At 40.1% G+C, this 72,089-nt stretch overlaps 2 protein-coding genes across 8 annotated transcripts in view; one reads left to right on the top strand and one right to left on the bottom strand.

Annotated features, from left to right (window-relative positions):
• LOC139164090 (adenosine receptor A1-like) overlaps positions 1-25,139 on the top strand; it is a 68,809-nt gene extending 43,670 nt beyond the window's left edge. For all 5 annotated transcript variants that reach the window (XM_070745754.1, XM_070745750.1, XM_070745753.1 and 2 more), the window contains one exon: positions 23,022-25,139. In XM_070745754.1, the coding sequence (XP_070601855.1) occupies positions 23,035-23,634 (600 nt within the window). In that variant the 5' untranslated portion in view covers positions 23,022-23,034 and the 3' untranslated portion in view covers positions 23,635-25,139. The remainder of the gene's footprint in view (positions 1-23,021) is intronic.
• Positions 25,140-39,684: 14,545 nt separating this feature from the next.
• MYBPH (myosin binding protein H) lies at positions 39,685-71,560 on the bottom strand. 3 transcript variants are annotated; one of them, XM_070748944.1, is made up of 11 exons: positions 71,313-71,560; positions 69,064-69,204; positions 63,191-63,358; positions 58,846-58,934; positions 55,456-55,654; positions 51,586-51,725; positions 48,517-48,676; positions 46,064-46,200; positions 43,823-44,009; positions 41,157-41,197; positions 39,685-39,954 (listed from the first exon to the last, which is right to left on the bottom strand). In XM_070748944.1, the coding sequence occupies exons 1-10, from the start codon at positions 71,461-71,463 to the stop codon at positions 41,187-41,189; spliced, it is 1,383 nt and encodes a 460-aa protein (XP_070605045.1). In that variant the 5' UTR covers positions 71,464-71,560; the 3' UTR covers positions 39,685-39,954; positions 41,157-41,186. The 3 variants fall into 3 exon arrangements, with proteins under 3 accessions (XP_070605045.1, XP_070605046.1, XP_070605047.1); XM_070748945.1 differs by having other exon boundaries at positions 39,685-39,950; XM_070748946.1 differs by lacking the exon at positions 63,191-63,358 and having other exon boundaries at positions 39,877-39,954.
• Between the last annotated feature and the right edge of the window lie 529 nt (positions 71,561-72,089).

Here is a 72,089-nt window from a genome sequence, read left to right as displayed (position 1 = left end):
ACCATCTCCTTTTCTGTCATGCATTCAATTCTTCATTTTTGTTTGTTATTTTTAAATCATAGCTGTGTGTTTTATTTTGATCTTTGACTGTAAATTCAATAAATATTAATACAAATGAAGGCCTGACCTGTGGGGGCAAAAGCAAACATCTCTATTGACGCAATGCCTTTTCTCAAGTCAGCTAGTTTGCAAAACTAGTTGCATAACTATGTCCCAGTTTCTGATTTTGACATATTGGCAGGAACGCTGTTAATCTTATTCCGTTTAGATTATGTTCTCCACCTTATCCTGCCTCAATAATCTAAATGGTGCCCACAAATCCAAAAAGAAGAAGGAATGTGTTTTTAATAGGAAAGTGAACACAAGAACAAGGGGACACAATCTGAAGTTAGTTGGGGGAAAGATCAAAAGCAACGTGAGAAAATATTATTTTACTGAAAGAGTAGTAGATCCTTGGAACAAACTTCCAGCAGACGTGGTTGGTAAATCCACAGTAACTGAATTTAAATATGCCTGGGATAGACATACCGGTATATCCATTGTAAGATAAAATACAGGAAATAGTATAAGAGCAGACTAGATGGACCACGAGGTCTTTTTCTGCCGTCAGTCTTCTATGTTTCTATGAATAGAGTCTAAAACATCATGAAATGGCTTAACTGTGCATATTTTTCAAGTTGGTAGTATAGAAAGAAGGTAGCAGTGCAGCTGAAGCTTTTGGTGGCATGCCATGCCCAATCCAATAAAAAGGAAATAAAAGTAGTTACAGTATAATTTACATTGTTATTGTTAGAGTACTTGAAAGAAGCCACTGTTGATGTTCAGGTTATAGTCAGTCAGGGAAACCAAAAGTTGGTGGTGCAATTATTGGAATGGAAAAAAGGAGTTAATGTGAAATTGGCCTGCAATAAAGCTGCCAGCTGGACCATAGATAGTAGCATCCTTGTGAAAATGATTTGTGCTCTTTCATCCAATGCAGCTGATCAGGACCATTTGCTTATTCAAGGTTATAAATACAATTACAGTAAGACCTCACCTATCGCTGGTGTTACGTTCCAGACCCGGCCGCGATAGGTGAAATCCGCGATGGGGAATTTATCGACTGATAGTACTTATTTAATAAGTATTTATATTGTAATTGTTTGGTAAGTTTTCATTGTTTTAAGTGTTTATAAACCCTTCCCACACAGTATTTATTTTAGATACAGTATTTAAATACAGTATTTACAATTTTAGATATATTTTTTTTGAAAAACCTGCCGATCGAGTTCCGCGGGCTGTTTAAATCTGCCGATCGACTTCCTCAGAAACCCGCGAACCAGCGAAGATCCGCGAATGATTTTTCTCATTAATATTTCTTGAAAACCCATGATGAAGTGAAGCTGCAGTAGGTGAAGCGCGGTATAGCGAGGGACTACTGTACTTATTCTTGGCTGGAGAGCCCTGTTCTAGCCTGCCTGATTGTCAAAACTGCAAATCGCCAGTTCATTTTTTTCCTCTTTTTTATGCAAATAGTCCATAAAGGTTTCCAACCCCTAGTGAATGTAGATCAGTGTTTCTCAACCTTGGGCGTTTGAAGATGGGTGGACTTCAACTCCCAGAATTCCCCAGCCAGCGTTGCTGGCTAGGGAATTCTGGGAGTTGAGGTCCTCCCATCTTCAAACGCCCAAGGTTGAGAAACACTGGTGTAGATATTGTCTTTTCTCAAAAAAAAAAAAAAAAAAAAGGTAAGTTGTTTTTGCCATTTCACCAAGTTTGGACATCTCCTTCCTTCCTGTTTGAAACGGTTTCCCCTACAGTATGAAAAGTGAAGCTTATCAGCTATTACTAGAGAATAATAGCCTCTCAAGAATGGCTTCCTAGACTTTCTAATAGAGTGTCCTTGATTTATGACCACAGTTGAATCCAATATATCTATTGCTAAGTGAGACAGTTGTTAAGTGATCTTTGACCCATTTTTGACCCATTTTATGACCCTGATTGCCTCAGTTGTTAAGTGAATCATTGCAGTTACTAAGTTAATAACACGGTTTTAAAGTGAATCTGGCTTCCCGATTTATTTGGTTTGTCAGAAAGGGGCAAAAGGTGATCACAATGCAATTGTTATAAATATGAGTCAGTTGCCAAGCCCCTGAATTTTGGTCACGTGATCACAGGGATGCTACAATGGTGGTAAGTGTGAAAAACGTTCACTTTGGGGATAACCATGACCTGGATCAGTGTTTCCCAACCTTGGCAACTTAAAGATATTTGGACTTCAACTCCCAGAATTCCCCATCCCCCTGAAGGCTCTCTGGAAGCCAAAAATGCCCTCCTGGAGCTTCTGTGCCAGCCAAAAATCAGCTGGCCAGCACACGGATGCATGTTTTGTCGCCAGGCGTGGGGATAATTACCATCTTTCCCCCTTTTTTATTGTGTTTTTGGCCTTACTGTATGATAGATTAGGTTGAATGTGCAGGACTGCATAGTTAGGGGTTTTATTATGTTATTAATGTCTTCTTAAATGCATTTAATTTTTTTTTATTATTAGATTTGTAATGTATTGTATTACTGTTATGCTGCGAGCCACCCCGGCATACAAATCGAATAAATCTAATAAACTATAACTATAACTATGCTGGAGCTGAGCTTAGTCAATGGCTCACGTGCCAGCAGATATGGCTCCACGTGCTGCCTGTGGTACCCGTGCCATAGATTCGGCATCACTGGTCTAGTTGTTCTGGTGTGTGGTGCTCTGTAGAGTCGTTTTGAGGATAAGAGTTGAAACAGTTTGTGTCCAGGATGTGAGGGGTCTGTAAATATTTTCACTACCCTCTTATTGACTCATGCAGTATACAGGTCCTCAATGGAAGGCAAGTTAATAATAATTTATTAGATTTGTATGTTGGTAGCAATTGTTTTTTCCGCAGTTCTAATTATCCTCTGAAGTCTGTGTCTGTTTTATTGGGTTGCAGAACTGAACCAGACAGTTATAGAGGTGCAGATGACAGACTCAATAATTCCTCTGTAGAACTGTATCAGCAGCTCTACAGAATACCGTAGGAATGCTTCCAGCGACCGATTAGGTCCCACAGAGTTGGCCTTCTCCAGGTCCCGTCGACTAAACAATGTTGTTTGGCGGGTCCCAGGGGAAGAGCCTTCTCTGTGGCGGCCCCAACTCTCTGGAACCAGCTCCCCCTGGAGATTAGAACTGCCCCCACCCTCCTTGCCTTCCATAAACTCCTTAAAACCCACCTTTGCCGCCAGACATGGGGGAATTGAGATATCTCCCCCAGGCCTATACAATTTATGTATGGTATGTTTGTATATATGTCTGATTAATAATGGGGTTTTTAAAAATGTTTTTAAATTTTTAGATTTGTTATGAATTGTTCTATTGCTGTTGTGAGCCGCCCCGAGTCTACGGAGAGGGGCGGCATACAAATCTAATAAATAAATAAAATAAAATAAATTTGTTCCCCAAGATTTCTGCAGGTTTTTATTTTATTTTATTGCAATGTGACTGATGTTAGGACAGGGCAACCAAAGACAATATAGAAGTTGTTTCCAACACAGTAAAAAAGACATCTGTGGAGTTACACTAATAAGCGTGAAAACAAAACCTAATTGAATGAGGAAATGAAAGAGACTGTGAGAAAAAAAACATTTAAAAATGATTGCTTGAAACAATGAGGATGAATGAAATAGAGAGAGTTGCCTGGAAAGAATCAGAAGGAGCAAGAAACAGTTCAAAGAAGCAGACAAAATTCAGAGTAATCTGGATGGAAGGAAAAATATTTGCAATTGGAGGACTAGAACCAAATAAGGGGTTTTGGCAGAATGCATGTAAAGACTAAGTTATTATGTGAGATGTTATTTGAATGAACGAATGTTGGCAACAGTATTTTAGAGATTTTTATGGAAATAATAGTGGCACCTCAAAGACTGCTTTAAACGTGCAGAAAGAAATGATGAAAAGGAAGTCACAAGTGCTGTGGAAATGCTGAAGAAAGATAAGATTGCTGGTGTAGATAGTGTATCTAGAGGCATATTCAAATAAATATGCAATTTACTAATGAAGAGTCATTATGGCTATTCAACATATGTATGAATACAGTTCATCAGTATAGGACACCAACCCATGGCACGGGTGCCACAGGTGGTACATGGAGTCATATCTGCTGGCACGCGAGCCATTGCCCTAGCTCAGCTCCAGTGTGCATGTTTGTGCTGACCAACTGATTTTTGGCTCGCACAAAGGCTCTGGGAGGACATTTTTGGCTTCCGGAGAGCCTCCGGGGAATGGGGAGGGCGTTTTTACCCTTCCTTATCTCTAGGGAAGCCTTGGAGCCTGGGGAGGGTGAAACACGAGCATATTGGGCCCACCAGAAGTTTGGAAACAGCTGTTTCTGGCTTCCAGAGGGTCTCTGGGGGGGGAGCTATTTTCGCCCTCCCCAGGCATTTAATTATGGGTGTGGGCACTCATGCATGCACAATAGCATGCATGTGTGCTCTTTTGGCACCCGAGGAAAAAAAGGTTCCCCATCACTGGTATAAGATAATCAGAAGAATGCTGTTACACCCCCTCCTGCACAAAAGGAAAGATGGCAAGAACAAGTTCAAAATCTAGTTTGTTCACAATCGCCTAGGAAAGTTTTGATCAGAATTTTGAATAGCAGAGTACAAGAATTCAGATCGTGCAGAATGCAGCTGCAAGAGCAGTCATGGGCTTCCCTAAATATGCCCATGTTACACCAACACTCCGCAGTCTGCATTGGTTGCCAATCAGTTTCCGGTCACAATTCAAAGTGTTGGTTATGACCTATAAAGCCCTTCATGGCACCAGACCAGATTCTCTCCAGGACCGCCTTCTGCCGCACGAATCCCAGCGACCAGTTAGGTCTCACAGAGTGGGCCTTCTCCGGGTCCCGTCAACTAAACAATGTCGTTTGGCGGGACCCAGGGGAAGAGCCTTCTCTGTGGCGGCCCCGGCTCTCTGGAACCAACTCCCCCCAGAGATTAGAATAGCCCCCACCCTCCTTGCCTCTCGTAAGCTCCTTAAAACCCACCTCTGCTGTCAGGCATGGGGGAGCTGAGATATTCTTTCCCCCTAAGCTTCTACAATTTATGTATGGTATGTTTGTTTGTATGATTGGTTTTATAATAAGGGTTTTAATTGTTTTTACCACTGTTGTTAGCCGCCCCGAGTCTACGGAGAGGGGCGGCATACAAATCAAAGGAAGGAAGGAAGGAAGGAAGGAAGGAAGGAAGGAAGGAAGGAAGGAAGGAAGGAAGGAAGGATACAATAGTTCAAGGATTGATTTGGATTGTGGCAGGATAGAACTGTACATACATGTAAATGTAAATAAGTAAATAAATGTATAATAAATGGACCTGACAATAAGCAACGTTTGAGAAGCAGTGTGGTTTTATGCTGAGCAGCCTGTGTACAGATCAGATCATTGAAAATGGGAAAGTGAATTCTATATTAGTGAATTCTATATTGTTGATTTTTAAAAAATTCTACGGTAAAGCAAATAGGCTTAAATACAAGAATATGGAATTGAAGGTTGCTTTTGTTTTTATCCCAAAGGAGTCAAATAAAGCTTACACGAACATAAAGGGAATGAGTACCCAATTGGTTTAACATTTAGCAGGGAGTCAAACAAGGATGTATAATATCTCCTTAGATATTTAATAATGTAAGAGGTGATGTCAAAAGAGTTGGTTTGGAGTATGAATGTGCATGCAAACAATGCCATGCTGGATATTTGAAATGAGAAAAAGGGAAAATACAAGGAACAAAAAGCAACCTGGTGGACATGGTGCATAGACACGGTGAAAAGAAAAATGCTTTGCAGTCATAGAAAAATACAAAGAACAGTACAGTGATTTGTGTTGGTGTAAACTAGATTTAGATACAGTGTATAGGCCTTGGTAAGGCCACACTTGGAATACTGCATTCAGTTTTGGTTGCCACGATGCAAAAAGGGTAATGAGACTCTAGAAAGAGCACAGAGAGGAGCAACAAAGATGATTAGGGGACAGGAGGGTAAAACATAGGAAGAACGGTTGCAGAAACTGGGTATGTTTAGTTTAATGAAAAGAAGGACCAGGGGAGACATGATAGCAGTCTTCCAGTATCTCAGGGGTTGCCACAAAGAAGAAGGAGTAGAACAAGAAGCAATGGGTGGAAATTAAACAAGAAGAGAAGTAACATAGAACTAAGGAGAAATTTCCTGAAATTTTCAGAATGGTTGATCAGTGGAACAGTTTACCTCCACAAGTTGTGAATGCCCCAACATTGGAAGTTTTTAAGAAGATGTTGGATAACAATCTGTCTGAAGTAGTGTAGGGTTTCCTGCCTAAGCAGGGGATTGGACTAGAAGACCTCCAAGGTCCCTTCCACCTCTGTTGTTGTTGTTGTTGTTGTTGTTGTTGTTGTTGTTGTTGTTGTTGTTATATTTCATTGTCTTACATCATGCCTTAATTTCTTTGGATTACCATTTCTACACTTTGCATCATCCTGAAAGGAATAATTTGATGGGTATGCATCGGGGTGGGTTCCTTTTACCTTCCTACTGGTGCGCATCATGACGTTTCATGCATGCACGCTTGCACGATTTCACTTCCGTGCATGCTCAGAGGGAAGATTTTACTTCTGCACATCCCTGGTGTGCATGTCTGAAGCCAAAGTGGAAGCAAAGCATTTCAGATAAGACCACTCTTTAAATACATTCCCGTTTGGGAAGAGAGCAGCCCAAAATGATTCACACAAAACATGTAGGAAAAAAAGACTTGCAAATGAATCTTTGAGTTGGCACACACATATAGATTATTACATTCTGCGCAATAACTGATTTTCTGCATAGATATGGTCTTTTCTAGGTTGCAAGAAAGCTCTTGGGATGTCTACATGTACAAAGTCCAGAGCTGCAGTGTATCCAGAAACAAGGATGCTCATTTCAAGGCTAATCCCTGTTGATCTGGAAATAAATTAACTCAGTTATCAAAAGGAGATGATGGGTAGGAACAAAAGGGTGAAAAACCTGATTTGAGGATAGTGTAAAGACTGAAAATGAGTTTCTCAGTGTATGTGTGAGTGTATGTGTGTTATATATTTAACTGGGTGGATGTCATTTAATCTTGCTAATTGTGCTCTACGGCTTCCACTCACAGTTCTGCCAAAGTGAATGAATGGGACAGAGGTCCTACTTCATGTAGAGTACATTACTGGTCTCTTTATGTATCCATCCATGCTGCCAAAGGCAGACAATACTGAGGTATAACATAACTGAAACTAAACAAATGAAAGTATTTCCCCTTGCAAAAAGATCAAACCCTTTCTTACACAGATATTGCTTTCGAGTTCCTCTTTTTGCATAGCAAGCTATCTAGAGCTTTGTTGTAATAAACTAAAGTGATTTTGCATCCACAATGAATGACCTTCCTTTTCCTCCAATTCGCAGACAGATACTTGCAAAAATAGGAAAACCTTCTTGAAGTCATTCTCCTAGTTTGGAAATTAAACCTATTGTTACATACTGTATATTTAAAATAAATGGCAGTGTTCTAATGTTGCCCAAACATACTGTTTAATGAGGGCATTTTAGAGCTATTCTTGAGTAATGTGGCTTTTTCCATTTCAGAATAATTTGTCATTGTCTGCTACTGGCTATTTCCATGTTCAGCTCTGACTCTAATGGACAAGGTGCTTCCAATTGCTAGTGGATCTTACTAGTTATTTCCTTAGATTGTCAAAATGATCTATTTATTTCTACTGCAATATCCTCTTATTTAGTGGATTTCCAATACAGAGATGGACTGTTACTTAAATTTACTCAAAACTTTTGAAAGTTTGGAGACTTTGTGAAAAGATATTTTCCCTACCAAAAATCTTTATATTTCAAAGAATTCTAAAATGCTGATGTGATAGATTTTTTTAATAGAAGCTACATTCCTCCTTCTACATTGGTTCTTCTAGATCAGTGTTTCTCAAACAGGTTGCCTGGGGAATTCTGGGAACTGGCACCCAAATCTGTAGTGGGTTCTAAAACCCGTTGCTACCAGTTTGGGTACATATGCAATGCTTCTGCGCATGTGGGCAGGCGGGTGGAGCCTCCCACCGCTGCCATTACCGGTTCAGAGAACTGGGCCGAACAATCCACCACTAATTCATAATCTTAAAATTGTCAAGTTTGAGAAAGGCTATTCTGTATGGCTGGTAAGTTTAGCTTTGATATAACTTGCCCCCAATTTATACAAACAAGATGATGGGCTAACAATTCTCTAGTTTTCTAAATGACTTCTAAAACTGTTTGAAAAAGTTATTGTCACATTGACTATGTTCAATTTTCTGGAAAGTAAGAATATTTTAATGCAATGTCAAGCTTTAATAGGAAATCCGTAAACTACATTTGTGCTTCGTGGAAGGCTAATGCTATTAAAATCCATTGTTTTTTAGTTGCAATAGTCCCAGAATGTTATTTCTTACATTTCTCTTTATCTCTGCCCAGATACCTTTTCCTAAACATAGTCTCAAGTATTGGTGTCTATCCAATGGTGTCTGAAATAGAAACTTGAACAAAGGATTACTTTTACTTATTTGCTCTTGCCATCTTAAGAATAGAATGGAATAGAATAGAATAGCAGAGTTGGAAGGGACCTTGGAGGTCTTCTAGTCCAATCCCGTGCTTGGGCAGGAAACAATGTACCAGTTCAGACAAAAGTTTATCCAACATCTTAAAAACTTCTTGTGTTGCAGCAATCACAACGTCTAGAGGTAAGCTGTTTCACTGATTAATTGTTCTAACTGTCAGGAAATTTCTCTTTAGTTCTAAGTTGCTTCTCTCCTTGTTTAGTTTCCACCCATTGCTTCTTGTTCTACCCTCGGTTGCTTTGGAGAATAGTTTGACTCCCTATTCTTTGTGGCAGCCCTTAAGATATTGGAACACTGCTATCATGTCTCCCCTGGTCCTTCTTTTCATTAAACTAGACATACCCAATTCCTGCACCCGTTCTTCATATGCTTTAGCTTCTAGTCCCCTAATCCATCTTTGTTGCTCTTCTCTGCACTCTTTCTAGAGTCTCAACATTCTTGTTTACATTGTGGCAACCAAAACTGAATGCAGTATTCCAAGTTCATGTAATAATTGATTGATAATCTTCCTCCAATTGTTTGCCCTTGCTTTTTTTCAAAAAGCAACAGGACTATGTTTTTTTTAATTGATGAAGATGTTTCATTTCTCATCCAAGGAGCTTTTTCAGTTCTGAACTGAAACATCTTTCTCAGGGAAAAACACAGGCCAGTTGCCTTTTGGAAAAGCACCTTTGAGAAAACCATGATTGGAATGACTGAAAATCTCCATAAATATTCCCATGCTTGTCTTATTTTAGAGTCCAGACATCTTCTTAATTCAATTTCTACAAATCATTTTGCTTGCTAGACTTCAAAATATTCATAGAAACATAGAAGATTGATGGCAGAAAAAGACCTCATGGTCCATCTAGTCTGCCCTTATACTATTTCCTGTATTTTATCTTACAATGGATATATGTTTATCCCAGGCATATTTAAATTCAGTTACCAACCACGTCTGCTGGAAGTTTGTTCCAAGGATCTATTACTCTTTCAGTAAAATAATATTTTCTCATGTTGCTTTTGATCTTTCCCCCAACTAACTTCAGATTCTTCAAAATATTTTTCTTACTAACCTTATCTGTTTGTTTTTTTTAATTAACATAACAAAATTCATCTATTTCTTAGGACACATTTCAAGAAATGTACAGTACAGTCGTTTCTAGATTCTTTTACGCCTTATCAGCCATAGTGACTTCCTTCTCTTGGACATGTTAATAATTATCTTAATATGTTTGATATAATCTATCTACTGTATATCAATTGATATACTTTCTGTTTCCTCTTAAGAAATCCTTCTGAAATTAAATGTGACTACCTTTCACCTAGTAATTGCATACATCTGGTATCTGATTCTGGGCACCACATTCTTAACCACTGGGTTAAAACTTCAACAAGTAGGTTCGCAGTAGCTATCAGGAAGAATTCCTGAGTGTCAGCCAATAAAATAGGCTGCCCCGTGCATTCTTTTCACAGAAAGTCTTCAAATGAAGGCTGGGTAATCATGTCAAAGATGATGCAATAGATCACGGGTCTCCAAACTCAGTCTCCATAATAGTGATGGCTATACCTTTGTTTGATATAGTGCAGCGCAGCAGCCCTTAGCAGTCATTCACTCACAGTGTGCAAAAGCTGAGCAGGGCCAGGGTGAGTGGTTTTCAGGAATCTTTTTATTTGTTTATTTTATTTGTCAAGTATGTATTGGTAGTATCTAAAGAAATAACACTGTTTATATACATGATATTTATTTATTTTTATTTATTTATTCATTTGCCCAATACACAAATACATAGGAAGAAAAATAGACATGTAGTAATATATATAAGGGTAAAGTGAACTTAGAGGAGAGGATATATGAAAGAAAGAAAATATATATGATAAGTGAGAGAAAGGAAAGACAATTGGACAGGGGACAAAAGGCACACCAGTGCACTTATGTACGCCCCTTAATGGCCTCTTAGGAACCTGGAGAGGTCAATCATGGAGAGTCTAAGGGAGAAATGTTGGGAGTTAGGGGTTGACACAATTGAGTCCGGTAATGAGTTCCACGCTTCGATAACTTGATTGTTGAAATCATATTTTTTACAGTCAAGTTTGGAGTGGTTCGTATTAAGTTTGAATCTGTTGCGTGCTCTTGTGTTGTTGCGGTTGAAGCTGAAGTAGCCATTGACCAGTAGGACGTTGCAGCATATGATCTTGTGGGCAATACTCAAATCGTGTTTTAGGCGCTGTAGTTCTAGGCTTTTGGTACTAATAAGAGAGAAACCTAGGGCAGGGATACTGGTACACTTGTGCATGCCCCTTACTGACCTCTTAGGAATCGGGTGAGGTCAACAGTGGATAGTCTAAGGGTAAGGTTTTGGGGGTTTGGTGATGAAACAACAGAGTCTGGTAGTGAGTTCCATACATTAATAACTTGGTTGCTGAAGTTATATTTTATACAGTCAAGTTTGGAGCCATTTACTTTGAGTTTGTATCTGTTGTGTGCTCGTGTGTTGTTGTGGTTGAAACAGAAGTAGTCGTTGACAGATAGGACATTGTAGCAGATAATTTTATGAGCTATGCTTAGCTCATAAAGGCGCCAAAGCTCCAAGCTTCTAAGCCTAGGATTTCAAGTCTGTTTGCATATGGTATTCTGTTGCGAGTAGAGGAGTGGAGGACTCACTAAGTTGTAAGCTAGACTGGAAAGATTAAAAATATGATGTGGAAAAAGGCAGTGGTGAACCAGTTACACATATTTCTAAAATAACTGTAGGAACATGTCTTTGAAATCCAAGAGCTAAGCTCACTTTATGTAAACAGTATACGGATTTGAAACCTGTAAAATACAAAGGAGAATCTAAAACATGTACAGTATGTACAAGGGTGGAATTTTTCAGAACTTTGCAAGATGATTTACAACTAAAATATATATATGAAAGTACAGAACAAAAAATGAATACAGTTAATTCTCTACTTACCACTATTCATTTAGTGACCATTTGAAATTACAACTGCACAGAAAAAAAGTGATTTATGACCATTGTTCCCATTTTCACATTTTCGATGGTTGTAGCATTCCCACAGGTTCCTGATCACAATTTGGATGATTGGCAACTGGCATGTATGGGTAGTATCCCAGAGTGTCATCACCTTTTGCGACCTTCTGACAACCGAAGTCAATGGGGGAACCAGATTCACTTCATGTTACGAACTTAATGCTCTGCACATACGTAACACTTATCTGGCCGCTGGTTTGCTTAATCCCATGCTGCATGGTTGTGTGTGCATTGTGCACCATGTGGCTGTGCGGCCAGGCGTACATGCGCAGTACCAAAAACCCAGCTTCTGTGCATGAATAGCAGCAAAAAACAGCTTCTGTGCATGAGCAGAAGCAAAAAACAGCTTATGTGCATGAGCAGAAGCAAAAAACAGCTTCTGTGCATGAGCAGAAGCAAAAAACAGCTTCTGTGCATGAGCAGAAGCAAAAAACAGCTTCTGTGCATGAGCAGAAGCAAAAAACAGCTTCTGTGCATGAGCAGAAGCAAAAAACAGCTTCTGTGCATGAGCAGAAGCAAAAAACAGCTTCTGTGCATGAGCAGAAGCAAAAAACAGCTTCTGTGCATGAGCAGAAGCAAAAAACAGCTTCTGTGCATGAGCAGAAGCAAAAAACAGCTTCTGTGCATGAGCAGAAGCAAAAAACAGCTTCTGTGCATGAGCAGAAGCAAAAAACAGCTTCTGTGCATGAGCAGAAGCAAAAACAGCTTCTGTGCATGAGCAGAAGCAAAAAACAGCTTCTGTGCATGAGCAGAAGCAAAAAACAGCTTCTGTGCATGAGCAGAAGCAAAAAACAGCTTCTGTGCATGAGCAGAAGCAAAAAACAACTGTGCATGAACAGAAGCAAAAAACAGCTTCTGTGCATGAGCAGAAGCAAAAAACAACTGTGCATGAGCAGAAGCAAAAAACAACTTCTGTTCATGAGCAGAAGCAAAAAACAACTGTGCATGAGCAGAAGCAAAAAACAGCTTCTGTGCATGAGCAGAAGCAAAAAACAATATGGCACTGCCTATGGCGCTGCTGAGACAGCTGGTTCGAGGGCATGGCCAGCCAGTAATCACTCCTGGTTTGGTGAGTGGGAGGAAATTCCCGCTACCGGCTCTATAGAACTGGTCTGAACTGTGAGCAACCCACCTCAGGGATGATGGGGGGGGAGATATAACAGTAAAATATGATACAGTCCTGTAATTGATTGGCTTCTGATCAGTGAAGGGCTACAAATTTTTTTAGCAATGCACTGTGGGCGTGGCTTATGCAGGACGCCCGGCATTTTCTTTCAACATCTTTCAGTGCAAATTGGGTGCTCTGGGGTGGAGGTCCCCCCCCCCCAATCTGGGAGGTAGCCCACCCCTGCTTCTAATTAAACATCTCTTGTTTCACCTTACTAAGCTTCAGTCTGGAGCAGTTTCTGCCCACTAAGTCCTAACAAAGCACTGGGTTGAATTCCCTCTGCATCCTCATTTGGCCATGAATGAGACAACTACTTTCTTTTGTACCAATTTATTTATCTTTGTTTCAAAAATGTAACTTGCCCGCTTCTGCTTGTCCCATGAATCAGACACCTTGATACTAAACTTGATCTTAGTACAAAAGTCAAGAAGTAATACAAGTGTGAATCTGCTATGAAGGGTTAATAAGATGAAGCTTGACTTTCTGCCAATCATAAACATGGTCATAAGTTGGGAAGATAATTTTGTTTCATTACTGAATGTCTGCTAGCTTAAACAGTGATATCTGCTATGGAACATCCAATTTAATTCTGTTTTTTCTGCTCTTTTGTCAGGACTTAATTTGAGTTACTCGTTGCCAGGCATCTAATCAAAATTGGTACCTAATGCTGGGTTTATAGCTATCATTTTATATGCCCTTTTCAATATACCCTTGTGTCTAACTGAATTTATAGAAGGTTCTTTTCATAAGAACCATTATTTTCTTATTAGATTAAGCTCAATAGCCTGTCTCACTAGTAATGATTCAGTTTTAATCCCATAAGCATGAAATAAAGAATATTTTAAAAACTCCAGTGATTTATGAAGCCAATAGGTGCAGAGAGTATGGGAGAGTGATGGAAGCAGAATATTATTAAAATAAATGGCTCTGGACTTATCCTGGAGTAACGGTGAACTTTCACTGTCACGAAAGGTGAACCAACCTTGTTCCCTCCAGCTTCTTTAATTGCAGGTCATGTTCCTTTTGTCTGCTGCTTACAAATGGTACACAGGATCTCCACAAGGTTATTATGGCAACTAATTCAGAACAAACTAAGATGTTTCTGGGGTAATGTGACATTTCTCAGCCATATTTTCCTCAAGGAGTTGTGAACCAAAAATACTAGGCATATACAGTGATCCCCCGGTTATTGCGTCCCCGACCATTGCGAACAGGGTAATTTGCGATTTTTCAACCCGGAAGTCAAAATACCATCTACGCATGCGTGCCCTTTTTTTTCTATGGGCACGCATGCGTAGATGGCAACCGGGAGATCAGCTGCTGGGCGGCTTCCCTGGGTCTTCCCCCTCTTGCTGGCATCAGCGAGGAGTTTCCCCACCGCCCACGCAAACTCCTCGCTGCTGCTCGCCCGCCCTTCGCCTGCCCACGCCGTTCGCTCCCCCTCTTGCTGGCGGGAGGGCGAGAAGCCCTCCCCAGCACCCGCTCGCCCGCCCTTCGCCGCTCGCCCGCCCTTCGCCCTGGCCGCTTCTTCCCAGCGGAGAAATTCCAGCCCCCACCTGGTCCCGCCCGATCCTCCTCCCTGAGGCAGCTCGCCCTCCCATGGCCACTTCCTCCACCCTCCATCGCAAGCCCTCGCCACCGCAGCCAATGCGCGCTGCGATCTTCAAGCCCGGCTCCTTTCGGCCCAGCATCCCGGGCCAAGCAGCTGCCTTCCGTGACTGAGCCTGGCTGGCCCGGAAGATCGTAGTGCGCATTGGCTGCAGCGGCGGCGACATTGCTGCCGGCTTGGCTTCGCTCGCCGCTGCAGCCAACGCGCGCTACGATCTTCCGGGCCAGCCAGGCTCAGCGGATCAAGCCCGGCTCCTCTCGGCCCAGCATCCCGGGCCAAGCGGCTGCCTTCCGTCACTGAGCCTGGCTGGCCCGGAAGATCGTAGCGCGCGTTGGCTGCAGCGGCGGCGACATTGCTGCCGGCTTGGCTTCGCTCGCTCGCCGCTGAGGAGCCGAAGATTGGGGGGCGGCGCGGCTCTTTTAAAACATCGCCGCCGACATGGGGGGCTTGCTAGCACCCCCCCAAACCCGGGTTGGGGGTTCGGGGGGGTGCTAGCGAGCCCCCCATGTCGGCGGCGATGTTTTAAAAGAGCCGCGCCGCCCCCCAATCTTCGGCTCCTCGCTAGCGCTGCGGAAGTTTAAAACACCATCTGCACATGCGCAGATGGTGTTTTTACTTCCGCAGCACTACTTTGCGAAAACCCGCTCGTTGCGGGGGGTCCTGGAACGGAACCCTCGCAACGAGCGGGGGATCACTGTACATACATACATACATACATACATACATACATACATACATACATACAGTAATGGCAGCCAAAAATTTTACTGCCACACTGTGGGTGTGGCTTATTTTGTGGGTGGGGCTTGATGGTCATGTGACTGGGTAGGAGTGGCTTGCCAGCCATGTGACCAGGTGGGAGTGGCTTGAACGATCATCATCGTTCAAGTGAACTGTTACTGCCACATGATGCCTTTTCATTGCAGCTGTGGGCAGAGTGAGGGGAAAAAGACTGCAGCCCAAACTGCTTGGGCGCAGCACGGCGCGGCTATCCTGGCCTTGGGAGGTGGCTACGTGAGGCTGGAGGGGAGCCAGGCAGGAGAGAGGGAAACTCAACTAAGGCCAGGAAGGAGGAAAGAGGAAAAAAGCGAGGAGCACACAGCAGCAGGGGGAAAAAGGAAAACTGAGCTGAGACTGGTAATCTAGGAAGTGACTGTCGCTGGTCAACTGGAGCTGTGCATGCTGCTTCATTTCCGCCAGTGGAATTGCGTTTCACCCCGTCCTGCCTGCTGCCCACCCCTTCATACATACAAACACATGCACACACAGGTGTGTATGTGTTCCCTGCACACACAGGTATATGTTAATGCAGGGTGGATAACTGCATCTGGCTACCCTAGCATTCCACTTGCAGTCTCCTAATTCCATAAGATCGTATTTTCAAAATTTGATAGTAGAATATGCCATTATTAATAGCAAATACTGTGGGAGGCCAACAGGAAAATAGGATCCTCTGAGAGACAAACTGGTCCTATTTTCATTTTTAAACTATCCCCACTCCAAAATCACTTTGCTATCCAATTTTGTTAATGTGATTCTGAATGTGTCTATGTGTTGGTCGGGGAAGGGAAGATTTCATATAGATGAAATTTGGAGTTCTCCTTCCAGAGGCTTTCCAGTCTGATGCCCATCCATTTATGTTGCGAAAGTTACCCACTGCATGGGAAAAAAATAAGTTATGTTGTTCTTTGTGAGCTTCCCCTTCTATTGTTAATGTCACATGCAGCCCTCCGGTTGATTGAAGGAAGCCTGTTTTAAATCCACAGGAACTGAATTTAAACATGCCTGGGATAAACATATATCCATCCTAAGATAAAATAGTATAAGGGCAGACTAGATGGACCATGAGGTCTTTTTCTGCCGTCAATCTTCTTTGTTTCAATGTAACCCTTGACCCTCTGAAATTTGTTCACCCCAAAGTTTTGAATAAAAATAATGCTCTAATCTGGATTGTGCCTATGAGGATGAGAGGGAGTTATATTATACCTTTCCACCCATGCACGCTGCCTTCTACCGTAAGCTGCTATTTGCCCCAAAAGGAAGGTTGAGCTCATACCATTGGAACTGAGGTTGTTGGTGTCAAGACTGTTTAAGGAAATTCTCCTTGGGATTACACTAAGGAGGAAAGGATTTAACACCTTTTCTCACTTGGCAAGTTTAATCTTGATTAATGAACTCACCGTTGATCTCCACAGAACTTAATTAATCAACTCACAGTTGATCTCCCTAGAACCTCCAGAAATCTTTAATACTGAATGGGGAGGGGGGAAGGAAAGGGTGAAAAGCAGCTGGTGGCTATGTTGGCTAACTCCTGGCCAATAGACAATATTACTCAATGTATGTATCGGACCACATCAAGCTGGGAAATGTTAATTGGCAAGACTTTTTAAGACTTTTAAGTAAATCTATCCACCACAAGCTAAAGCAGATAATACCGGACTGGATTATCAACAAAATTAAACATATCATTTTGTCCCTACAAATTACAGGTAGCCTGATGGCTTCGATACATAGGAGATAAATCAAATAAATGTCTAGGTCAGGTTCTTGAAAATAACCGTGTTGCAGCTGTCACAACTGCGACAGCTGTTCTGAATTCTCCCCCTCCCCTTCTCTGATGTTTCTGCATTTCTCTCTTTTTGTATTCCCATGGGATTTTGACTGCAGGTTGACAGCAGCACTTTGCCCCAAATCTCCATGCTGCTCTCTGAAGTAGCAGAGCTGATTTTCCTTAGCCTTGAAAGTCCTATGTAGCTACTAAAATCCACCTCTGTCTTCAGGCACAGGGGGAATTGAGATATTCCTTTCCCTCTAGGCCTATACAATTTATGCATGGTATGTTTGTGTGTATGTTTGGTTTTTAATAAGGGTTTTTCAATTATTTTAAATATTAGGTTTGTCATATGCTGTTTTATTGTTGTTGTTAGCCGCCCCGAGTCTACGGAGAGGGGCGGCATACAAATCTAATAAGTAAGTAAGTAAGTAAGTAAGTAAGTAAGTAAGTAAGTAAGTAAGTAAGTAAGTAAGTAAGTAAACAAACAAACAAACAAATAAATAAATAAATAAATAAATAAATAATGTACTTAGTGCCCACTCAACAATGCAGTATTGGTTGCCGTACAAAAAAAAAGTCAATAAAAGTATCAAAATCAAAATAAACAATAACAGAGAAGCAACAGAAGCAATTATTCAGTGTTTAGAAAGTAAATTTATTGCAGTCTTCCAGATGGCAGCTATGATCATCCTGACCCAAATGTTCAAGGCAAGAGCCTTGCTTTCACTGCCTGTCTCTCAAGGGCAGAATCATTCCAGAGGTTAAGCACAGCCATGAAAAAAACGGGGCTTAGGGTTGGGCTGGTGTCCCACTAGCATGAACTCCTGAGCCCTCCCACCCACCCACAACGTGCTACAAGTCCACGAGTTCCTGGCCAAACACCAAGTGTCAACGCTGCCGCACCCCGTCTATAGTCCTGACGTCACCCCAGCTTGTTCCCAGCCCTGAAAGGAACCCGTTTTTCACCAATAGAAGAGATCCAATCAGCCGTGATGAAGACCTTGTGAGAGGTCCCCAAAGACGCCTTTCAGAGCGTGTACTGGTCATGGCAGAGTCGCTGGAAAAAATGTGTTAGAGGCCCAAGGACAGTACTCTGAAGAATTTTAAGTGTTTGTGCAATCTGTTCAATAAATTACTTTTTAAAAAAAAAATTGCATTACTTTTTGAATGCACAATGTTTTCATTTCCTGCTATAAGCAAATATTATTGTCAACATTAGCAAAATCTGCTAAGGGATCTGAGATGTTCCACATGGTACCACTTCCACATTTCTCTCTGACCGCAATCAGGGCAAACAAGATTATTTTGGTGCAGTATCCAGATTTCTAGTGAGACTGAGATGCATCTAGATATTCAGTTTTCTTAAAGTCTGTAGATAAGCAGGATCATTGTTTCTAACAGAAAAAGTTACTAGTTAGTCAGTGGGTGACAGTTATCCAGATCCAGGAAGTACTCCTTAAAGCAAGAGTGGGCTTCTCCTGATTTTTAGAATAATAATCCTAAAGTGAAATAATAACAGGAGGATAGAGAAGTACCGGAATATCATCTCATTAAAAAATGTCTGGGGATTGGCTGCGATAATTTTTAATTGGTGCTGGGTCTCAAGTACCAAATTGGTGTCCTGTTAGGTGTTTGGAACGCAACATCTTCCCCACCTAACCTAGGAAAGTAGCTTCTGTGGTAGTCTTGAAAAATCTCAAATCCTGAGATTCTTCCATTATCTGTGCTAAGGCTTGCTGTTGAAAACTGAGTCAGGTTTTCATTAAAATTGTAAACCAACTTCCTTAGAACATCATAGACCACAAGTTGGAGAAATATGAGTCACCCATTGTCATAGACATCATCCCTTTTCGAGGAGAGATTATTGCAGTTTTTCTATTCAAAAAATGAATAGATTAAAGATTCATAAATGCTTGGGAATTTTTCCAGGCACAATGATTATCATTCTGTAAACTTGGGATTATGTTGATAGCTTGGCTGAGCCGATAAACAGTATGATGAGAAAAGCCTTACAGAAAGTTTCTTAGTTTTTTGAACAATGTTTGATGAAGAAGTGAATTGATAGACAGCTAGAGTATAAGTAGTGAATATGACTGCACAGGGATCAGCGTGTCCAGTGAGGCCAACTGTGTGATGGTGGAACTTGTAAAAAAATAAGACTTCAAGAGTCAGTCTAAAAGTGCTATGAGTACATTCATCCAAAATATACAAGGGTCGCCCAGAAAGTAACGCACCACATATTTTTTCTCAGCCTACAGTAATGGTACGAATGCAAAACTTTAGATATACATTATTTGAATTGTCAGGAGTGTGTGTGCAATTTTTGCGTTTCTTCAGACAGAAGAAACGCAAAAGAAATGCAGCAGTGTTTTGAAATGTAAGTGATGTACATTACAAGCAATATGTTGCCATTGAATTTTTCACTGTGGAGAAAGAAACTGTTGAGAACATTCACAAATGTTTGTGGACAGTTTATAGAGAATCTGCAGTCGACAGAAGTACAGTTAGTCACTGGGCACAGAGGGTGAGGCGAAGAGGTGATTCGCACAGTGCAGAAATGGCTTCGTGACCAGAATAAGGTGTGGTACCGACAGGGTATACACGCCCTTGTGACTTGCTGGAGGAAGACCATAGAACGGGATGGAGATTACATGGAAAAATAGGGAGTATAGAAGAAACATCATTCTTTCTTGTGTGTAAATTTCATTGTGTTCAATAAATAATTGTTGAAGAAGAAAAACGTGGTACATTATTTTATGGGCGACCCTCATATAGTGAGTAGGTTCATTCATTTTAATATGAAAAACATTATGAAAGGAATCAGTCAAGGCATTGAACACATCTAATGAAATGGACGTCTAATGAAATGCAAGTCCCACAAGGCTTGGTTGTATCTTCAGGCCTAGGAGTCCCTGGGGACTTTGTAATGGTTCTCATGCTATGACTCACATCATTGTTGCTTGTTCTTGTGCTTTTAATAGTTTTTAATAAAGAAGGTGTTTACATATTTATTGGGATTTTCAAATTAAGTGTTGTTTGCTATTCAATTATTTTTGTGTGCGTGTGAGATGGACAACCATACAAATTTGACAGATAAAGAAAAAGAAAAGAGAGGAGAAACATAGAAACATAGAAGACTGATGGCAGAAAAAGACCTCATGGTCCATCTAGTCTGCCCTTATACTATTTCTTGTATTTTATCTGAGGATGGATATATGTTTATCCCAGGCATGTTTAAATTCAGTTACTGTGGATTTACTGACCACGTCTGCTGGAAGTTTGTTCCAAGCATCTACTACTCTTTCAGTAAAAGAGTAGAAGAAGTTGAAGTTTTTGAATAGCATAAAAAAATCTCAGGGAAGGACACAGGATTGCCTCCATATTGCACAGCAGCTCACTGAAATGAACTAGATAGAACAGTGATGGCGAACCTTTTTCCTCTCAGGTGCTGAAAGAGCATGCACACACACTATTGCATATGCGTGACTGCCCACGGCCATAATTCAATGCCTGGGGAGGACGAAAACAGCTTCCCCCACCCCCGAAGGCCCTCTGGAGGCCAGAAACAGCCTGTTTCCCAACTTCTGGTGGGCCAAGTAGGCTCATGTTTTGCCCTTTACAGCTCCAAAGGCTTCCCTGGAACCACGGAAGGGTAAAAACGCCCTCCCTCGTGCCCGGAGGCTCTCTGGAAGTCAAAAACACCCTCCCAGCGCCTTTGTGCAAGCCAAAAACCAGCTGGCTGGCACACATATGCATGTTGGAGCTGAGCTAGGGCAACGGCTCTTGTGCCAGCAGATATGGTTCTATATGCCACTTGTGGCACCCGTGCCATAGGTTCACCGTCACTGAGATAGAATATGATGACCCTGCTAAAGAAACTTCGGGCTTTAGGCTGCTTTAGACCTGGAACTTTGCAAGGTGGAAAATCCATCCCCCCTCCTTTTTTGGGTTGCAGGCTTTAGAATGATTGTTCTTCTATAAAGCCCAACCTTATGCTTTGTAGCATAAAGGAGGGAAGACCATTAGCTGATTGCTGTGTTCTGGCTGACCATGGAGCTCTCTTGGGCTGTTCTCCTATGAGATCATCATCTTCTCTATGGGGTAAATGAGCATTTGCCTTGGAAAAGCCACGTCCCAGAGGACCAGAGAACATTTGCTTTGTCACCTAATGATGTTTATGCTAGATTAGCCACATTGCATTCTGATAATTCAGTTTTCTCATAATGTGAACAGGACCATAGCAGATGATGGGTGGAGGAGGGTAAAGAACTGTTTTTTGTTTGTTTTTTAGCAGTAACTGTCTTCTGACTATCTCATTTTTTCTGCCTAATTTAAAGAATTTTCACAGTAGTGAATCTGAAAAACTGTTTGCAAGGGCTGGAAATAATTTTACTCTGTTAAAAGGTTTCGTTTCCTCTCTTTCATATATGACTTGGTTTACTTCTTGGAGCCATCTGGAACTTTCAACTGTGCACTCCTCTCTTTCTCAGTGATAGTAGTAGTTGGTATGAGCATAACATACCGGTAGGTAAAAAGTAATGATAAAAGAGGACAATAGGACAGGGACAGTGGTGCACTTATGTGCGCTTCTTATGGATCTCTTAGAAACAGGGAGTGGTGATACTGGTACTTTATCTGAAAATAAGTAAATTATACAGGAGTGTTATTGTCTGGCTCCTATCCACTAGAGCAGTGTTTCCCAACCTTGGCAACTTGAAGATATTTGGACTTCAACTCCCAGAATTCCAAATATCTTCAAGTTGCCAAGGTTGGGAAACACTGCACTAGAGCAGTGTTTCTCAGTCTTGATAACTTTAAGGTATGTGGACTTCAGCTCCCAGAATTCCCCAGTCAGCATTTTTTTCTTAAAATTGCTAAGGTTGAGAAATCCCTCTGGTGGGACCCAGGAAGAGAGTGTTTTCTGCCACAATGCCTGTCCTATGGAATATCCTCCTCCAGAGATTAGACTTGGTTTGACCCTGCTGGCCTTTGGCAAATCAGGCTGTGCCATTCCTGGCAGAATGGGTAAGCCCATTTCATGTTGATTTAAATAGGAGACATTGGATAATCTCAACAGTTGTTTTAGGCTATTGATAGGGGTTTTTTTCCATTTTGGCTTCTTTATCCTGTTTTTAATTTGGTATTTAATTTGGTATATGCATTTACCAAATAAATAAATAAATGCATTCCTAACAATTCGTTCTGATCCCCCATAAAAGGGTAATAATAGGAAAGATTGCAGGGAAATGTTAGAATTAAATGGGCCTGACTTGAAAGAAAACGGCTAGCTTCTATGAAAAAGGAAATGAGTGAACAATGTGTATTTTAACAAAAAGATCGAAAGAATTCACACACTTTTGTTTTATTTTGTTGCAAAGCAAATTGGAAAATTACATGTAGGTGTTTAATAAGCATTGTCTTGGGGATTTCCTTACTGTTCACTAATATATGCTGGTATGGTTTGTTTATAAATGCAACTGGTTCCTATGTTAATGCAATACATGTTTATATAAAATTGCTAATAAAGTCTGCAGAAAACCTTAGGCTAACATCTTGTTTTGACAATGTCAAACCCAATTTCAATTCCATACATTGGATTTTCACTTCTTGTTTGGATGTACAGTTTAGTTTGGGTTTAGAGAAAAAAATGATAGAGACCTTAAAGTCTTGTCCAGCTGAGTCTTTGGGTAATTTCTGTAGTGTTTGAAGTACAGAATGTGCCCTGGAGGAGAGATGGAGGAAAAATAAAAGATGGTGTATTGTTTTAAGAAAATTTCATAAACAAAACAGCCCTCAGGAGAGATTGTAGGAAGGCTGAGAAAGTAATGGAAACGAACAATCTAGAGATAGAAAGGGAACTGTTGAAGGCTTATCAGCAAACCCGATGGCAGAAAACCTAGAAGCAATAATTTCAAATCATACAAAGAAACTCTGCCTTAATAAAGGAATGATGGTTAGAAAGAAGAAGGGAAATTAACTGAGACCAAAGTGTAGTTATGTCTGTAATGCCACAATCTTATTCTTTCTTTCTGCAGCTATAAGAGTGTGATGACCCCCAAACGTGCAGGGGCTGCTATTGGAAGCTGTTGGCTGATCGCCTTCTTTGTGGGCATGACCCCACTCTTTGGCTGGAACCAAAAGAATAGCAACAACACCAACGTCGCTTGCCAATTCGAAGAAATCACCGGCTTGCAATACATGGTGTATTTCAATTTTTTCGGGTGGGTATTGCCTCCCCTGATCCTTATGCTCATCATCTACATAGCAGTCTTCAAGATCATTCGCAAACAACTCAGCAAAAAGTTTGGATCCAATTCAACATGCCCAGAAAAATATTACGGGAAGGAACTGCAAATTGCGAAGTCTCTTGCCTTGGTGCTATTCCTTTTTGCTCTGTGCTGGCTTCCTCTGCACATTTGCAACTGTATCAGCCTATTCGCTCCCCCATCAAAAAATTCCAAAACCTTCAAAACCTTCGTCTCTATTGCTATATGCATGACTCATTGGAACTCAGCCATGAACCCCATTGTTTATGCATTTAGGATTAAAAAATTCAGGGCCACATTCCTGAAAATCTGGAACCAGCATTTTTATTGCAAAGTGGACTGCAATGCAAACAATATTGGTAATACTGACATTGCTATTTAGGAGTCATGGGGTGCAGTGTTGGGGCTGCAACCTTCAAACTGTACAGGATGATTATAAATATTCCTTTCATTATCCATTGTCTCTGAGCAGGCAAAACTCAGAGGCAACCAAGAGTATTATTTATTACTTCTAGTAGCAATATTCCTTGTACCACTTGGTATTCTGTTCTTAAATTGACATATATTTACCTATTTAAAGGGGAAATATACCAACAAGAAGCTGTAACATATCTTTCATTCCAATAAAGAGGAAATTAATCTCAGTGGTTTTGTTTTTCCTGTAGGGATTTGCAATGTACTGTAGTAAATGTTGAAGTCTGCAATGTAAGATAATCCAGAGTAAAAAACAAAGAGAAAAAGGGAAGAAAACCTTGTCTTCATGGTTGTAGAACATGAGCATTATCTATACTTAATATTGACAACTATCATAATAAGAGTTTGTACCAGATTAGTTCAATACATCAGAAAAAATACAATTGGGTTCTGCCAACTTGGTGAGATTCAAAAGGCCTTTTGCAGATCTTAACTCCATCAAGGAGCCAGAGCTGGAATCTTCTCTCTGGTGGTTTCCCCTCTTCTGGAGAAGTATGTCCCTGAAGATAGGGTTTGCCCATCATTATTTCATTTTCTGATATCTATTAAAACTTGAGTTTTCTAGACAATCTTTGAGGCAAGAAAGGTGTGAGTACAGACAGTGCTAGTTGACTTGTCAAATCAAATATTTACTATGGTTAAAAACCATCATAAAGAGAATGGGATACAGTTAATTACACGACTGGAGTAATACTTCAAAGTTTGTTTGTTTTTTTAAAAAATACGAATTATAAAATGCTGAAAACTGTAAAATAAATATATTGTACATATAAAAGCAGAAGCTTAAAAGGAGGGACAAAACATTAGATTGGTGAAGGAGAGCCTACAGTTAAATATTGCAAACTAAACCAATCTACTATAGATCATCTGGTGGGTTTTAAGCACTGCTGTGAGAAACCTGGCAACATTGTATGTTGTAGTAGGTTAGTACTGTATCTGCAAGAAAGCAGGGAGGTAGAGAATTGGCCTGTGTGTTCTGGAAATTTATGCAATAATAGTGAGATGAGGCTAGTACAGCGGATTCTATAATAAAGGCACTGGAGGAGTAAATGTTCTGTTGCTTGCGTGAGTCCAGAATCACAGGGGCATCACCTCTCTGGGTAGGGAATTTTCTTGTATCCACTCTCAAAGACAGCTGACAGAGAGTCTGACATTGTACTATACAGTGTAAGTGATTAAGCACTTTGAGATTAGTTAAGTATGACATAGGAGTGGCACAGTAACCTGTTGGATTCACTGTCAATAAAGGTTGGGTACCTTGCTAGGTCCAGCTGACTGGTGGTTGTGATATTTTTCTAATTTTGGATTATGGGAATTGATTGAATTTTATCTTAGTACTGACAATGTAAACAATGCAAAGCTGTTATCAACTGGAGTGCCATATAAGCCTAAATAAATAAATACATACATAAATCTTGGGGGTTTTGTGTCTTTTTGCTGCCACTTGGTGATCGTGTGGAATTTTGCTACCCCTATTGTTTTAAGATTTCCTTTCAAGTTTCCTCTTTGCAACAATGCAATCCATACCAAATTGGATATGCACAGTTCTAAGGATAGTTTGATATCTTAAGATCAAAATACTTTTACAGAAATACAAGATTATGATATTAAATTCATTGACAATTTGCTTCAAATCTGCCACCTTTATATAGTGGTAGACATCTCACTTTGTCAAGTAATAACATAAATCTTCACTTTTTGAATGCAAGTGTCATGATTTCAGTTAAGCTTGAAGTCCAGGGAAACTTTTAAACTGTATTGTTTTGTACATTGAGCTTCCAAAAGGTAAAGAACTGGAAAACGCAAGTCTTCCCTTGGATGTTGGATTACAATTTTGAGATGACTGGCTAAATTCAGGAGGAAGAAGTCAACAGATTATTTTGTAACTGATCTAGACATGCAAATGAGATTAAATTAAGCTTCCCTATCTTTGAGGTATGATCTACTACGGGTACTTCTCGCTTAATGGCTAGTTGCTTAATGACCAAAGTTATGATGGATATCCCCCCCAAGGTACTTACAGCCCATTTTTGATGGCCACGCACCTACAATCATGTGGTTGCATCTTGGGCCCTTGACAATTGTCTTGCATTTAAGGCTATTTGTATTGTTCTGCATTCATATGATTGCATTTTTCAGCATTTTTTGCTGATTTTCCAAGGTTTCTGAGATTTCTGTCCAAAAAAATGCCCATTGGATAAATTGGATACATTTAATGACTTCAGCCTGCAATTAACGATGCAGTGGTAACTTAATAAAAACACAAAAATTGTCATAAAATTTAATATGACTGAGGCTTAATGACTGCTTTCATTTCTGGGCTCAATTACAATAATGAGTCGATAATGATGTATCTAAATAAGTAGAACAAATTATATATTACAGTAGCTTTCTTGGGGAGGAGGAGGAGGAGGATTCAGGCCCTGAAAAAAAATCTATAAATATTGAAGCACCAGGCTAGATAATGAAGTGTCAGATCAAATAACATCAATGAATTCCAAAATGGAGATAAGGTAACTCTTTGCATTGTTCTTGTAAATCCAGTAAAGATCTCCATCTGCCGTTGGTCCCTCTGCAGGAGAATCACAAGGCAACACATCTCTCAATCTAAAGAAAATAGGTACAGTATGTTCTTTGCTATTATCTTCATATTTGGAGATATACACCCTGGCAGATGCATTCTATTTCACTCTTTATTTTTTATTTTTTATTTATTTATTGGATTTGTATGCCGCCACTCTCCGCAGAATCAGGGCGGCTAACAACAGTAACAAAACAGTATAATCTAATACTAAAAACAGTTAAAACCCATTATATAAAAAACCAATCATACATACAGACATACCATGCATAAAATTTTAAAGGCCTAGGGGGAAAGAGGATCTCAATTCCCCCATGCCTGGTGGCAGAGGTGGGTTTTAATCAGCTTACGAAAAGCAAGGAGGGTGGAGGCAATTCTAATCTCTGGGGGGAGTTGGTTCCAGAGGGCCGGGGCCACCACAGAGAAGGCTCTTCCCCTGGGTCTCGCCAAACAACATTGTTTAGTCAACGGGACCCAGAGAAGGCCAACTCTGTGGGACCTAACTGGTCACTGGGATTCGTGCAGCAGAAGGCGGTCCCTGAGGTAATCTGGTCCGGTGCCATGAAGGGCTTTATAGGTCATAACCAACACTTTGAATTGTGACCGGAAACTGATCGGCAACCAATGCAGACTGCGGAGTGTTGGTGTAACATGGGCATATTTGGGAAAGCCCATGATTGCTCTCGCAACTGCATTCTGCACGATCTGAAGTTTCCGAACACTTTTCAAAGGTAGCCCCATGTAGAGAGCATTACAGTAGTCGAACCTCGAGGTGATGAGGGCATGAGTGACTGTGAGCAGTGACTACCGGTCCAAATAGGGTCGCAACTGGTGCACCAGGCGAACCTGGGCGAATGCCCCCCGCCTTCCCAAATACCATAAAGCAGGGGTGTCACTCTCAAGGCCCATGGGCCAATCCGACCTGCGGATGCTTAAGTCTTGCCCTTGGACACGCCCTGGAAACATCAAATGGTGCCCATGATGCCTCTGCCAGCGAAAACAGAGCTCAGGAGGGCTGCATGCCAGCAAAAATGGAGCCTGGGGAGTCGCAATAGCAATAGCATTTAGACTTATATACTGCTTCATAGTGCTTTAACAGCCCTCTCTAAGCAGTTTACAGAATCAGCGTGTTGCCACCAACAATCTGGCTCCTCATTTTACCCACCTCGGAAGGATGGAAGGCTGAGTCAATCTTGAGCCGGTGGTGAGATTTGAACTGCTAAACTACAGCCAGCAATTAGCTGAAGTAGTCTGCAGTCCTGCACTCTACCCCTGGCTCTCCATCACTCCTTAATGAGTGATATCAAGCTGCCCCCCATCCCTGAGGTCAAACACAATCTTAATTCAGCCCTCAATGAAATTGAGTTTGACACCCCTGCTGTAAACAAGAACTCTTGTCTATGAGAGTTCCTCCAATAAATGTTTCCTGCTCTATCATTCAAATCAACAGCAAAATCAGTAACTTCACAAACTCACCCACCCTCCTTTTCCTCGGGAACCAAACAGCAGCCAGTCTAAATTATGGATAGAATGGGAATGAACTGAATTAAGCAACGTAAATGATTTATACTTAACAGCAGTTAAAATCATTACAAAAAAATGGGAAGGAGTCACTCAGCTTGTAAAGCATGTCTAAAACCTCAAAATGCTTTTGTCTTATTTATTCATTTCTTTTATAGCTTGCAATGCTGCTTTCAGGATAAAATCCCCAATGAAACCAAAAGCACTTACAATAGGGTTTAACTTGGGTGGCTTGTTCAATTTGTTTCTTTGCTCCTTCCTAAATTATGCATGTCAGTTCAATGTGGGTTGGAATGCTGCAATGAATCAATTAAAAGAAAATTAAAAAGGTCAGAGCACAAGATCAATTATAGACTGAATATTCTTTGAAGTAAATTTAACAATGCTCGTAATAAAAGGAGAGAGGTTCTTGTGGCACCCTAAGCAACTCCAATATTTATTGTGATTTATTGTGTTAAATAAGAGCCAAAAGGGCAATGTTGTGTAGTATGTAAGGAGGTGAACTTGAGCATAAAGTTCACTGGTTGACTCTAGATTACTTGCTCTCACAGTGCAACCATAATTAAGGGGTTTTGTTGGGACAAAATGAGAGGAGACCTCCCACATTCCTACGTACACCCAACTGAGCTCTCAGAGAAAAGGTAGAATGTAATAATGTTCTGCCGGCGTGTCCCAACCGCCCGTAATTACAGGGTAATTAGTCCAGAAAGACACACACCACATGATAGAAGGAAAACCAAAAGTCTTTATCAACAGAAAAACAGAAACAGCTCCCTTTTTAAATGTCAAAGGGATTTTCTGGTACACACAAGGCACAGGGTAAATGCAATCCAATTGCTCACCTAATAACTGGGAAATTGAGTCCAATTCTAAAGTCCAGTAAGTCCACACACAGCCGTGAACAGCAAAAACCATGATCTTGACGAAACCATGAATCAGATAAACTGCCATGAAGCTAAACCAGCAGGCTGCTCTTTTATCTGTAGCACTAATTACAGCAGCCCCACCCAACCACAGGTGGCCTCACTAATCTCCTGTAATAATCCTTCAGTTGTTCTCTCCTATGCATCACTCTACGCATGCGTGGATGTGTCATAAGTTCTTGTTCAGAATCCAGGGATGATAAGGATGATTGATCTCCTGGGCTGTCTGCCAAACTCCCCTCTTCCAAGTCACCCCACCTTCTTCTTCTTCCGAGGAAACTTCACTACCTGACTCAATCGGCAATAAAACAGGCCTCTGACATGTTGTTGTTTCCCCTGCATCCACCTCCACATTCCTTGGGGCAGGAGTTGGGCCAGAGCCAACCACAACAAATAATAATTAACTAAATATAATTAACTAAATAAAAATTAAATAAAAATTAAGGGGATTCTTGTCAGTTGATAGATATACTCAATTGAGTGTATCTTTCTTGGATGTATTGAGAAAAAATGCTGTAACAATAAGGACAAAACATAATGTATAAAAGGTACCATCTGTAAAAATGTTTACAAATTTCACCTTTTCCTACAAGGTTATACATAGTGATAGCGAACCTTTTTCCCCTCGAGTGCCGATAGAGTGTGGGCGTGCCCACACCCATAATTCAATGCCTGGGGAAGGTGAAAATAGCTTTTCTCCCCTTCCCTGGAGGCTCTCTGGAGGCCAGAAACGGACTGTTTCCAAACTTCTGGTGGGCCAAATAGGCTCATGTTTTGCTCTCCTCAGGCTCCAAAGGCTTCCCTGGAGCCAGGGGAGGATAAATGTGTCCTCCCCCACAGCCCATCCCCTCTTTAGAAGCAAAAAACGCCCTCCCAGAACCTCTGTGTGAGTCAAAAATTAGCTGGCTGGCACACACATGTACGGTGGAACTCAGTTAGGTCCCGTGCCATAGGTTCACCATCACTGGCCTAGTATATAAGGCTATATGCTTTTTAAATTTCTTACATTTCATTGCCTTTTACATGGAACTGTTATTGTAGATGCCTCTCATACATAATAGCTGTTTGATGCTGCTGTTTACGTTCCTTTCACTGTATATATTTGAATTCCAATATTTCTAAGTATGTATGTCCACATCACAGAACTGATGCTAATGCATGAACGTTTATTATTGACCAGATTGGCACACTATGGAGAGTTAAGGGAATTGGTGAATAATTTATATGGTAAATGTATCCTGCTTGGTTTTTCTGATTGCTGTTGTGATATCATTATTCCTGGATAGAGCAAACCAGAAAATTAACTTGCTGAATGACATGATCAATTACACCAAATTATAACTTCTCCATTTCTTGTATCATTTGAAAAGTGATTCCCTGTACTAACATCTTACATCTTAGTTGATGTAAGAAGTGTTAGCTCATTATTATTGTATGCAATTGCTATAACAGTTAACTCACAAAAGTCACCTTCAGAATAAAGTTGTGGGGGAGAATTAAAGATTGGAGTTGTTGGATGAAAATGGGATATAAATTTAACAAATAAAGAACAGAAGATTTTGATTAGTACTTGATACTCTTCTATTAGACATTCAGAAAATGGACATGCGACAGAAGCCTTTCTGAATGACTTCTTATGAAGCAGCATAGGTACTTAATTACTAAATACATCTATTAAGCTGCAGAAAATCCTTTCTGTTGTCAAGAAAACTGTACAGAGCAGTCATTTGCGCTCATGCCAGGAACTGAGTTTGACTTTATTTTGTAGCAGAGTAAATATATGAATTGCAGAGACTCGGTGCTCAATCACTGAGTGTTTCCTACTTAGTGGGCTTGTTTTCATAACACTCAATCATTCAAGGCTACCTATTTAGTGGCTTGCTAAATAGTGAATTTGTATAAGTCAATTTGTTTTAGGAAATTGAGTCATAAATATTGTTTGTTTTTAGAAAGTAAGAATATAGTGGAGTGCAACCCATGTCCAGATGTTTCATAGCATTAACCCCAATAATAGCTTTGACCTATGAAAAACCTGATGTATCCAGCAGAATCGTTCCTGTTTAATCATTATGCCAATCATAATGATTGGCAGAGTCTTCTCTAGGTCAGGATGAAATTTGTAACTTTAATTAGATGCAATCAGGTTATGTCTAAAATAGTAACAGAAAGTTGAGAAAAACTGCTCCTGAAATGTAGTCATTGAAACAGTGAGAAAAGCAATGTGCTAGTACTCTTATTAAAAATATTAATCAAAACCAAAGGTGAAATGTTTTCACCTTCTGGAAAATCTATTTGCCCATATTCTCCAATTTTATGCCATTTCCCCCAACTTTCTGTAAAAAGCAAGCCCAGGAATAAGGTTATTTTTTCCCCCCAAAGCTTGTGTCGACTTTAATGAATGACCTCTAATTCTTCTGTTGAGATTTTAATTTTATCCTCACCTGGTCTCAATTTTAAAATAGTAATTCTGCCTCCAGTATATTTTCAGTCACATCCATAAATCCCAATGGAGACAGCAGTACGTGGGTGAATATTCAGTTCTGATTTAAAGTCACTTTGTGAAATCATAGGGTCCATTTGGGCTACAGAAGTTGTTTATCATCCACTTGAAGACGAACCCTCATTACTACCAGGAATGGGTTCCACTTACCTTTCCTACCAGTTAACATTGCGATGGAAGTTCAAAACACCTGGAAGTGACCCTTCTGTGCATGTGCAGAAGCCTTTGCACATGCGCAGAGGTGGGTTTTTTTGCAAGCTGTGGCAACCGGAGGACTGGTTTGGCGAGTGGTGGTAAATTTCCGCTACCGGCAGTAACTCACCACTGATTATTACCCTGGGTTAATGGTGAATTCCCCACAGGAATTCATGTCCAGTCACTGATCATCATGTTACTCTTCTCTGAACTAGTTGCAGTTTGTCTAAATTCTTAAAATACAGGGATACCTTGCCTTATGAACTTAATTGGTTCCGGGATGAGGTTTGTAAGGTGAAAAGTTTGTAAGATGAAACAATGTTTCCCATAGGAATCAATGAAAAAGCGATTAATGCATGCAAGCCCAAAACTCACCCCTTTTGCCAGCCGAGGCGCCCATTTTTGCACTGCTGGGATTCCCCTGAGACTCGCCTCCATGGGAAACGCCACCTCCGGACTTCCATGTTTTTGTGATGCTGCAGGGGAATCCCAGCAGGGAATCCCAGCAGCGCAAAAACTGGTGCTTCGCTGGCAACAGAAGTCCAGAAATGGGGTTTCCCAGCGAGGGGAGACTCAGCGAAATTGCAGCATCGCAAAAACACGGAAGTCCTCGAAACCCCACCTCCGGACTTCCGTGTTTTTGTGATGCTGTGATTTTGCTGTGACTCCCCTCGCTGGGAAACCCCATTTCTGGACTTCTGTTGCCAGCGAAGCACCAGTTTTGCGCTGCTGGGATTCCCCTGCTGGGATTGCCCTGCAGCATCACAAAAACATGGAAGTCCAGAGGTGGGGTTTCCCATGGAGGGGAGCCTCAGGGGAATCCCAGCAGCGCAAAAACGGGCGCTTCGCTGGCAACAGAAGTCCAGAGGCAGGGCATCCCAGTGGCAGCGGCTTGGGTTTGTAAGGTGAAAATAGTTTGGAAGAAGTGGCAAAAAAATCTTAAACCCCAGGTTTGTATCTCGAAAAGTTTGTATGACAAGGGTTTGTATCACTGTACTTGAGTTATGGTCCCACCAAAGTAGAATAAACAGAATAAACCAAGCAACTACATCAATGCTTTGCCGCAATCAGGATATACTGTATGTAGAGCATTCCCTTAATCTAGGAAGGAAGTTACTTAATTTTTAGGGGAAAAAGAGATAAAATTGTTTGGCAAGAATTTTTTCTTTAAAAAATGAAAGCTCTTTTTTTTTCATCATTACTGTATTGTTTTCAAGGTGGTTTCAGACATCTGTTTATGATCTATTCTAGAATTCCCTTATCAGTGCCAGACTTCATTTTCTTTCTCCTCTTTTTGAATTTAAAGACCACATTTGTTCTCCTCCACCATCTGGATTTCATCAGTTCTTCAGGATTTCTCCAAGGATACTTCATAAGGGTTTGGCCAGATCATCAGCAAGTTCTGTTAATAACCTTGTAGTGAGAAGGGCAGCAAACAAATTTAATAAAATTAATTAATTAATTAAATTAGTCCTGGAAGTGTAACATCACTAAACATTAGCAGGTATTCTCTTGATCATGTTGCTGTCAGCCATAAGCTTCGATTTTGCTGTTCATCCATTTCTTCACAATTTACTAGGTAAAGACAGTATTTATTTATTTATTTTTGCATATTGAAGAGCAAGCTAAAATTAAGAACTCTTAACTTTGGCTCATTCTTCACTTTGCAAGAAAAAATAGGGTTTTGCTTTCTTCATGGAGCAGCAGCTTTCCCCCCTTTTATTTCAAACGTGTCTAAAACATTTTGTTGCTATTCTTAACATTATTCACTAATCCAAGTTTATTCCAATTTATTGCTTTCCTGACCTCACTCAGTTCTACATTTTCAGGTTGTCTGCACTTGTTCTTGGCAATTTGGCTGTCTGCCCATTTCCTATATGCATTTTTGGGGATTTTGTTTTGTTTTGAATTCTTTGATGGAATCCCATTGTGTTTCCAAATTCAGTTCCAAATTGTAGTGACAAGTTAATTACAATTGTCTACTCTAATTAGGCATTTCAAACTGATCATATTCAGACCAATCCAAATGCCTTTGGTGCATGTGCACCATCACACTGTATTTATCTGCACATTCAGTCCAAACCAGTTTGAATATCCAAAATGTATAGGTCAATTTCCTAAATCAAATAATTATTTTAATCGTATGAATTGGATTATATATACAGATTCAACAATGGGAATGATTGGACGAAAATGTGAAAAATAAACTCCAATCACTCTTTGAATAGTAAACAAATGCAAATTAGAGCTAAGGAAATAAAAGAACATAAACTAGTAAATATTTGAACCCCCTAATTGGTGGTGGTGGTGGGTATTGTCAGTCGGGTGGTGGGCACATGCACTGTGCACTGTTTTATGTTTGTTTTATGTTATATATAAATGTGCAAAACCAATAAAAATATTATAAAAACAAAACAAAACAATGTGAATGATTTGAATTGTGTAAGATCAGCTATATGTGGCTAAGACAACCATGGAGCTCCATGACTTGCTTCCTTTTGTTTTATTTGGTTTGATCTATTTATTGTTGGACCGCTATAAATTAAAGAAATAAATATATTTGTACAAGACCAATATGCATATTCAATGTTACACTGTTCTAACTTTCTCTTCTGCCAGATTCAGATAACATTGTATGTTGGATGGCCAAAATGTGGTCATGAAAAAGACTATGGATACTTGCCCTACTTCTTCCATCAGCAGAGGTTAGGACCACACAACGTTTATCAACCTAGTCTTAGACTTTGGAACAAATTGTATTCACAGAGGTTCACCATTTGAGATTAATGCATAATGAAGGTATAGCCTGCATCTATTCACTGATAAGGCCATATTTATCACAGTACAGACAACATGTTTGCTTTCTTTTTTTGATAACTGCATTCATTTAACAATGCCATTTCTGAAGAAAAAAAATATAAAATGCAACTATTGCTCTTTACAACCTACTTTTTGCCTGGGAATAAAGGCAAGGGTTAACATTTTCCATGAAAAAAGTTCATACTCCTCATCCCCTGAGGAATTTTCTCCCTTTCTGGCAGCCCAACGACATTTATAATTCACTATGAGCAGTGGAATGTAGCTGTTTGCTTGTATAAATAACATGCCAATGGGGATATGGAAAGGTGTTCTGAGGTCTTAATAACCTTTGGCTGTTCTCGTTCATGTTCTCAAGAAATTACAGCCAGAATATTGTGATCTTTACTCTGTAAAGGTGACTTTTCTGATATGTGGGAAACAGTGAATGAGGATTTAATAAATAAACAATTCCTTCCTTTACTAGTAAATTTAATCCTATTAAAATAAATAAATCGCTTTATTTCTTTATGAAAATTGTTTTACATAAAGTCAGCCATATGGCTGTGTACTGTATGATATCTATATACTCTTAGTCAAGTCATCTGTTTACTCACAGTAACGTTGGAAGATATTTACTTTACCTTCTGTATATGAATTGCAAGTAACCATATTGAAATACTAATAATTCAATGTAATGTATATAACATTAATATGGTGATTTTTCATATAGGAACGGTTTCAAGCAAACTGGTTTCTACAAGGAAATAGTATATTAAAATAACTGATAGTCTGCCTAATTCAAAAAAGTCTGCTACTCAACCTAGAAAAACTAATCCTGAAATACTGGAACCAACATGAGAATACTATGTAGAATCATAGGTATGGGTTTGCATCAGAAATGTTCATTCAAAAATTGGAACATCAATGTGCATAATTTTTTAGAAACACTAGCTTCCTGTGCTGGATTTTTATCATGAGAAATAATTCAGTTGTGTATCTGATCTCCACATGATTCATTACAGTAGTAGATTTTTAAATGGAAATTCTAAAATCGTCTCCAATTCAAACCAGAAAGGTTTCTAAAGGGAAGCTCTTTAGTGACATAGTTACTCTGCAATTAAGGATCCAATGCATGGCAGGCTGAAGAACAAACAACTGATGGCTACCCTTTAATTTCACACACTTTGCTATTTGGTTTATATATCTACCATTGGTTCCAGATATGACAGGGCTGTCACCATCCTTTATGATCTGGTTGGAAATTTCAGAAGTTTGTATCTCAACACATCTAGAAGACAGGAACTAAGAAATATTGCTAAAGATATGTCCAAATTGGTACCTTCTATCATGTGAGGATTCCTGAGCATACTCTGGGAGAGTTTTAGTACTGTAATTACTATCCCTGCATATTTGAATGTTACTAAATTGAGATGGCTGGATTATGCCATGTCTACCATTTCAATTAAAATAGAATTCGCCTACGTTTTCCTGGCTATAGAACCAGGAAAAAGACTATTGCTTTATCATTATTTGTCTGACCAATTCTAGAATACAGCTCACCTGTATGGAACCCGCATTGCATATCAGACATTAATACAATCGAGAGTGTCGAGAAATATTTTACAAGAAGAATCCTTCTCTCCTCCTCTCGCAACAAAATACCTTACTCCACCAGGCTTGAAATACTGAAATTAGACAATTTACGTCGCCTCCAAACTGATCTAACCCTAGTTCACAAAATCATATACCAAAATGTCCTTCCTATTAATGATTATTTCACCTTCAACTGCAACAATACATGAGCACATAATAGATTCAAACTAAATTTAAACCGCTCCAAACTAGACTGCAGAAAATATGACTTCAGTAATAGAGTGATCAATGCCTGAAATGCACTACCTGACTCTATTGTTTCTTCCCCAACCCAAAAATCTTTAACTTCAGATTGTCTACAGTTGACCTCTCCCCGTTTCTAAGAGGTTTGTAAGGGACGTGCATAAGCACACCATTGTGCCTACCATCCCTGTCCTACTGTCTTATTGTCTTCTTTTATCATTTCTTCCTATGTTATGTTTATATATATATACTACTATCCTATACATGTTTGACAAATAGATTAAATAAATAAATGAATAAATGAATAAATGAATAAATAAATGTTTCAGAAGCTGAGCTGTTACTTGAATTCTGAAGTATTAACAAGCAAAAAAATATAAAGGATTTGTGGATGAAAAACCATGTGAAGATTTATTATTATTTATTATTTATTAATTAGATTTGTATGCCGCCCCTCTCCGAGGACTCGGAGCATCTCACAACAAAAGCAGTACAAATCCAATACTAAAGCGATTTAAAACCCTGAATATAAAAACAATCATACATCTCATACAGACCATACGTAAAGTAGAAGCAGCCCAGGGGAATTAGTTTCCCCATGCCTGACGACAAAGATGAGTTTTGAGGAGTTTGCGAAAGGCAAGGAGGGTGGGGGCAGTCCTAATCTCCGGGCGAATTGATTCCAGAGGGTCGGGGCCACCACAGAGAAGGCTCTTCCCCTGGGTCCCGCCAGACGACATTGTTTCATCAACAGGACCCGGAGAAGGCCAACTCTGTGGAACCTAACCGGTCGCTGGGATTCATGCGGCAGAAGGCAGTCCCAGAGATATTCTGGTCCGATGCCATGAAGGGCTTGATAGGTCATAACCACCAATTTAGTTCACAAGAGGTGTGTCCCTCCTGGTTTGGACCGGTTGACCCGAACTGGTAGCGACCCGTTGGTGATGTCACAATGACATAATGGAACCTGTTCAGTCAGTGCCAATCCGTGGGCGCCATCTTTTTTAAAAAATAAAATTCCTTCTGAGCATGCGCAGAAGCCAAGTTTCTGGCACTGCACATGTCGCCATCTTGTTTTTAGCTTTTTATTTATTTTTTGCCGCTGCAGCTCAGGAGGAAGCGAACCGACAGTGAGGCAAGTTAGAGCCCACTCCTGGTTCACAAGTACCGAAGGATTTATTTTAGATATCATCAAGTTTGCCACTGTTAATATGGCATGTTTATTGAACAAGTTTATATAATCCTAGCACAGGTGTGCATGTGTTTTATAAAAATTAACACTATTTTTTTTAAAAAAAATAATAGAATAATAGTTTTAATAAATATTGTACAAATGTTTATTGTATATGTGCTGATTAAGAAAATTAACATGATAAAATAACCTTTAATTATGAAATATTTGTGTATGAATATGGAGTTTAGTTCCTGAGTGTGATGAAAGCGATTTATGAAGGAATTGATAAAACCCTGAGCAGGGAATAAGCTCAGGATGCTCGATGTTCCTTTAACTGTTTTATAGCTAAGAGATTATTTGGTTATATATTCATATCTCTACTGAGGAAAGTCAAAAGTTTAAAAAAAATGGTTCATCTCTCTTTCCCATTCCTCCCATTTTTCACTTTTTGACCTCCTTTTCCCCTCTCCCCCTTTTTTGCAGTTTTGTATTTTTATCTTTCGAAATTTAACAAGATTGTGTTGAAAAAGGAGGTGTGATGTTCCTTTAACTGAGTAATGTTTTTATGAAAAACTTTTATGAATGAGGACATTAGCCTATGTTGACTGGGAACATGAATGTACATGCATTTTGTATGTAGTTCATGCCATATTGTTGAATGAAAAACCAAACAATTTGCAGAAGATGTTAGATTATACAAAATAACAGGAAATACATGTCTGAAAATTAATTTAACTGAAAACCAAGTTTTCCACTCCGAGTCTCCTAATAAATGAATGAATGAATGAATGAATGAATGAATGAATGAATGAATGAATGAATGAATGTGTCTGCTTTATGGCAATTCACTCCTACTTACCATGTAACACCAGAGGCTAATGATGAAGGCTTTTGCTTCTATTTTAATGTTTAAATTAACTTACAGAATATGGCAAGAAAAAAAACCTATAGCCACTATATTTACTATACTTATACAGGCCTAGTCCATGCATACTACCAATGGTGTCTGCAGCAAACCACAAACCATGACGTTGTTCTGCAAATTCCTTCATTGCATGCTTCTGACACAACTATACCAGTTATGACATTTATCTGATGTCTTTACATTTCAACATTTGTTTCCCTTACCCTCATAGACACCTAGGACTACTAAAACAGAAACGGGCTTATTTTGTCCTAATGTCACATGCACATTTAGCATTTTATACACATTTGCAAGCCAGGCGGATGTTCTTGTGTTTGAACTATTGCACTTCACACTGGGCTTCTCTTGAAGAGCATTTGGAAGCTACAACTGGCACAGAGTGTGGAGGCATGGCAGTTCTTAGGATCCCAAGGGTGGTCCATGTTATACTATTGTTCCACCAGCTACACTAGTTGTAATTTGCTCTGGTGCAATTCAAGATGTTGGTAATCACTTATAAATCCCTTCAAGGCATGCGTCCAGAATACTGTCTCATCTCAGTCCACCCCACCCATGTGAGCAGAGAGGGCACACTGCAAATCTCAATGGCCAAGGAATTTGGGGTACAGCAGAAGAGCCTTCTTTTGGAATATCTTAGACCAGTGATGGCGAACCTATGGCACGGGTGCCACAGGTGGCATGCGGAGCCATATCTGCTGGCACGCGAACCATTGCCATAGCTCAGTTCCAACGTGCATGTGTATGCTGGCCAACTGATTTTTGGATCACACAGAGGCACTGGGAGGGCATTTGTGACCTCCAGAGAGCCTCTAGAGGATGGGGGAGGGTGTTTTTAACCCTCCCCCAGCTCCAGGGAAGGCTTTGGAACCTGGGGAGGGCGAAACACTTGGGCCCACCAGAAGTTGGGAAACAGGCTGTTTCAGGTCTCCCAAGGGCCTCTGGGGGGGCAGGGAAGCTGTTTTCGCCATCCCCAGGCACTGAATTATGGCTATGGGCACTCACGCATGCAGGAAAGCGCATGTACACCCTATTTTGACATCCGAGGAAAGAAAGGTTTGCCATCACTGTCTTAGATCCTGAAGTGACTTTTTATAAGGGCCTTAGAACCTGGTTCTGCCAGCTGGCTTGGGTCCCAAGGGGAGAGTTTCACATTAGAGGTGGTTGACTAATTTAAAGCTAATCCCACCTGCCCCCCCAATTCATATATCTGGCTCCCTCCTTTTCCATCTAACATTAACAATTTTATTTTGTCTGTTCTGTCATTTTATATTCAATGATTTTAGTGTTTGCAATGTTTAATATGCTGTGAGCCACCTTGAAATGAGATGGGTGGCAAATGAATAGATAAATATTACTTATTTAAAAATCCTAACTTAATGTTAGGTAATAATGTCAATGGAAAGAAAAGGAACAAAGTCAGAGTGGTAATGAATCAAAATATCCTTCTCTAACCTTAATTGCGTGTCCAATACACTGAAGGGCACAAGGTTAGGAAAGGTTGAAATTTTGTACAGGAATTATTTTATTCTCATAACATATATTTCTATATTCGGTATTTGTTCTGCAGGGCTAAATATCAAGAGACATAGATGACAATCTTGGTATTACAGGAAACATGGTAGTTGCTATTTATGGAGCCAGTATAGCACAGGTGAACTTTCTGCTTTTGAAAAGCTGCAGTGATAAAATAATTTCCAAGCTGTATATCCCATCTAAGAACCGTAAAGGATTCTCCTGAGCTGAGAACCCAAAGAAGAATTTTGCAAGGATCTGTCTGAGAAAGAGGTAAAGGAAAGAGTTAAGATAAAGAATAATTCACACCAAAATCACAAAACAAATATTTCTCACTGTACATACATTCATGCCTTTTATCTAACTGAAATCTTTCTCTCTTACGTGCACATCAACAATAAATTTGATCCTTATATGAGATAAGGAGACTTGCAGACATAATCCAGATTCCTTGCAATATCTGTTCATGCTATTATACATTAAAAAAAATGAAGCAAAGAATTTAGATCTGATTGCCTTTACATTAGAAAAAATTACCCTTATCTTTCTTGACGGTAAACTGGGGTACTAGGACTAATTTATCTTCATAAATGAGATTTATCACATCTGATTAAAAAAAGAAGAACTATGGTTTTTAAAATGATCACAGAAGGCTGAGCATTATTTTATAAATTAATATAACTGGCAAATGGTGTAGCTAAATATGGTCTCGGGACTTTATGATTTTCCATTTTATCCCAGGATGGGGAGTAGCCTTAGATTAGTTCTATATAAAATGATATGCAGTGGTACTTCTACCTAAGAACACCTCTACTTATGAACTTTTCTAGATAAGAACCGGGTGTTCAAGATTTTTTTGCCTTTTCTCAGGAACCATTTTCCACTTACAAACCTGATCCTCTGAAACTGTTATCGGAAAAGGCAGGAAGAAGCCTCCATGGGGCCTCTCTAGGAATCAGCCTCTCTGGGAGGAAACAGGGCTGGAAAAATGCAGGGAGAAGCTTCTGTGGGGCCTCTCTAGGAAACTCCTGGGAGGAAACCAGGTTGGAAAAGATGGGGAGAAGCCTCTGTGGGGCTTATCTAGGAATCTCCTGAGAGGAAACAGGGCCTGTTTCAGTTCTTTGCCTCAGAGAAAATCTCCTGGGAGGAAAGAGGGCCTTCACCCTCCCTGTGGTTTCCCCAATTGCATTCATTATTTGCTTTTACGTTGATTGCTATGGGAAAAATTGCTTCTTCTTACAAACTTTTCTACTTAAGAACCTAGTCATTGAACAAATTAAATTCATAAGTAGAGGTACCACTGTACTTATTTTGCATTTTTCAGTTTTTGCCTCGGAGAAAGTGCACCAACATAAATGCATAGGTGGTCTTGGATTATTATCGGATCTAAGATTAATTCCTGAAGCTTCTATTCAGGTTGATATCTAATGTTCTCCAACTGACTTGAGTGGCAGTTTATCCTACCTTATTCTTCATCTGATTTCCCAGATATCATCATTCTGGAACTGCAAACGTAACAGAAACATCATGAACTAATACCTAAAATTAGGATCCATTCAGTTCCCTTTATATAATATGGGTCTTCACCTGCCCACCTAAGCAATCTTAATGATGGAACATTATTAATTAACTCCCAAGCAATATTAATGATGTCTGTAATAAGGAGAAAAAGAATTAGAAAAATACACAGGCTCTTATGCAGAAAGATGCTATAAGGTTTAAGTGTTCACTTGGAGATGCTTATTTCTCAAACTGGAGGTAAAGTGTTGGGGTCCATGTGCGGCCAATGGGGCTGGCTGCAGTGTCAGATGGGAGGAGGTTGGGGAGAATCATGTGCCAGTCCTGGGGGCTGAGGAAGATTTGGACGAGGGCTCTGCATCAGAGACAGGAGAGGGAGCTAGATAGCAGTGAGGTAGGGGAACAGCTGGAGCCTGTTCCTAGTGTGCACATATGCAGAGTGGCCAGAAGACAAAAACAACTAAGAAAGCAGGGTCAACTTGGGAATAAAGCCAGACCTTGGAGATTTATTTATGTATTAGATTTGTATGCCGCCCCTCTCCGAAGACTCAGAGCAGCTCACAACAGGAATACTAAATACAAATCCAATTATTAAAAAAGCAAAACAATTAAAAACCCTTGATTAAAAACACTCATACAACCCAAACAAACCATACATAAAACGGAGCGGCCGAGGGGAATCAATTTCCCCATGCCTGGTGGTAAAGGTGGTTTTTTAGGAGTTTGTGAAAGGCAAGGAGGGTGGGGGCAGTCCTAATCTCTGGGAGAAGTTGATTCCAGAGGGTCGGGGCCACCACAGAGAAGGCTCTTCCCCTTCTCTTCCCCACAGATGATTGGCCCCTCCCATAGGAAACAAAAGAGGAGCGAACGGGAGTGGGCTGTTGTGACTCTAATAGACCCTGTGCCAAGTTTTGCCTCACTTTGGGGATGAGGTGAATGAGATGGCTGTTATGGTTGCTGTAAGCAATTTAGGTGATAGAAACCGAAGCAGATGTGGGGGGGAGAAACAAGACCTCTTGTGCCAATCCTATCAGCAGGAATGGGCAATCTGGTACCCTCCAGATTCTATGAATTACAACTCACTTTAAACTTGGCAAATGCTAAGGCTTGCAAATGTTAGCGTTCCAAAAATTGGATGAACCAGATTGCCCGAATCTGCCTGCATGGCATAATTAATACTTGGAGTTATAAAGCCTTTAGAGAAAGTCACTCACACTCTCCCATCCACTTTTCACAATTACAATAACTCCAAGTGCCACCTATAATAAAAGTCAATTATGATGGGGAAAGGGCTAATCTTCCTAATAATCTATTATGGAGTACTCAGGGCTCAGCCATCTTCTTCCCGCTGTTTGATACATACACAAAGCCACCAGATGAAGTAGCATAAATTGTGGTTGATATTAAGTTACTGTATAAATTTCCATTCTTATGTGGCTAGGATAGTTAGATAGAATGGGATTCTTTATTGGCCAAGTGTGATTGGACACACAAGGAATTTGTCTTTGGTGCATATGCTCTCGGTGTACATAAAAGAAAATATAGATTTGTCAAGAATCATGTGGTACAACACTTAATGATTGTCATTATGTGGCTAGGAGATATAGTTGATGTCTTGATCCAGTGCCTAGAAACTATTGGTGGAAATAGGCATGTCACTGAATCCAGCAAATGGCTATGGATCCCAAAGCCAGATGAATCTAAAGCTAGGCTTCACTGAAAGAACTTGCTTCACAATCTAGTGATCCTCCTGAAATCAAGGTCCCTGCTTGAACAGCAAGTGAAGGTCATGAATGGGGGAGGAGAGTTTGTACAATTATATCATGTACATCAGTTGCAGACTGGACTCTCTGTAAACCACTTAGACAGGGCTGTAAATGCTAATGCTATAAGGGCAGACTAGATGGACCAGGAGGTCTTTTTCTGCCGTCAGACTTCTATGTTACTATGTTTCTAATGCTAAAATGGTGAATTATCCTATTTTCTTTTTCTTTTTTAAATTTATATGCCAACCATCTTCCTGACTTATTAGCATTTTCAAAAGGGTGTTGGTTTGTGTATTAATCTTAATTACATATTCAGCTTGCTCTTTTAAATTTAATTCGTTTACTCAGTGCTAACAATTCAACCATTCATTTGTCCCCTGGTTTTACTTGGTTTTACCTGCTGTTTCTGTCTTTCTCTTATCTTTTTAACTGTATGAGCTATTTTTACCCCTCTTGTATACGCTTAGAGTAAGGACATATAGATATATATTTATGTCAGGAAATAAAATCACTTCCTTTTTTATTCTTTGAAGATATTTGTTTTTGTGTAATATCTGCAGTCATAGCTCACCTTCTAAACTTCTTTTTTGATGCTTCCATATTATTTTCAGGGGGCTACGATCTGCCCGTATATTCAAATTGATCTCCACTTTATCTATCATTTTGCTTACTTCTTTATGGCCCATATCATATCTATTCTCAAGAAAGATTTGTGAGGGTTCGAATAAAAAGTATGTTTTAAATAATTATAAGTCTTATGGAACCTCTTGAGGGGTTCCACAACTTTTTTGGGTGGAATTGCAACAAAGCATTCAAGTGCAAACAAGAGACAAAATACATACATACCTTTTACATTCAATTTGCAATCCACAGAGGCTTCACCAAAAGCGTTCACAGCTTTGCATGTGTAGACACCACCATCAAAAGGGCAAGGTTTGCGGATTTCTAGACAGCAAATTCCCTGGTCCATGTGCACTAGATACTTTGGGTCTTCTTGAATCTCCCTTTGGTTTTTCATCCAGATCACTTTGGGCTAAAATCAAGTAAAGACACCGAAGTGCATAGATATCCCAAAATGCAGTTCAGCAGGATAAGCTAGTTAGCATAGGTATATAAACACTTTCTCTTCATTACATTTCTATTCTTACAGTCACCCCCTTGTCTGCATTAAGTGGGCTAATTTATACCAGTTATCTGTCAGTATTGTTTTAGTTTGCATCATCCTATATCTCCTATTCCTTTCTTCTATTCCTATATCTCTTCTTCTATTCTTTCATTGATATGTTCTATTACTATATCTTCTTTTCTATTCTTTCATAGATATATTTTACTATGAGTATCTCCTCTATAACCTTCATCGTGTATTTTACTATGTGTGTATATATATTTACTATGTGTGTATACATATATATATGTGTGTATCACTTGTTTTTGCTAAAAATTTAAAATTAAGGGAGACTAGGATAGCGCTATTTTGGCCTTGTTCTGGCCTCATCAGCTAGCCATACCCTTACTGGGATTTGATCCTGGGGCCTCTGCCTTGTAAGGCAGAGAATTAACCTCTAGGCCACCAGATCTGATCCCTTCAGCTTTGTACCAGGGAGGGGCTATATGTTTTTTCTGTTGAATTACCCTGGTATATTGAAGGAACGTCACAGCTCCTTTTTGCCTCTAGGCCCAACCCAGGGCCATTTCAAGGCAGTTAATTTATTCATAGCCAACAAACTATGTTCTGTATGTATCACTTGTTTTTGCTGAAATTTTATATATATATAATATATATATATATATATATATATATATATATATATATATATATATATATACCCACTAAAACCCTCATTGTGTATTGGACTATCTAACTAACTAACTAACTAACTAACTAACTAAATAAATAAATAAATAAATAAATAAATAAATAAATAAATAAATAAATAAATAAATAAATAAATAAATAAATAAATAAATAAATAAATAAATAAATAAATTTCTCCCCTATCTGCACTGTAACAGCTACATATCTATCTGAATTCTATAGCTACTATATTTCTGGAGAAACTGTCAGGTCTCCAGGGAGTTAGATATTCTGTCTTCAAGTAGTTGAATTTATTTGTTACATCATTTTGCTTCATAAAATTTTAGAAGAGATGGAACTTGTGGTTGGAAAGTAGGATGCATCACTTTCAACATAAGCAAGTATGGCCTTGCGAAAGGAAATGGAAATCTGACACTTGCTTGGGGAATTTGATTTTTGCAAGGTCTGATGTGAAGAACATGAGGATATAGTCTAATCTGAAGATTGAAATATAGCTATCCATTACTATTACATTTCCTGCAGTGATACAGTGCAGTGATGCATTCAATATTGCCAAGATTTATTTATATAATTTAGATAGGTTGATGGAAAACATGTATTTGTAGGAAAAATACTTAGAAACATATATTTGGGGAGAAAAAGTTGACATTTTAAAATACAAATTTTCACAAAAACCTTTACAAAAGGAAATATACCATTATGGAAATACATGAGAAAGATGTAGATCAGATTATAAATCAAAAGTAAGAAAGATCCCTATTTCTTTTTAAGGGCAAAAGAGATTAGTTTTCTCAATTCACCACCCTTCCTATAATCTACTATGGCAATGATGGCAAACCTTTTTTCCCTCGGGTGCTGAAAGAGCGTGGGCACGCACTATCGCGCATGCATGAATGCCCACACCCATAATTCAATGCTTGGGGAGAGCAAAAAAAGTTTTTCCCACCCCCTGGAGGCCCTCTGTGGTGGCTAGAAACGGCTTGTTTCCTAACTTCTATGGGCCCAGTAGGCTTGTATTTCCCCCTCCCCAGGCTCCAAAGGCTTCCCTGGAGCCAGGAGATGCTAAAAATGCCCTCCCCCAACCCCCGAAGGCTCTCTGGAAGCCATAAACGCCCTCCCTGAGCCTCTGTGCAAGCCAAAAATCAGATGACCAGCACACACATGCACGTTGGAGCTGAGCTAGGGCAACAGCTCATGTGCCAGCAGATATGGCTTTGTAGCACCCGTGCAGTTGCAGTTCAGTAGGCATCACATTTCATAACAGGACCCACCTTTGGGAAGCCTCGTACACAGCAGAAGAGCTGAGTGCTATAGCCCTGGGTAGTGGTTCTGTCTACCAGTGGCTGAGTGAATTTGGGAGGTTCACAGACATCCCGGCTATGGAACTTCTCTGGTTTGTACACAATTCCTACAAAAACAAGGAGATCTTATTTTGAGATGTTTTGAATCATAAAGTAAATCAACAGAAAGTGGGGGCAGGTAATCTTTCATTGAGGATGAGGATAACAATGTAAATATGAGAACATGTAAATATGAGACCTTTGCGATTACATCACAAGCAACTGTGTCCTCTTCGCCGACGATGTAAAACACTTCAATACCACCTATAACACAACTACTCTCCAAAAAGACCTGAACTCTGTTTCTGAATGGTCCAACACATGGCAACTCCAAATCTCAACTAGCAAATGCTCTGTCCTACACATTGGGAAAAAGAATCTGAACTCCAAATAGGAACTGAATAATCAAATTATCACAGAAAATCCCCACTCGGTTAAAGACCTCGGTATACTAACAACAAAAGATTTAAGTGCCAAAGCCCACTACACCAACATAGCCAAGAAGGCTTCAAGAGTTGTAAACCTAATCCTACGTAGCTTCTGCTCTGGCAATCTCACACTACTTACCAGAGCTTACAAAACTTTTGCCAGACCCATCCTCGAATACAGCTCATCTGTTTGGAACCCATATCACATCTCAGACATCAACACCCTTGAAAATGTCCAAAGATACTTCACCAGAAGAGCCCTTCAATCCTGGGCCTAGAAAGCCTAGAAGTAAGACATCTTAAACAAGATCTAAGTATTACCCGCAAGATCATATGCTGCAACGTCCTGCCTGTCGGTGACTACTTCAGCTTCAACCACAACAACATAAGAGCACACAACAGATTTAAACTTAATATTAACCGCTCCAAACTTGACTGTAAAAAATATGACTTCAGTAACCGAGTTATCGAAGCGTGGAACTCATTACCGGACTCCATAGTGTCATCCCCAAACCCCTAACAATTTACCCTTAGATTATCTATGGTTGACCTATCCAGATTCCTAAGAGGTCAGTAAGGGGCGAGTATAAGTGCACTATAGTGCCTTCCATCCTCTGTCCTATTGCTCTCCTATATCTCCTATACCTTTCTTCTATTCCTATATCTCTTCTTCTATTCTTTCATTGATATACTTTATCTTCTCTATAACCTTCATCATGTATTTTACTATGTGTATATATATATATATATACCCACTAAACCCTCCTTGTGTATTGGATAAAAAATAAATAAATAAATAAATAAAAATAAAATAAAATAACAATAAATAAAATAACAATAAAAAAACAACAACAACAGAGTTGGAAGGGACCTTGGAGGCCTTCTAGTCCAACCCCCTGCTTGGGCAGAAGACTCTACACTACTTCAGACAGATGATTATCTAACATCTTCTTTAAAACTTCCAGTGTTTCACAATGATTCACTCATAATGAAGGAGCAAAATATTTAAAGAATTGGGGATTGTGCAGACGAATTTGAGGTTTCCTTAACTTAGAAGTGTGCACAGATAACCTTGAAAGGCATATGCAAGAACAGTCAAGGCAAGAAAGAAACTCAGACTTGGAAAAGAAATTCAAAATAACCAGTCAGTTTAAGGTAAGGGTCAGCATTATAATGGACAGAATGACCTATAATGACCTTGAGCAGCAATGTAATTGATTTTCCCAAGAGGCCACATGAGAACCTGGGATTGTTGTGGAGAGCTGCTGCATCACCCACACTAACACCCCTTGCTCCTGCCGACTCCCCCCCCCCCTGACAATGTCCCATCCACACCAGCAACACTCAACTCAACTCTTCCCCTTACAATGATACCCATCTGTTGCCACCTAACTTCATGAGCCGGATTGAGGTAGCCCCTGGGCTGGAATTATTTATTTATTTATTGTTTTTGTATCCCGCCCCTCTCCATAGACTCGGGGCGGCTAACAACAGTAGCAGTTAGCTGAAGTAGCCTGTAGCCTGAAGTAGCCTCCAACCACTGCGACACCCCAGCTCCAATCACACTTGGCCAATAAAGAATTCCATCCTGTTCTGTTCTGTTCTGTTCTCCTATTCCATTCCCTTCCATTCCATTTGAACCCTGATTCCTCCCTACCCAAAAGGGTCTTGGTATACTAAAGCAGGGCTGCTGGGCAGTCATTTGCAGATCTAAAACGACGATGACCTGCCCTATCCTGAAGAGATGATATTTTATGATTTACTATATTTTTGATTCTCATTTCAAAACAGTAAGCAAAAACTGCCAGTTCCCAAAATGTAGTGGCTTGGCTTGGGAAGATTTGAGACCTGGAATAGTTTGGAGAGCCACTTATACCTCTGAGGTTTCAGGTTGTCCACGTCTGTGATGAAGAAACAGCAGGATCCTTCTTTTCCATTGTGCTTCATTAGCCTTACCTGATTTTGTTATATGCGTTGCATTCTTTGTGACAGCAGGCATTTCACTTAGACCACAAGGATTTTCTGAGAAAACCTGGAAGGAGTAACTGTTGCCAATGATGAGATCAGATACTGTGCAGCTTGTATGATTGTAATGTTCCAAAACTGTGAACCATTGCTGAGGAACAAGGCAGAAAGACCTTTAAACATTGACACACCCCATTCAGGGAATTCAACATTTTGCAGAAAATAGTTACGTTTTTTGCATGGCCTAAAAAGGCAAGCGCAATGATTTAACCTTGACCTCCAAATTACATACAATGGTGGAAAAAACAGCTCTTACATCTTACTACTTAGAATATGTATGCTAACGTATCACATGTTGCTGCTGAATTTTAAAAATAGACTAGGATGGCACTATTTCGGCCTTGTTCTGGCCTCATCAGCTAGCCATACCCTTATTGGGATTTGATCCTGGGGCTTCTGCTTTGTAAAGCAGAGAATTAACCTCTACAGGATCTGATCCCTTCAGCTTTGTTCCAGGGAGGGGCTATATGTTTTTTCTGTTGGATCACCCTGGTATATATACATATATATTATATTTGTGTGTGTGTGTTTGTGTGTGTGTAAGAGAGAGAGAAAGAAAGAGATGCTACATCTCAAGACATATACACAAATAGAAATATTGTGAAGTATGTTTCTACCTGTTCTGCCAACGTGTCTCAACCGCCCGTAATTACAGGGTAATTAGTCCAGGAAGACGCACACCACACGATAAAAGGAAAACCCAAAAGTTTTTATAAACAGAAAAACAGAAACAGCTCCCTTTTTAAATGTCAAAGGGATTTTCTGGTACACACAAGGCACAGGTTAAATGCAGTCCAATTGCTCACCCAATAACTGGGAAATTGAGTCCAATTCTAAAGTCCAGAGATTCCACACACACAATCCTGAAGAGCAAAAATCACAATCTTGACGAAACAATGAATCAGATAAACTGCCATGAGGCTAAAACACCAGGCTGCACTTTTATCTGTAGCACTAATTACAGCAGCCCCATCCAACCACAGCTAGCCTCATTTTCTCTTGTAATAATCCTTCAGTTGTTGTCTCTATGCATCACTCTATGCATGCGTGGATGTGTCATTAATTCTTGTTCAGAATCCAGGGATGATACAGATGACTGATCTCCTCCTGGACTTTCTGCCAAACTCCCCTCTTCCCTGTTACTCATGCTTCCTTGGTCAGTGGAGACTTCGTCGGCAGATTCTACTGGGAGCAAAACAGGCCTGCGGCGTGTGGATGTCTCCCCCACATCCACATCCACACTCCTTGGGGCAGGAGCTGGGCCAGACCCAACCACAACACTACCAAACATGCACAACCTCAGGTTTAAATAAATATTATTATGATTTATTAGATTTGTATGCCACCCCTCTCCGCAGACTCGGGGTGGCTCACAACAATAATAAAACAATGTACAAAGAACAAATCTAATATTTAAAAAGTATCTAACACCCATTATTTAAAAAACATACAACACAAGCATACCATACGTAAAACTATATAGGCCTGGGGGAGATGTCTCAATTCTCCCATGCCTGATGGCAGAGGTGGGTTTTAAGGAGTTTGCGAAAGACAAGGAGGGTGGGGGCAATCCTAATCTAGCTGAGGGACCAAGTCTGTCTCAGGGATTTTGAATGGACAACCAGCAAAAATGTCTTTTTAAAAACACAAACTATGTTGTGGTATTATTATTTTGGCAGAATTGAAGAAGGAAACATTCACAAGGGAAATATATTTGCTGGACTAAATGCACATTGATTTATAGAGTTATTTACTGTAGTTGATTAGCAGTTTTTTTAAAAACGACTATTTTTTCAACCATGATTTACCTTCATTTTCCATACCGTGGTACTGCATTAATCATACTTTTAAAAGATTAAAACAACTATTCAGGGATTTTCCATAATATAACATTACTCTTATTCATTTCTTAACCTCATTCCCACCCCCTAATTCCGCTGAGGGAAAATTCTATGTAGGTAAGAGTTCATTTTACACCAAAGATGATCTTATCAATTGATAGTAGCAACATCAAAACCAGTAAGAAATTCCAAAAAAATGTCTGGATTTATTTAATGACCTCATGATTCTCAACATCTACAGTGATTTACTTAACAAGAATGGCAAAAAAAGGTTGTAAATTTGGCCAAAGACTCATTTAACAACCATTTTGCTTAGCAACAGAAATGCTGGTCCTAATTGCAGTTGCACATTAAGGACTACCTGTATAATGTTTGAATAAAATTATGTAATGAAAAAAGGTACAGTGGTACCTCTACTTACGAACTTAATTCATTCCATGACCAGGTTCTTAAGTAGAAAAGTTTGTAAGAAGAAGCAATTTTTCCCATAGGAATCAATGTAAAAGCAAATAATGTGTGCGATTGGGGAAACCACAGGGAGGGTGGAGGCCCTGTTTCCTCCCAGGAGATTCCTAAAGAGGCCCCTCAGAGGCTACCCCCCCACCTTTTCCGGCCCTGTTTCCTCCCAGGAGATTCCTAGAGAGGCCCCACAGAGGCTTCTCCCCGCCTTTTCCAGTGACAGTTTCGGAGGCTCAGGTTTGTGAGTGGAAAATGATTCTTGAGTAGAGGCAAATAAATCTTGAACACCTGGTTCTTATCTATAGAAGTTCATAAGTAGGGGCATTCTTAGGTAGAGGTACCACTGTATTACCAAATTCTTTCCAATATTATAGAATGGTTCATTCCCTTAGTCCCAGTTTATGCCAAATCAGGGCCTAGATCGACATAGCCTAAATGGAAGAATATTGCTTGAAAGATAAATGATATTTGCTGGCTTATACCAGCTTATTAATAATACAGTATTCTGAGTTTTTGTCAAAGTAAAAACTTATCATAAATAGCATAGTAATAGGTTAGCTAAATCCATTGAAGCATATGTATTGAGAATGACTATAGAACCACCATTATCCTCACAAGATCTTTCGTTTCACTTTCCCCCATTCGATCCTGACTCCTTTCTTTATAAAAGGCTGTATTTTGTGCACTGAATAGCTCTTACCTGAGTCTTCATATCTGCTTTTTGAACTGTGTAGCCCTTGAGATCAGCATTGCCTTTATCTCGGGGTGGGTTCCACTCTAATGCGACATTAAAGCCCCAGGTGTCTACCACCTTCAGATTCTCAGGAGGGCCTGGTTTCTCTAAAAAGAAGAGAGCATCAATGTGCAAAGATCTCAAGTTGCCATGAAACCGAGGGGGAGAGAACTGAAGGAAGGGCTGGCTGCCCTAACTGAAGCTACGTTCCACAAATATTTCGAATGGAATGGAATGGAATGGAATAGAATGGAATGGAATGGAATAGTTCTGAAGACCTCACCTACAAAAAGATATTGATAAAATTGAACGGGTCCAAAGACAGGCTACAAAAATGGTGGAAAGTCTTAAGCATAAAACGTATCAGGAAAGACTTCATGAACTCAATCTGTATAATCTGGAGGACAGAGGGAAAAAGGGGGGACATGATCGAAACATTTAAATATGTTAAAGGGTTAAATAAGGTTCAGGAGGGAAGTGTTTTTAATAGGAAAGTGAACACAAGAACAAGGGGACACAATCTGAAGTTAGTTGGGGGAAAGATCAAAAGCAACATGAGAAAATATTATTTTACTGAAAGAGTAGTAGATAGAATTTTAGTAAAGATAGATAGTAGTAAATAGAATATAATTTTTATTGGCCAAGTGTGATTGGACACACAAGGAATTTGTCTTGGTGCATATGTTCTCACTGTACATAAAAGAAAAAATAAGTTTGTCAAGAATCATAAGGTACTTACCGGTAATGATAATCCAGGTACAAATAAGCAATCCAATCATAGTATTAGGAACCAGTCAAGATATATTGTAAGCATACAAGCAACCAAGTTACAGTCACACAGTCATCATATCATACACAATAATTGATTGTGTCCTAGGCTACTGGAGTCAGAAGGAGGGGTGTGGAGTTCACAACCCGCCAATGTGATTTATTGGAGAATGTGTTTTATTATATGTCCAATGTGAAGGGGGGGAACTAGGAACTCAGTTCTGGCTGCATCAGAGTATTGCCGGAATGCCTCTTCCAATAAATCTTTGTATTTCTTTTGGAATTTGGCTCATGGCTCCTGAATTAATTACGGCTTTTTCTGTAAACTTCACAGAGAGAGACACACATACAGATACTTCTGAATGCAAAAGAGACATCAGAATAAACAGGAAGACAAAACACTGTCCCACAATTGATTTCTCTAGTTCAATACTGTTAATGTTGACTGGAAACAGCCTTCTAGAGTTACAGTCAAGTGTCTTTCCAAATCCTTTCTGGAGATGCTGAAGATTAAACATGGAATTTCCTGTTCTAGCATTCAATTTCACTTCCCTTCCCAAAAGAGAACAAAATACTATACAGATAGTCCTCAGGTAACAATGGTAATTGGGATGCAAATTTCCGTCGCTAAGTGAAGCAATTGTACAGCGCAACGTCCCGTAACCACATCACTTAGGAGTGGCAATTCTGAGGCTCCCGGTTGCTGTTGTTAAACAAGGATTGATGGTCCTTGTTGGTTGGTTTGCAAGCAGCAGACCACCAGGCAGGTAAAGGCTGCTGCCAGGTGGGTGAAGAGGCACGGTTGGTCTATGCCGTGTGGTTCAGGCACAGCTAAGTTGGGGATGGCTGCTGCTGGGCAGGAGAGAATGTGAGCAATTTATTTATTTATTTATTTAGTTAGTTAGTTACTTAGTTATTTAGTTAGTCCACTACACAATGAGGGATTTAGTGAGTGTATGTATGTATGTATGTATGTATGTGTGTGTGTGTATGTGTGTACATACATACATACATACGCATACAAAAACACACATAGTAAAATACATGATGAAGGTTATAGAGGAGATACTAATAGTAAAATATATCTAAGAAGGAATAGAAAAGAAGATATAGGAATAGAACATAAGAGCAATAGGACAGGGGATGGAAGGCACTCTAGTGCACTTGTCCTCGCCCCTTACTGACCTCTTAGGAATCTGGATAGGTCAACCGTGCATAATCTAAGGGTAAATTGTTGGGGGTTTGGGGATGACACTATGGAGTCCGGTAATGAGTTCCATGCTTCGACAACTCAGTTACTGAAGTCATATTTTTTGCAGTCAAGTTTGGAGCGATTAATATTAAGTTTAACTCTGTTGTGTGCTCTTGTGTTGTTGTGGTTGAAGCTGAATTACTTGCCGACAGGCAGGAAGTTGCAGCATATGATCTTGTGGGCAATACTTAGATCTTGTTTAAGGCATCTTAGTTCTAGGCTTTCTAGGCCCAGGATTGTAAGTCTAGTTTCGTAGGGTATTCTGTTTCGAGTGGAGGAGTGAAGGGCTCTTCTGGTGAAGTATCTTTGGACATTTTCAAGGGTGTTGATGTCTGAGATGCGATATGGGTTCCAAACGGATGAACTGTATTCGAGGATGGGTCTGGCAAAAGTTTTGTAAGCTCTGGTAAGTAGTGTGAGATTGCCAGAGCAGAAGCTACGTAGGATTAGGTTTACAACTCTTGAAGCCTTCTTGGCTATATTGTTGTAGTGGGCTTTGGCACTTAAATATTTTGTTGTGGGTATACCGAGGTCTTTAACCGAATGGGATTACCTGCATGACTTGCCAGTTTTCCCATTGGATATCCTTGTGGGAAGCCAGCAAGGAAGGCTGGAAATGATGATTGTATGATGCAGAACCCTACAACTATGTTATGTGTGAGCCAGTTGCCATGTTCCCCAGATCATCATCATGTGACTGCAAAGGTACTTACAAAATTGGAACTTTGAGGACTGGTCATCAGTACCATTCCTTCAGTTGTTGTAACTATAAATAGTTGCCGAATGAGTTGTCATTAAATGAAGACTATAAGAATGTCTGAATACTGTCTCTTTCGAATTAAGATTTCCCCATCTTCAACCATTATGGGGAGGAGTATAGTTTTAATATGAGCAAAAACAGCTCTTAATCTTTTATATCTAAAACTTTCATTTAAATTATGTAAATAGATGAAAGGATATAATAGAAGGGCTATATCACAATCAATCCTCCAATGTGTGTTTATACTAGAACCAGCAGGTTCCTTGAAAATTTGTACTACAGTGATCCCTTGTGTTACAATCAGGGACCACCCGCGATAAACAAAAAACTGCAAAGTAGGGACGCTATATAGCATAAAAAATTTAAAGGATGCCCCCCACCACTACCACTGCCACCGCTCGCTCCTCCACCACTCGTCCCTCGTCCAGCGCTCCTTTTTACCTTAAATCAGGAGAGAATGGGAGGAGACAGGTGGTGGTGGTGAGAGAGAGGCTTCAAGCGCAGCAGCCATGGCCGTGGCCAGCACTTTGTCCGGCTCCATCCTCGCAGCTCCTGCGCCAGGCTCTCCTCCTCTGGAGCAATGCCGGAAGACAAGGAAGAGGAGGAGGCAAGGGGCTTGCAAGTGGCCACCCCCCCCCATAGCAAAAGGCTGGTGTGGTGGTCGGGGGGTTGCTATCGGGGCAGCAGGTGCCCACTGGCATTTGGTTTCCATGTTTGCCCCTGAGGGACGAGTGGTGGGGCCACGAGCCCCCTCCGAGGCCTGCAGAGGGGCAGATCGGTGCACGGTTGGAGCCTCGCAAGCCGCCCTCCCTCCAGCCAGGTTCCTTCCAGCCAGTGGCGCTCCCCCGCCCCGCCCCCTCGGAGCTGGAGTGAGCAGCAGCAGTGGCTGTCAGGCTACTACATTTAAAAAAAAAACCCGCGATGCACTGAAGCCACAAAAGGTGAACCATGAAGTGTATATGGTTTCTCATTTTGGAGAAGCTTGCTTCAATGGAGAAACATCTATGCAATTTAAATATTAGATAATTTATCAATTCATATAGTTTATTGTCCTTACCAATCACCAGGAGATCAAAGGTGGCCACATCTTCAAATTCATCTAAAATCTTAACACTTATTTGGTATTTCCCAGAATCTTTGCGTTGTGCTGCACGGATAAAGAATACAGAATCCTTCTCAGTGTTGCGTGTAATAACTTGTTTGGGGTCCAAAGATTGGCTTTCTTTGGTCCAGGTCACTTGGGGCTTTGGCTTTCCCTAAGAAATGGACATGAAAATGAATGGATGAGATTAAAAAATATTCAATTTAACTAAGATTTACACGCAAAGTTTAATCTACCACAGCATCATGTAGCTTGGTGCTTTCCATGAGGATTAACAGTAGGCCAGTGCTTATTAAAATACCAATGAGCAGGATATTTAAGGCCAGGTTTCAAAGATGAAGCCAATCTACTTTAGAAGACTAAAAATCTCATTGAGAAAAATACATTCAAATTCTACTCAAAAAAATATAATTAATTTGCTTTCACTCTCTCTGTCTGTGATTTAACTATAATATTGAATCAAATTTTCCATAAGATCATTCAGAAGTGGGTCATTTTACAGGAAGGCATTTATTTTATAATTATCTAAGTCTTGAATTTTTAAAGCAAGAATATTTCAATTTTTATGATGTTATTAGCTCTTGGTATGTTATCACTTGGAAGCCACTGTTTTTGTTTAAATCTTCTGTGAGTCAGAGAGGAGGGAAGGACTTGATAATAGGAGGTATGCTCTTAGATAAGTAAACAGCTGCCTCAATTGCAAAATTCAGCATAGGAAATACAGAAATAAAGTACAGTGATACAAACCCCTTGTCATACAAACTTTTCAAGATACAAACCCAGGGTTTAAGATTTTTTTGCCTCTTCTTCCAAACTATTTTTACCTTACAAACCCAAGCCGCCACCACTGGGATGCCCCGCCTCCAGACTTCCGTTGCCAGCAAAGCACCCGTTTTTGCGCTGCTGGGATTCCCCTGAGGCTCCCCTCCATGGGAAACACCACCTCTGGACTTCCGTGTTTTTGCGATGCTGCAGGGGAATCCCAGCAGCGCAAAAACGGGCGCTTCACTGACAACGGAAGTCCGGAGGTGGAGCCTCAGCGAAATCGCAGCATCACAAAAACCCGGAAGTCCGGGGGTGGGGTTTCCCATGGAGGGGAGCCTCAGGGAAATCCCAGCAGCGCAAAAACGGGCGCTTCGGCTGGCAAAAGGGGTGAGTTTTGGGCTTGCATGCATTAATCGCTTTTCCATTGATTCCTATGAGAAACATTATTTCGTCTTACAAACTTTTCAGCTTACAAACCTCGTCCCAGAACCAATTAAGTTCGTAAGACGAGGTATCACTGTATCACCAATTTCTGGTGATTTAAAGCCTTAAATTTACTTTATTAGATAGAAGATTTAATAATACCCATTGCAATGAATATATTTGTTACTGTGATTATAGAACATGTGCTTTCCGTGAACATACATTTTACATTACCATGAATATGCATTACATTACAGGAAAGAGCATTTTTATTGCTCTTTCCTGATTGCTTGGATGAGTTGTATAAAGCTACCTGATGCTACCGAAGTGTTATAGCTCTTATCCTAATGTATTAATTTATACAGTCTACCAAGAGACTTCTGCAGACTTGCTTAAATATCTGTAAATAAGTGACAAACTCTTTATCTGTACTTTATGCACGCTATGCACTGATAATAATGATGACAGATTGTAATAAAATTGGGTAAACTCTTTTTCTTACTGCATCGTGCTCTGAAATATATATCTAAATAAAATAAATAACAGTGGGGAAAACATTACCTAACATTTTTGCATTCTAAGCTGTGAACACCACCGCCAATAACAAAAGCTAATAGTAATATAAATGTGACTCCAGTAAAGTTGGATCTCCACTGCTTTTTGAAGGAAGGGAATCAAGGTCCGTGGTGCAGCCAGTCTGCAAATATCCAAGAACCAAGGAAATGCACCCTGAAATGTGCTAATCCACATGGCTTGCTATTTTTGGCAGAGAGCTACAGTATTTTAGACACTGGGCTACAACATTCTATTCCATTACTGGAGCGAAATATATTGCTTGTTCTTTCTGAATGTAGAATGTCTCTTTTAACAAAAGAGATTGTGTTAGGTAAAAGAGGATACATTTCAGTGTTCAGTGATCAACTGCTTTCACAAGACTAGCAAGGTATACATCAAATTCTCTTATGAACTCCAAACTTATCAACAATTCATGTTATGTCCCGAGTTCCTGGTGGGAAAATACAAGCTTTTAATTGGTTGGCTGTGCCTGGCAGCAGCGTATGTATATATATAGCTGCCAGGCGTGGTTTCTGTTGTTCGGTTAGTTGGAGTTTACTTGTGTTAAATAAACGGTTCATTGCACTGGCTGTTCTTGGCGTTTTTCTTCTGAAGATTTTACAATTCAGATTGCAAAAGGAATTATTTGGGCATTGCCTTAGGATTTCATGGCTTGTGTAGCATTCTGTCTGTAGACCTAACTTGCTCCTCTGAATTCAAGTGTTTCCATTTGTCTAAACCTATTAGCTTTTTTCTCATTTGACTACACATCTTCAAGGGCAGTTAGACGTCTTTCAAAACTTAAATCAAATCAATTCTTTCTTCTCTCATTCTGTTTTGCCTAGTGAAATCCTATTCGCTACAGCTCACTTCAGTGTAGGTGATGCTACTACCTGTTCACATCTGCCTCTTAAGTGACGTTTATGAGATATAATGGTTAAAATGTTTAACTGGGATTAGGAAGACCCTGGTTCTAAAACCATCCACAGCTATAGAAGCTCACTGGATGACCTTGGGCCCCCTTCTCTTTCTCCCTCCCTCCCTCCCTCCCTCCTCCCCCCCCTCTCTTCATACCGCATCATAATATTCCGGGGAACCATGTGTGCTGCTTTGTGCTCCAGAATATTTTGAATTTTGAATGACATAATTTAAAACCCCTTCCTCAGACAAGGCCAAAAGAGCAGAGATACAGTGATTTTTGCGGGTTCGAACTTTGCGAAAAGTCTATACCACGGTTTTTCAAAAATATTAATTAAAAAATACTTAGCGGTTTTTTCCCCTATACCACGGTTTTTCCCACCCGATGACATCATATGTCATCACCAAACTTTCGTCCACCTTTAATAAATATGTTTTTAATAAACTTTAATAAATCAACAGGGTGAGTAATAATCTAAATGGTTGTTAAGGGAATGGGAAATTGCAATTTAGGGGTTTAAAGTGTTAAGGGAAGGCTTGAGATACTGTTCATAGCCAAAAATAGTGTATTTACTTCCGCATCTCTACTTCACGGAAATTCAACTTTCGCGGGCGGTCTCAGAACGCATCCTCCGCGAAAATCGAGGGAACACTGTAATGTCAAAAGAATTCTAATTCACATACCCAGAATGGAATCAAGAGGTTTATCGTATCCCCCACCGTCCTCAGGTACAATTCTCTTAAGTAGCGTGGAAGTCGGATCTTGGGCTGCTCTGGACAAAGCAAAATTATACCAATATGTTACTAATTTTGTAGGAGTACAATTTGTACAACTTTAGTTGGTCCAATAAAGATACTGCCTGTTTTGATTCTGGATTTTTCCCTTATGATTTTACTTAGAGTTACTTCTCTAAGTCAACTGTTTCTCATTGAAATACTGTAGGTACATCAATTGCAGGTTATGAAATCTCTATTGTCTTTCATATTTTTTTCTAAAAAGATAAAGAAGCATTGATCCAGCTAAAATTTCTGGGTCAGTTTGAATTATTGAATCAACTAGATTTATTTTGACACGATTTTCATCAAATATTTTCAATTCAGGATTGTGATTCAGAATAACAGAGTTGGAAGGGACCTTGGAGTTCTTCTGTTCCAATCCCCTATTCAAGCAAGAAATAAATGATTATCCAACATTTTCTTAAAAACTTCCAGTGTTGGAGCATTCACAATGTCTGGAGGCAAGCTGTTCCATTGATTAATTGTTCTAACTGTCAAGAAATTTCTCCTTAGTTCTTACTTGCTTCTCTCCTTGATTAGTTTCCATTCATTACTTCTTGTTCTACCCTCAGGTGCTTTGGAGAATAGCTTGACTCCCTCCTCTTTGTGGCAACCCCTGAGATATTGGAACACTGCTATCATATCACCCCTAGTCCTTCATTTCATTAAACTAGACATACCCAATTCTATGTTTTTCTTATGTTTTGTCTTTCAGTCCTCTAATCATTTTTGTTGCTCTTCTCTTCCCTCTTTATAGAGCCTCAACATATTTTTATATATTAGAAATGTGGTATTAACAAGGCATTATAAAGTGAAATAAATTCCTTTAATATAAATTGATCTAATGCACAACGTTTGCTAAATCTTCAAGCTGGTACAGAGATGCCTAATTCAATGGACCAAGTCGATTCAAAGATTCATTTTAAAGGGGTGGTTTGATTGAAATGTCTTCAAACTGAATTTCTAGATTGAAGCTTCCCACAGATATACATTCTCTTCTCAGGTGGTGGAAGATAACATTTAGAATAAAAGAAAATCTGGAACATTTGATTTTTAACATTTTATTTCCCCCGCCACCCAATCTGCGACTTTTCTATTTTACATTTCCAGAAGGTTTTCTTTCTCTTAAAAGGATTAAATAAATAAATAAGAAAGCTGGAGACTTGGGGACAGCAATAATTATAGGCTACTGCAGTGAGGTTAGCTTTATTGTCATTTTGGTCATTGAAAAACCAAAGCACCTATTTGACTTAAAATATGATACTATTAGAAAGCTAATTTAAAATTAATTATAGATTAAAATCCTTAGGGTTTAAGATACCATCACAGTTGGTCCTAATTGCCACTATAGAAGGATGCAAGCACTCTGCATTAATTGGTTCCCAGAGGTATAGATAAAGCAATCTGATTACTCAAGCAGCCAAATGCAAGAACAATTTGCTCTAGATTCTCTGTTTGCAAATGCTCTAGCGCTTAAATTGCAGGTAGTCCTCAACTGACAACCACAATTGAGCTCAAAATTTCTGTTGCTAAGAGAGACTTTTGCTAAGGTAGTTTTGCCCATTTTGCAATCTTTTTTGCCACAAGAGATAAATCATGGCAGTTATCAATTTAGTAACATGCCTGTTACTAACTTCCCTATTGACCTTTCTTGTCAGAAGATCGGCAAAGGTGATCACATGACCCCAAGACACTGCAACAAATATGAGTCAATTGGCCAATCATCAAAATTTTGACCACATGACCATGGACATGCCACAACGGTTGTAAGTATGAAAAATAGTCTTAAGTCATTTTTGTCACTGCTATTGTAACTTTTGATGGTTACTAAATGAACATTTTAAGTGGAGGATGACCTACACAAGCATATAACAATGTGATATATACTGCAGAATAAATAGCCTTATCAGAGTTTTTGGAAAACCAATCTTCCTTATTATCAGCTGCAAAGAGATGAAAATTTCCAACTAACATGCAGTTCTAAATAAAGACAATACCCCAAAGCAAACACCATTATTTTGTCCAATAGTAGAAAGTGGAGTAACTCAAATAAATATGATCCAAAATAAATGAACATATACGGAAATATTTCTTCTAACTCTCCAAGCTCCCAAAAGTATGTTAGTCATGTCATGGAGATCTAAGTCTAGTGGAAAACTATAGACCAATCTCTCTGTGCTATGTCACATGCAAAGTCATGGAATCAATCATAAACCAATCCATTACCCTCCACCTAGAAATTAATAACCTACTTTCAAACAAGCAATTTGGTTTCAGGAAAAAATTATCATGCAATCTACAACTACTGCACTGCAAAAACATATAGACCACAAAGCTTGACCAGAGGAAATCAATAGATGCAACTTACATAGACTTCTGCAAAGCCTTTGACTCTCTGGTTCATGATAAACTACTTCTAAAATTGAAATCCTACGGCATCTCTGGACCTCTATGTGACTGGATAACTATGTTCCTATCAAACAGGCAACAATTGGTCATAATAGGGAGCACCCTATCTAATCCTGTTCCTGTTAACAGTGTACCCCAAGGCAGCATATTAGGACCAATGCTTTTTATATAAATGACCTTTACGATCACATTACAAGTGACTGTGTTCTCTTTGCCAATTATGTAAAACTATTAAACACCACCAATAACACTGCTATCCTTCAAAAAGACCTTGACTTTGTGTCAGAATGATCAAACATCTGGCAACTCCAAATCTCAAGCAACAAATGCTCTGTTCTACACATTGGCAAAAAGAATCAGAATACCAAATAAAAGCTGAATAGGCAAGACCTTGGAGACAACCCTCACTCTGTCAAAGACCTTGGAATACTCATATCAAATGACCTAAGTGCCAAAGCCCACTGCAACAACATTGCCAAAAAGTCTTCAAGAGTTGTTAACCTAATCCTACGTAGCTTCTTCTCCAGAGCATACAAAACATTCACCAGACCAATCTTTGAATACAGTTCATCTGTCTGGAATCCATACCGCATCGGAGTCACCCCAGCCCCATTTGGGCATTCTGGAAAACCATCAAGGCCTAATGGACCTGGAAAGCCTGTTGTGTGTCCAGTTGTGCCTGTTGTGTGTCCCAGCAGTAAACAAACACGTACTAGAATTGTTCTCAGTTGCTAAGAAATGGAGGAAATTGGGGTTGGGTGGTTGGTTAGTTTTTCTAATTCTTTCTATTTCACTTTCATACCGTGGAAAACATCTCAGAGCTTTTCTGGAACTAAGTGGCATATAAATTGCAGGAATACCATAAATACTTGGATGCTTTGCATTTGCAGTTGATCAATTTTTATATTACATGCTAACTGTGGGATTGTTGTTACATTTTTAAATCTCCCATCAGCATTAGGTTTTTCATAAATTGCCATGCCAAACTGGGAAAAACAGATTATGCACACATTTAATATTAAATAAATAATAAGAGAGCAAGAAAATGACATCCAAATGTGATTATAGTCACTGCAATCTTGGTTCAGATGAAAACATTACTGCTATTAGTGACAAAATATGAGTTACATGTATTAGATTATATCAAGCAGCGCCCACATTATGATTTTTGTAAGGCAGCATGAAATTGAAAGCTGTCCCTAAAGCTTCAGATATAGTTTGTCAAAAGTAGGAATAGCATATTTGCTCACATTAAAACGTCTTGTTAAAATGGTCCATCTGCTCAGCTCTGACAATATAAATGCCGGTGTTTTAATACAGCCAATGTTTTAAGTGAAATCCTAAATTGCATTCCTTCAGATCCAGACACAGAAACATTGCAGACAAAGAATAATTGCCAGAAAAATGTTAATCCATTTGTCTCAACAGTTGTAGCACCCTCTCTGTCTCTTTTATTATGTAGCCTTCTATTGTCTGGATTTTTTTAGCGTTTGCAGACTATTTTAAGTGACTGACCTTTGGCTGTAATAAAGAGTCAATGTTGTGGCAGATCTTCTTAAAAACTAAAATGCACTATGGATTGCCAGTATGTGGACAATTAATTGACATGGGATAAGGTAAAAGAGATTTTTTTTGTTTTATGTTCTATGCCATTTTTAAAATTAATCTCAGTGGGAAGAATAATTATCTTAGTGGGTCAATGACAACTTGTCTGATAAAAATATGGCACATTTCTTCTCCCAAGCACTATGTTTGTATGTATACATGCACATGCTCACAATATGCAAACAAACAAACACACACACATACACACACACACACACACACTCTTACAGATACATACCAAGAATTTCTCTGATGAGAAGCGGCTGGTCCAGAAATGCTGGTTGACTAACTGCATTACCTTTTACTGCTTTCACTCGAAAATGAAGTTTATCTCCAGTTATTAAATTGTGGATTGTGTAACGCAAACAAAGAAAGGGTTTATTGTTGGCTGTCACCCAGTTTGTTGCTAAAACAAAAATGTGGAAAAAGATCAGCAGCAAGCAATTCTGTACCAAAGAACTAATATTAAAAATCTGTTCAGGAAACTTATATTATCTTCCAAAACGTAGCTTCCTGAAGTCTGATTCTTTTCAAAAGTATTTGAAATGATTTGAGAGGAATGGAAGATGGAAACCACCAGGTTTGGAAATACTGAGAAAGTCCACTCAGTCTACTTAAAAAAAAAACTGAAGACCAGTCTGAGCATAGAAGATGTTTTCAACTAGGTACAGTACAGAGGATATTGGGCTCTTTGAAATTATTTATCACATGGAAATACAATGTCACGTTGTCTAATAATTTGTTTACTTCTGATCAGATATGGTATATATACTTTATTTGATTTATAAATAGATATACAGTACTATATTCCAGTTTTCCTCACGTAGTACTTCTTGTTGAATTATTCTCCACAATCACTCTATGACCTCAAATAATTGAGAGTAATGGACAGAAAATTACACTGTGAGCTTCCACAGCCACCCAGAACCTGGGTGTCTTTGCTCCTTGTCCAGCAGTTTAACCACCACACTGCACATAGTCTCAGCTCTCAATTCCATCCCCCCAATTGTTTCAACTTCCTTATCATTACCATGAAAACTTTTAGTTATTATTTAGATCTTCTTTATCATGTGGACAAAAATGTTACTTGATTCAAGATTAATAGTTTGTAATCAATCAGAAATAAAATCAGGGAGCAAATATAATAACCCTCCAAACACATCACATCACCTAATATTACTCCAATAATTGTTCTGCTGGCGTGTTTCAACCACCCGTAATTACAGGGTAATTAGTCCAGGAAGACACACACCACACGATAAAAGGAAAACCCAAAAGTTTTTATAAACAGAAAAACAGAAACAGCTCCCTTTTTAAATGTGAAAGGGATTTTCTGGTACACACAAGGCACAGGTTAAATGCAATCCAATTGCTCACCCAATAACTGGGAAATTGAAGTCCAGAGAGTCCACACACAATCTTGAACAGCACAAAAACCACGATCTTGATGAAACAATGAATCAGATAAACTGCCATGAGGCTAAAACACCAGGCTGCACTTTTATCTGTAGCATTAATTACAGCAGCCCCACCCAACCGCAGGTGGCCTCATTTTCTCTTGTAATAATCCTTCAGTTGTTGTCTCCTATGCATCACTCTATGCATGCGTGGATGTGTCATTAATTCTTGTTCAGAATCCAAGGATGTTACAGATGATTGATCTCTTCCTGGGCTGTCTGCCAAACTCCCCTCTTCCCTGTCACTCACGCTTTCTTGGTCAGAGGAGGCTTCGTCGGCAGATTCCATCAGGAGCAAAACAGGCCTGCAGCATGTGGATGTTTCCCCCACATTCACCTGCACATTCCTTGGGGCAGGAGCTGGGCCAGAGCTAACCACAACAAGTAATATGTTCATACAAGCTGAAACTGGCCAAAATGAAATATTGCACAAACAGTTTGAAACAGAATATGTCCTGTAAGCAGTGCCAACAGGTAAATTCAATGTAATGTATTTAGATGAAGTTATTCATCCTCCTGTATTTCTAACACTCCATCTAATCAATCTTTGTAAACCATCTGTTTTTCAAAATCAAAAATGGGAAATAATCAGCTGCTACCTCATTTACACTAGATGAATTTAGCAGATTTCATTCATCATTTGTTGTCATTGTAACATGTTGTGAAATAATCTTTTTTTAAAATATCCACTCAGCTATGATGGCATCAATATATCATTTACTTATTGTACAGATTTGTTCATAAATGAAATGTCCTAAGCCAGGTTTCATTACAATGTTTTTTGCAGACAACTGGCATATGCTTCCAGTTTTCAACAAAACCATAGCAAACAATTGATTTGCTTAACAACTGCTATTAAAATGTTGTAAAATTGGGTTGGTCACATTAGTGACCTGCTTTATGACCATTGCAGCTTATGACAGTAGCAGGCAGGCAATTCAAAGATCTCCTCTATAAGCTGGAAACCTTTGACGGTACAGTGTAGTGCAGTAGTGCAAGTTACTTCTACTGATCACCGGCTGCCAGCAGTTTGGCAGATCAAATCTCAGTAGGCTCAAGATTGACTCAGCCTTCCATCCTTCCAAGGTCAATAAAATGAGGACCCAGATTGTTGGGGGCAATATGTTTACTCTCTGTAAACTGCTTAGAGAGGACTGTAATGCACTGTGAAGCGGTATATAAATCTAAATGCTATAATGCTATTACTATTAAAAGAAAACAACAAATATTCACTCTTTGCTCCACTTAGCGATAACCTGAGTTTTTACAGGGCAACTATGGCAGGGTTGTCAAACTCCTGACCCACAGGCAGGATGCATCACGTGCTGGCCACACCCATGCCCGGTTTAGCAAAGGTGGGGGGAAACTCCCAATACGTCATGTGACGCTGCTTTGACATCGTGACTTTGACACTCCTGAACATACCGTGTTTCCCCGAAAATAAGACACTGTCTTATATTAATTTTTGCTCCAAAAGTTGTGCTACGTCTTATTTTCGGGGGGTGCCTTATATTTCTCAAATAAGACAAATTCACAGGCAGAAAATCTGACACCCCCAAAGAAAGTGTACCGCATGGTACAGATTACAGTACGGTACCTGTCAGTATGACACCCAGTCACACAAACGACAGCACTTATATGGTACAACAGTATACTCCCGCTATTGCAGCTTCCGGCCACCAGAGGAACTACAGTCTACGCACTGTAGTGGAGACTAATGGCGGTGAGACAGCAGCAGACTGTGTCTGCTGTACTGGACGGTACAAAGCAACAGAAGGGGCCAGAAGGAGACGCCACATTATTACGGTACCACTATGAACAGCTTTGAATGGTACCGTATGTTTTTCCACTGTACCGTATGTAAACTTGACCACGCCTTATTTTCGGGGGTGCCTTAAATTAGCAAATTCTGCAAAACCTCTGACATGTCTTACTTTCGGGGTACGTCTTATTTTCGGGGAAACAGGGTAGCATAGCATACCTATGAGCAGGGGTGGGCTACTGCCCAGATTGGAGGGAACACAGTGGGGTAGCGAAAGTGGAGCTCCACCTCAGAACACCCAATTTGCACTGAAAGATGTTGAAAGGAAATGCATAAGCCACACCCACAGTGTGGTAGTAAAACTTTTGGTAGCCCTTCAATGCCTATGAGGGACATTTTGGCAGCTTCCACTATACATTATCTAACATTCTTTTACAAGGATATCTTACAAAAATTATATTTAAAACAGGGGCGTGATCCTGCTCCAAAGATGTAACAAAAATGTAGCAGTTAACTAATTTTTTTTAATTTCCTGGTTGACCTTATTTGAGTAATGTCACATTGGAGCAGATGTTTCTTGCATGGTTTCTTGCACCATTATGCAACCTGTATTACGAGAGTCACCCAAAAAGTAATGCACCACATTTTTTTCTCAGCCTATAGTAATAGTACAAATGCAAAACTTTAGATATACATTACAGTATTTGAATTGTCAGGAGTGCGTGTGTAAATTTTGCGTTTCTTCAGAAAGATAGCGTAGCTGCAGCAGTGTTTCGAAATGACATCTGTAAGTGAAGTACAGTAAATACCTTGTCTTACGAACTTAATTGGTGCCGGAAGGTGGTTCGTAAGGTGAAAAGTTCGTAAGACGAAACAATGTTTCCCATAGGAAACAATGTAAAAGCGATTAATGCGTGCAGGGGGGGGGAATCGCAAAATGGCGCTCCGCTGGGCACCGCCGCCTGGCTGTCACCTTCTGAAACAGGCGGGGGGCTTCTTGGTGTTCTCCTGAACGCCGAACCCAGAACTTCAGCAAAAGTTCGGGTTCGGGTTCCGAAGGCCGCCGAGAAGCGCCCGGCTGTTTCAGAAGGTTACAGCTGGGCGGCGGCGGCCAGCGGAGCGCCATTTTTGCAATCAGCAGCGGCGTTTTCAGCCAATATGGAGGTTGAAACGGAGGTGGGGAATCCCAATAGGGAATTCCATGGGCGGAGCTTTGACGTCACGAAGATATCCTTCCTGGTTGGCCAAGAAGCCCCCCGGCTGTTTCAGAAGGTGACAGCCGGGCGGCGGCACTTCTTGGCAGCCTCCCGAACCCAAACCCGAAAAGTTTGGGTTTGGGTTTGGGAGAACACCGAGAAGCCCCCCGGCTGTTTTAAAAGGTGACAGCCGGGTGGCGACGCCCAACAGAGCACCATTTAGCGATCTGCGGTGGGTTCGTAAGCTTGAAAAAGTTCATAACAAGAGGCAAAAAATTTCCAAACCCCGGGTTCGTATCTCGAGATGTTCGTATCACGAGGTACCACTGTACGTTACAAGCAGCATTTCATCATTGAATTTCTCACTGTGGAGGAAGGAACTGTTGGGAACATTCACAAATGTTTGTGTGCAGTTTATGGAGAATCTGCAGTCAATAGAAGTACGGTTAGTCGGCAAGGATTAAGTAATCAATGTACAATGCATTCCATTAACAAAGTTATTGCCTGGTATTCGAACATATTTTTAGAACAAAATCGAGATAGAAGATTACTTATATGACTTAGGATTTTTATTGTCAACAAAATTTGTGTATATGACCTATCGAATACGAGTTGTAATAGAACATTAACATAGTTTGAACTGCTATTAGAATTAGCCCCACTTTCATCCAACTTTCTTTTAAATGTCTTTGTGTTGTTTGTATATTGTGTTGATCTATGTATTTCAATAAAAGTTAAATTTAAAAAAAAGAAGTACAGTTAGTCACTGGGCACATTTTGAGGATGACGAAGAGGTGATTTGCACAGTGCAGAAATGGTTTCATGACCAGAACAAGAAGTAGTACTGACAGGGCATACACGCCCTTGTGTCTCGCTGGAGGAAGGCCATAGAATGGGACGGAAATTATGTGGAAAAATAGGGAGTGTAGAAGAAACATCACTCTTTCTTGTATGTAAGTTTCATTATGTTCAATAAAGGGGACACAATCTGAAGTTAGTTGGGGGAAAGATCAAAGGCAACATGAGAAAGTATTATTTTACTGAAAGAGTAGTAGATCCTTGGAACAAACTTCCAGCAGACGTGGTTGGTAAATCCACAGTAACCAAATTTAAACATGCCTGGGATAAACATATATCCATTGTAAGATAAAATACAGGAAATAGTAAAAGGGCAGACTAGATGGACCATGGGGTCTTTTTCTGCCATCAGTCTTCTATGTTTCTATAAATAATTGTTGAAGAAAAAAATCTGGTGCATTACTTTCTGGGTGATCCTCATACTTAGCACTTGAGCAGAACCAGTGCAACACTTGCAGAGGAGAACTTACTTCCATGAAATATCTTCCCACCTTACACTCTTCAAGAGAAAGTCTCATGTCAAATTCCAGAGAAATTTATAATTCTATAAAGTGGTTGTTCTACCACATCTACTATATAGTATCAATGAGCAAGTATGTAATTTGGTGATCAAGTGTGCTACTACCTAGCAGAAGTAACCATTACATTTTAAAAAAACAACAGCTGAACAACACTTTTCAAGATTTCAATGAAGATTACATTAAATCCATCCCCCCCCCCATACTATTTTCTTTGACTGTGGCTGCCAACTATTAAGAGGAGAAACAATGCATTCATGTTAATTGATATATCAATGCTGCCCTTTTTCATCCTTGCAAGGGAATAAAAACAAACCTACTTCCATCTTTGCAGTACTCCACGACATATCCATCCAGACCAGAAGGGCCCACATTTTCAGGACCGTCCCATGTTAGGGTCACAGAGCTGTCATTCACATCCTCCACTGCCAAGCTGAGTGGTGCGCTGAAAGATGCTGCCACTATAAATATAGAAGCATTAATAAATCATTTGCCACCCCTACAGGTGCAACGTTGAAGCTGTGCTAATTCACAGTTCTCCCTGAATGGCTTAGCTGGACAATCTGAGAATATTTGCTGGTTAACATAAACACATCCCTACCTGTTACGCATAACTTTTAATTGTAATTTAAGTGTCTCAGATGTATTTATTTATTTGTTTGTTTGTTTGTTTGTTTGTTTGTTTATTGAATTTGTATGCCGCCCCTCTCCGTGGACTCGGGGCGGCTAACAACAGTGATAAAAACAATATGTAGCAATCCAATAATAAAACAACTAAAAACCCTTATTATAAAAACCAGACATACATACTGACATACCATGCATAAACTGTAGAGGCCCAGGGGGAAAGAACATCTCAGTTCCCCCATGCCTGACAGCAGAGGTGGGTTTTAAGGAGCTTACAAAAGGCGAGGAGGGTGAGGGCAATTCTGATCTCTGGACGGAGTTGGTTCCAGAGGGCCGGGGCCGCCACAGAGAAGGCTCTTCCCCTGGGTCCTACCAAACAACATTGTTTAGTTGACGGGACCCGGAGAACGCCCACTCTGTGGGACCTAACTGGTCGCTGGGATTCGTGCGGCAGAAGGCGGTCCCTGAGATAGTCTGGTCCGGTGCCATGAAGGACTTTATAGGTCATAACCAACTCTTTGAATTGTGACCGGAAACTGATCGGCAACCAATGCAGACTGCGGAGAGTTGGTGTGACATGGGCATTTTTGGGAAAGCCCATGATTGCCCTCGCAGCTGCATTCTGCACGATCTGGAGTTTCCGAACACTTTTCAAAGGTAGCCCCACGTAGAGAGCGTTATGAGTAGAGAACTGTGCCATGGACTAATTTCATTGGGTTCCAACTGGCAATGCATACTGACATTTCAGGGACCCTTGCAATATCCATGCATAGGGATTTCCATAGAACCAAACAGACAACCTGTGCTGAGTTTCCCATTGGCTGAACGTTCCATGCAGGAAAATTAAAATTGTATCTACTAGGCTCTTTCTCATTTTCAACTTTACATTCAGTTAATTGGGCACCACACTAAAAGCAAACATTAATATATGTAATTAAGAGTGTCTAGTGTGCAAACATTTATTTAATGAGATCTATGCGTTTAGATCAGTCTTCCCCAGCTTGATGGGTTTGGGTCTAATCCCCCCCCCCTTGAATTCCCAAGTTTCCCCCATGCAAAAAATTTACAAATGCTCTAGTTTTAAATTATCCATAGAGTTCAAGGATGGAACAGGCTGATCTAGATATCAAAGCACTTGTTTGGGCTCATATGTTGCCTGAAGATCGCGGGCATCTGCGGGTGAAGTGGGTGCAAACGACATGTGCCCAGTGACATCCTCAAACAAATGCTACGAAACATGCTCTGGTGTCAGATGTCTTCACACAAGCATCTATTTGCAGCATCGGTGCGCCAGCATCGTAGTGTACTTTGTCATCGTTTTTAATGCCAACCCGTATACAATGCTTAGCATCTCCATTTAGCTTTGGGGAAGCCGTGGCCTAGCATAACCCTTTCCCCTTTCCCGAAGATTTCTTTTTAAAAAAGACTTGTTGTCACCAGCATCACAGGAAATAACAAATAACAACAAAGTTGGAAGGGACCTTGGAGGTCTTCTAGTCCAACCCCCTGCGTAGGCAGGAAACCCTACACCACTTCAGACAGATGGTTATCCAACATCTTCTTAAAAACTTCCAGTGTTGGAGCATTCACAACTTCTGGAGGCAAGCTGTTCCACTGATTAACTGTTCTGACTGTCAGGAAATTTCTTCTTAGTTCTAAGTTGCTTCTCTCCTTGTTTAGTTTCCACCCATTGCTTCTTGTTCTACCCTCGGGTGCTTTGGAGAATATGTTGACTTCTTCTTTGTGGCAACCCCAGTGTTGGAGCATTCACAAACGATCAGAATGTGAGTGTTTTTACGTTGCTTTCTGAACGTCGACTGTGGGAAACGCCCCTCATTTCCCCCAGCACGCCACCGGACTGGGCGGCTTGGAGGAAAGAGGACCACGCAGCCCTCCATCCTCCCTTCGCTTCATCTCACCGCCTCCCGTCTGCCTCCCTCACCTTCTTCGGGCTTCTCGACGGGTGGGGCGCTCTCTGTCGCGGGCGCCGGCTGGGTTCTCGCCCCGGCCAGGTTAGGGGGTGTCGGGGATTCGTCTGGAGCGGGCGGACCTGCGGGGAGGGCGACCTCTGGAGCCGCTTCGAGGTCAGACATCGACGGGCGGAGGGGTCCAACCGGTCCTGTTTACCGCCCGTGCAAATGAGCTCCCGTGGGCGCTTTCCCTCCCCTGCTGCTGGTCCCCTTGCTTCTCTCGGAGGAGGCCGGTTTATAGACCCAGGAGTCGCCTCCGGACCGCCCCCTTCTCGACCCACCTGTCTGCAGGATTAGAGGGTCGGGCAGCTGCGAGCTGTGGACTCATAAAGTCCCCGCAGGAGTAGCTGTTGGATGGGGGGGTGTAGTTTTTCTAAGCATGAAAGTATCTCTAGCCTTCAATCCGTTTGGAGGACATTTGGGGAATCAAAGGGTATCATAATAGAATAATATAATTCTTTATTGGCCAAGTGTGATTGGACACACAAGGAATTTGTCTTTTGTGCATAGGCTCTCAGTGTGCATAAAAGAAAAGATATGTTTGTCAAGAATCATGAGGTACAACACTTGATGATTGTCATAGGGGTCAAATAAGCAATGTGTGAGCAAACCCTTTGAGCCGCCCTGAGTCTTCGGAGAAAGACGGCATACAAGTCTAATTAATTAATTAATTAATAGGAAACAATCCACATAAATAAAAATCTTAAGGATACAAGCAACAAGTTAAAGTCATACAGTCATAAGTGGGA

The sequence above is a fragment of the Erythrolamprus reginae genome, chromosome 3 (genome assembly GCF_031021105.1).
Source record: "Erythrolamprus reginae isolate rEryReg1 chromosome 3, rEryReg1.hap1, whole genome shotgun sequence".
Taxonomy (NCBI): domain Eukaryota; kingdom Metazoa; phylum Chordata; class Lepidosauria; order Squamata; family Dipsadidae; genus Erythrolamprus; species Erythrolamprus reginae.
This window is presented reverse-complemented; position numbering and strand designations above follow the sequence as displayed.

Excerpts from the sequence above, each read along its gene's own strand:
- MYBPH (XM_070748944.1), bottom strand. The coding sequence starts at position 71,463 with ATGTCTGACCTCGAAGCGGCTCCAGAGGTCGCCCTCCCCGCAGGTCCG. Across the intron at positions 69,205-71,312 it reads CGTCGAGAAGCCCGAAGAAG|TGGCAGCATCTTTCAGCGCA; the intron begins GTGAGGGAGGCA and ends CTATATTTATAG. Across the intron at positions 51,726-55,455 it reads CTTTGATCTCCTGGTGATTG|AGAAACCAGGCCCTCCTGAG; the intron begins GTAAGGACAATA and ends TCTTCTTTTTAG.